The sequence below is a fragment of the Leptinotarsa decemlineata genome, unplaced genomic scaffold (assembly GCF_025532065.1).
Source record: "Leptinotarsa decemlineata unplaced genomic scaffold, Ldec_3_MD MMD2_P_RNA_scaffold_14, whole genome shotgun sequence".
NCBI classification, from domain to species: Eukaryota; Metazoa; Arthropoda; class Insecta; order Coleoptera; family Chrysomelidae; genus Leptinotarsa; species Leptinotarsa decemlineata.
Genome location: NW_027412528.1, coordinates 9,136,286 through 9,208,374, shown reverse-complemented (window position 1 = coordinate 9,208,374; position 72,089 = coordinate 9,136,286). Strand labels below are relative to the sequence as shown.

At 37.6% G+C, this 72,089-nt stretch overlaps 3 protein-coding genes and 1 pseudogene across 5 annotated transcripts in view; 1 reads left to right on the top strand and 3 right to left on the bottom strand.

Moving 5' to 3' along the window:
- The first annotated feature begins 30,750 nt into the window (after nt 1-30,750).
- Nucleotides 30,751-36,587, top strand: LOC111510824 (uncharacterized). The gene is made up of 2 exons (XM_074178238.1): nt 30,751-32,879; nt 32,956-36,587. Exons 1-2 carry the CDS (start codon nt 32,682-32,684, stop codon nt 33,121-33,123), a joined length of 366 nt encoding a protein of 121 aa, XP_074034339.1. The 5' UTR covers nt 30,751-32,681; the 3' UTR covers nt 33,124-36,587.
- Nucleotides 36,588-37,698: 1,111 nt separating this feature from the next.
- On the bottom strand, nt 37,699-39,562 carry LOC141483548 (uncharacterized). The gene is made up of 2 exons (XM_074178235.1): nt 38,714-39,562; nt 37,699-38,653 (listed from the first exon to the last, which is right to left on the bottom strand). Exons 1-2 carry the CDS (start codon nt 38,750-38,752, stop codon nt 38,318-38,320), a joined length of 375 nt encoding a protein of 124 aa, XP_074034336.1. The 5' UTR covers nt 38,753-39,562; the 3' UTR covers nt 37,699-38,317.
- A 9,857-nt stretch (nt 39,563-49,419) lies between these two features.
- On the bottom strand, nt 49,420-53,410 carry LOC141484638 (uncharacterized; annotated as a pseudogene).
- A 14,686-nt stretch (nt 53,411-68,096) lies between these two features.
- The window catches only part of LOC141483543 (uncharacterized), a 6,001-nt gene continuing 2,008 nt past the window's right edge, over nt 68,097-72,089 (bottom strand). Inside the window, exons 3-6 of one of the 3 annotated variants that reach the window (XM_074178225.1) lie at nt 71,828-72,023; nt 71,544-71,718; nt 70,351-71,247; nt 68,097-68,944 (exon numbers count right to left, since the gene is read on the bottom strand). In XM_074178225.1, the coding sequence (XP_074034326.1) occupies nt 68,364-68,944; nt 70,351-70,483 (714 nt within the window). In that variant the 5' untranslated portion in view covers nt 70,484-71,247; nt 71,544-71,718; nt 71,828-72,023 and the 3' untranslated portion in view covers nt 68,097-68,363. Of the gene's footprint in view, nt 68,945-70,350; nt 71,248-71,543; nt 71,719-71,817; nt 72,024-72,089 lie in introns of those variants that run through there. The other 2 variants (XM_074178217.1, XR_012466150.1) reach the window with 2 other exon arrangements.

The window sequence follows — 72,089 nt, the reverse complement described above, 5'->3', positions numbered from 1 at the left end:
AATGTGATGATTTTAAAGGAGAGCCAAAAAACCGTACAGCTTCACATTCAAGACGTGTTGTATTAATTATCTCGTGAATTAGGATTACTTTTTGTTGGAAAAACGGAATGAGCAATTAATTTTCATAGTAGTTTTGACTTTTAGATAAATGAGGGTAGTTACGTGGTAATGCTTTTGCTGAAAATTCACTTACGAGTTAATGTCAATCTTGAAATATTTATATGAAACAAATTTAATACACTGAAGAATGTACTTGCAATATTTTCTTATAATTAAAATTAATATGAACATCCAACGTAATAACCACTCACATGATGATCTACAAACACTTAGCCACCTGGTAACCCGATTTACCGTATAAATAAATACTTAAAATTGGGAAAATTTCTTAGAAAACGTGGTTACATGATGCTCAAGCAGTCACCAGGCGACCTGGTTCTACTGTAATATTGAAAGCCTAAAATCATAATTATTTTTTTAGGACTGCAGGTATACTAAAAGCAACTAAATATAAAATAGAATTATGAAGAGATCAAATCTATCACTTTTCTTACAATGTACTATTTCTCTTTCTTAGAATTGCTCTATTTTTCTTTGGTACTGTATGGTAAACAATCGTAAAATTCCCAACAGTCACGCGGAAGACAATTTTTTATTGCCTGGAGATGGTCGAATTTAGTTTTTGTTATTGGATATATATATATATATATATATATACATCAATATATATACCAGGTGTCCCAGAGCTTTTTGGCCAGCAGATATCTCAGTTACCTGCAGAACAAAAATTAAAACAAAAATATGTATCATAGGAGAACACAAGCATTTTCATTCAGCATAGCAAAATCCACCCCCTGGTAAACAACCCCCAAGAAACCACCCCTAACTTTTGTTTTTCAAATGGCACGCCCATGTTTGTTTTGGTTCAACTTACAGTCTTTTTCATTTCTCGGTCAATGATGTATCATGGTAGGTAGAATGACATGCAGAATCATAGAAAATAAAAACACAAATGAAATATTAATGTTTAAGGTCATCTGTATTTTGATACATGATACTACAGAAAATGTTCAAAATGTTGGCCAGCACTTGCCACACATGCTTCAAGTCGCCGAATCAGCGCGCGAGTACAGGAAGCCCTAATCATTTCCGGAGTAACGGTATGACAAGCCTCTAAAATTTTTTTTGTTAAATCGTCAATATTCATTGGTTGTGTTTCGAAGGCAACTCGTTTCAGATATCCCCACAGGAAAAAGTTCAGTGGCGTGAGATCTGGAGAACGTGCAGGCCATCGCACAGGTCCACTATTTTCAATCCAACGGTCTCGAAAAGTATCATTGAGGAATGTAGTAACTACATTATGGTTATGTGCAGGAGCACCATCTTGTTGCCACCACATTTGTTGTCATTCTTCAAGTGAAATATCTTCCAGGAGGGCAGGTAAACAATTTTCCAAGAAATGTAAATATCGGTGGCCCGTCAAAGTGTCTTGGAAAAAATGGGGCCCGATGAGTCGTCCATTATGTAAACCACACCACACGTTCACACCCCACATTGTTTGGAAATTGGTTTCTCTAATCCAGTGAGGGTTGTCCTGTGACCAATAGTGCATGTTATGTCGATTAACAGTACCATTATTATGGAAGCGGGATTCGTCACTCCACAAGATTTGATTGAGGATGTTTGGATTGTCATGGACTAAAACTTGAATGTGAGCAATGAATGCCGTTCGTCTTTCGAAATCGGTAGGTCTGAGTCCTTGGTGTAAATGAATTTTGAAGGGATGATACTTGTACTGTTTGAAAATTTTTTGCACACATGACTTACTGATCCCAATCTCTACCGCTAATGCACGAACCGAAATATGAGGATGTGCTTCGGCGTAGGCCAACACATTTATGCAATTTTCCTCAGTTCGCACGGGAGTAGGATGTACTTGATCTGTTTTTCCTGGAAATGATCCCGTTCGCATGGTATTTTCTACATACGAAAACGTATTACGACCTGGTTATCGACGATCAGGAAAGCGCTGCCCATACAGCCTCTCCGCAGCACGTTTATTCTTTCGGCATTCACCAAAAATTAAAAGCATATCAACGTATTCGTTGGGAGTGAAGGTAAAAGGCATTTTGATATACAACAACAATATCACGACTGATGGCAAAGTGTCATCCAGATATCAGAGGAATGAAAGGAAGCACAAAAAGTTCTAACATTTTATCGCCTCTTTTTCTGCGTAGCGTCCACTTTTTCTGGTGTCTACAATGCAGAACAATTCGATCAGTCCAGTTAATAGTACCCACTAACGTATTCAATTTTCTCGAACAATTATGATATATCGTTGGTTGAGAAATAACAAGAGCTGTCAGTTGAACGACAAACAACATGGGGTTGCCATTTGAAAAACAAAAGTTAGGGGTGGTTTCGCAGGGGTTGCTCGCGAGGGGGTGGATTTTGCTCTGCTACATGAAAGTGCTGGTGGTCTTCTATGATATACAATTTTTTTCTGCAGGTGACTGAGATATCTGCTGGCCTAAAAGCTCTGGGACACCCGGTATATATATATATATATATATATATATATATATATATATATATATATATATATATATATATATATATATAGACGAGGAAACATGATAGATTCGAAGTCAACTTTACTCGGCCGGATTGGAATTTCCTGAAAATCTTCGCCAAAGTCGACTTTGTAGAAAATTTTTCCTTCTTTATACTGGAGTGCGCGAATATCGGTAACTAGGTAATTAGAGTCACTCGTCCTTGTAGGTCTAATAGATTTATACTTCATCAAACTTTTTTCTCCAAAGTTTTTGAAAAAGTCAAAGTTTCTATCTCTTGCTTCATATGGCTGTGCTCGTCTAGCCTCCTTGGTTATTTTCAAGTAATCACTAGGTAAGTAAATTTCTTTGTTTTTCAATCGTTTTTCTATCACACTGTGAACTGAGTCACACTCCATTTGTGTGTCCTTTCTCAAGAAATTTTTGAACAATTGATACTGTGAATTTGTCCGCTAGGTAGAGTAAAGCATTAGAAAGTATTGCATTTCTATTTTGGGCAGTGCATCCGTCCGAATATATGATGATAGGCAACTTGTCATTTTTCAGGAATTCCCCCTCTAGATACTCTAGCAAAAAAGAAGCATAGGTTGAAGCTTGGCCGTCTGCTTCAGTCTCGTTGAACCAGTAGCAAACAACTCTTTTTGTAGCTAAGTTATACAAAGTAAAATTGTGGCAGCACAGTTTCGTCTTATAATAAAGTCCGCTTGCAGGTATCTGTGGCGACAACTTCACTGCTTGAACATCCATGGTTATCACATGACATTCTCCTTTCAGTGCCTTCTCCTTGTCTTTTTATTTTTCTAATCTTGCCAAATTTTTCTTCGAAATATGTTTGTCATAATTTTCTTTTTCGACATTGCCATTTTTATACATAAAACAAATGTCGCATTGATCTTTGCGAGGTTGGAACAGAGAAATCTTCATCTGGTTTGCCACATTCTTGAATAATTTTAGAGAAAGAACTTTATAGTTTTCATCCTCGCAACGTTTCTCGTAAATCTTGTACACGTCAACCCATGATTGAAATATTTGCTCCAAATACAATCTGTCTGTAGTCTTTCGACAATAGTGAGATGGCAATTTATTCAATTCGGTCAAAAACAATTTTAGAAAGTCTCTGTCTTTCTCAAAAATGTCCCTACGTTTTGGTCTTGAGGCCGCCTCTAACTCTGTACTGGAACTAATACCTTCTTCTGCCTTCATAGCCCAAGATCTTACAGACCATTCCCCTAAAGATAGTGTATTCAAATACATTGTCTTGCATACAGGCAAGACCACATTATTCACGACCAAGTTATAGTGTAATGTGATTGATCGCCTAGATTCTGACTCAATATGCCTTCTTCTCTCGCCTATTCTGACGGTATTTGCTACAAAAGTCCTGCGTTGATCCCAATTCATTTGCGACCAAAATTTTGAGAAGATTTTCTCTCTGTTTTGCTCAGAAACTTCCTGGCACTTTCTCCTAATCACTTTTTTGCAGTTACAACGAGGTTTAAGGCGCCTTTCTTCCCTAGGTGTATCGTGAAATGTGTTATTTTGGTTCTTAGGTTTCCTGAATCCCAAATAATTTTGTCCGCTCATTCGTAATTTCTTATTCATGTGTCTTTTGTTTTCTCCTTTGACTACTTTTCTTTTCTTATCTTTATTTCCTTCATCACTATGGTCACTGGTATCTTCATAACTACTATTATCAGAATCTTCTTGCGGCTGGTACTGTTCAGTGCTTTTTATCGTTTCGTTATTGTTTATTTCTTCTGCAGTTTCAAGTGTTTTATAATCAACATGTGGTTTTTCAACTAATGCGCTAATATCTTCAACAGTTTCTTGAGATTGAATAATCATAGCAATATTCAAATCAAGATTGTTTTGTGTAACTTGGAATGGAATATCATTAGGCGGATCTTCGTTACTCGTACTAATTAGGTCTACTTCGCTGCTGTCGTTCACGTTAGGTTGATTCAAACATTCATAATATATAGAAGTATTGTCTTCAAAAATAATTTCGGCGTTGTTTATCAGATGCTCCACATCCTCAGGGCTTAGTGCATCTTCTAAAATATTGATTTGAGTTGGTCTCAAGAGCTCGGGAGTCGATGTTGTTTTCTCACTGCGTTCGTTTTCCTCATCCTCCGCCTTTCTTCTGGCCAACTCAACAAGTTTTCTCGTCCGGTTCAGCATGACCCTTGTATACTAGAAAATCCCCCGCAAAATCCTCTAGTTTCAGCCTGAAATAAAATATCTATTCAATATTACAAAACATAGCATTGTATAATATTAAAAACGACGAATAATCAACTACTCAACCTACCAATAAAATAAAAAAATGTCATTTAATTCTGTTGTTGAACAGTTACGAGGTATTGAAAATTCAAGCAACCTAAGATAGGACCTCGTATCTTCAACCTGAAATTGTAATAATATATTTAGCCGACACTGAAGGAAAATAATAACAAAATTTTTAAATAAACTTTTCTTACTTACTTTTGATATAACTGAAAGTGTAAAGTTATAATATGTCAACAAAATCAACTCGTAAAAGCAATATTTCATGCACACCACTATCACGTTGCACCCTTACGCACGTTGGAATACAAGTTACGAGGTATTGCATAGACAAAATAGCGCGAAAATATTACGAGGTAATGTTTTCTTCATTTTCAGCCGTTCTAGAATCTTATCAGCTTCCATCTTTGATTGATAGATGCCGCTACTTATTCTAAAGACAAAACATAAAATAACTCATTTTTGAGAATTTTGTCAGTTACGAGGTCCTGCGTTTCCGCCGTCGATATGGAAGAGTATAAAAAGTATTCATCATTCGAGTCGACCAATAATGACTTCACGAAATTTTTTCTGTGGTTCTTCATGTATGAAAGATTTCAGTTCTTTTTTGAAGTGATGTGGATTCATAATCAATTTGATTTCATGTGGAAGAGTGTTGTATAATTTTGAAGCAAGGCATTTATATGAGCGTTGGGATATTAGTTTTTGCATTTGTGGTGTGATATGTTGAGTTCGTTGACGTGTATCATATTCATGTGTGTGTAATTCAAATTTTTGCTTTTGGTGGTAATACATATTTATTTTCAGGAAAAAGAGTTGGTAGACATCAAATACATGAGATTTCGCATAGAGAGCATCAGATGGAAAAGTAGGTCCTTTTTTTAAGATATAAATGAGTTTTTAGGGCACCACCCCATACTAATAAGCCGTATCGAAGATGGCTCTCAACTAGGGCATAATACAGTGTTTTTACTTGTTTCAGTGGTAGTGAGGATGCCAGGACTTTGAACTTGTAGAGAATGAATCTCAGCTTTTGGCATAGAGATTGAATATGGATGTTCCACTTGAGATGCGTATCTATGTGTACTCTGAAATATTTTGAAGATATTGCTGATTTGATAACGAACTGTTCTGTTGGAATATTAACTTGAATTTTATCGAAGTTAGGGGAAGTTGTCCTATTGCAGCAAAATGGTAGGAAGTGTGTCTTATCAACATTAATTGTGAGTAATTTATGATTTAGCCACTTCCAGATAATATGAAAGTTCGATGCAACTATGTCCCTAAGTTCTCCCACGAATTACCTTTGTAAAAAATGGCTGTTTCATCAGCGAAACCTAGTATATCTCCCCTAGACTTCAGCAAAAACATTCCGTTTACGTAAATATTAAAGAGAAGTGATCCCAAATTTGTTCCCTGAGGTACTCCATACTGAATAATGATGGGATTGCTGCAGTTGTCGTCTATTTTCACGTATTGGTGTCTATGTTGGAGATAAGATTTGAATAATTTCAAAGTATTATTTTTGACTCTAATATCTTGTAGGGTTCCAAGCAGTAATTGATGACTCACCATTTCGAAGGCGTTGGAAAGGTCCACGAAAACACATAATCTAAACTGTTTTTCAGAAAGTAGATTATATTTCGCAATGTATGAACCAAGTCGTTTTTCAAGAATATTCTCGAAAACCTTCGTCAAGTGAGTTATTAAAGTTATTGGTCGGTAGTTTGACACATTAATTTTTGTCTCCTTTTTTATAGATGGGCACCACTACACTTTCTTTGAAAACTCGTGGCCAAATTCCAACTCTCATGCATTCATTGATTATATAGGTCAGTGGTTCAATGATATATTCAGAAATACATTTTAAGGTTTCAGCTCGTTAATTATAGATTCATTTTCTACTGCGTTGATTTGAATTCGGGATAATGCGTCTGCGTTTGTATTTAATTTACCCCTTTTATATATTACTTCATAATCGAATTCTAGTTTTAATCTCCAGCGTACCAATTTTGAATTGGGTTTTTCAGTTTAAAAAGCCAAACAAGTGGGCGATGGTCTGTATAGATTGTGAATTTTCTCCCAAAAAGGTAAGGTCTGAAGTATTTACAGGCCCATACAATTGCTACCACTTCTTTTTCAATTGCACTATATTTTTGTTCTGTTTCATTGAAAGTTCGTGAGGCAAAGGCTACTGGTTTATCTGAACAGATTGTTCCTTGAGATAGATCGGCTCCTAATGCTACGTTTGATGCATCGGTTGTTGAAATAAATTTCTTTTGTACTACTTTTGAATCTTTTTTCAAACATGAAGTCAATGGTTTTGCTATTTTTGCAAAATCTTTGATAAGTCCTAAGAAACTTTTAATTTCTCTAAGTCTAAGAAACTTTTAATTTCTCTTTTTTTTTTTGGGATTGGAATTTTTTTTATAGCTTCAATTTTATCAGGGTTCGGTTTTACTCCGTCTGGAGTTATTACATGTCCTAAATAACTGGTTTCTTTTCTCAAAAATTCTGATTTGTCTAATTGGATTTTAAAATTGGCTTGTCTTTGTCTTTCAAATACGTTTTGTAGGCGTTCTGAATGTTCTTGTAAAGATGTACTGAAAATAACTATGTCGTCCAAATATACTAAGCATGTTTCATTTTGTAAACCTCGTAATATATTGTCCATTACTCGTTGAAAGGTACTGGGGGCATTCTTTAATCCAAAAGGCATTTGTTCATATTCGTAATGTCCGTTTTCCGTTGAAAATGCTGTTTTTTGTATGTCATCAGGGTGCATTTCTATTTGGTGAAAACCGTTTGCTAAGTCTAGTGTGGTAAAATAATGACTTTTTTCTAATTTGTCGAGAATAACGTTAATGTTTGGTAAAGGGTATTTATCGTCTATTGTTCGTTCATTGAGTTTACGGTAATCTATTACTAATCTCCATTTTTTTTGTCCTGAGGCGTCTGATTTTTTTGGAACTATCCAAATAGGGCTTGAAAAGGGTAATGTTGATGGTTGAATTATACCTTGTTGTAACATTTTTTGAAATTGAGTTTCAACTTCTTAAATTAAATTTATTTTATGTCGGATTTCATTTGTAAATGTTAGAGGTAATTTATCATTATAGAAAATATCTCGATATTTGTAACAAAAGCTTTTTATTGCTCGTTTTTCTTCTAAATTACAATGTTCGAGACGTAAATTTTTTAAATTTGCTTTTTGAATGTTGTCTTTGAAATTGTCTAATTCTTCATTAGTTTCCATTTCTTCGATGAAATTTACTTCTATTGTGTTCAATAATTCAATTTCGAATGGTTCTTCCATGGATATTTCGATTGGAAAAGTTTGTGCGTTGGTAATAGTAGTATATGCAAAATAATTTTCTATATTAACAAGTGCTTGAGGAGATTCGACTAAATCATCATATTTCTGATATTTTGAAAATCCCAAACTTTTTTCTTTGTTTACGGGTATTTTTACTATTTTAGTTGTTCTGGGTGGAACAATATTTAAATGGTTTTTCATTTTGAGGCTTTTCTTTAAATTTGAAAATTCTTCTGTTTAGCTAGGGGTGTTATGATTTGTTTTTTCTAAAGATTTATAGAGGCTTTAATTTGTTCGAGGAAATTTATACCTATAAGTCCATCATATTTATTATTGAAATTGAATAAAAAGAATTTATGTTTCTGATTCATTTAGAATTGTTTAAAAATTAGAATAATTACTACATCATTATGATAACTTGTGCTGTGTGCTGTCTGAATATTAAAATCTTCTTTTGAAATATAATTTTTATAAAATTTGTAAGCTAATTTAGGTTTAATAAGGCTTCTAGTACTTCCTGTATCTTAAAAAGTTCGCGTTTAATTCGAGGATGAAAATGTATGGTAAATTGGCTTTAACTAAATATTTGTTTGGTCCAGCGAGGTGTCTTCCTGTTGAAAATTTTGAGTTGAATTTTCATTCTCGTGTTGGTTTTCAATATCTGGGTTTTCTGGATTCTCAGCGGTATGAGAATACAATGGGTTTTCGTTAATATAAGGGTATTGGTAATTTTCGTGTTCTTGTTGGTAACAAAAGTTTTCATATTCTTCCTGGTTTTCTAAATAATAATTTTGTGGGTCATATTCATCAAAATCAGAAAGTTCTTGGATAAATAATTCGGTTGCATGGAATTTGTTTTGTGGATTTATATTTGTGTTACCTGAGGATGTGTCCATAGGTTCTGGTTTATAATTTGTCTTAAATTGACTAGGTTGTTGGGGATTTCTCATTCTTTGACTCTGTTGATTTAAAAAGAATGGGTGTTTTTGTATTGGAAAATTATTATTCGGTTTCCATTGAAAACGAATTCTTTGACTAGTTATTGGTTGATGAAAAGGTTGAAAATTCGGTTTTATAAAATTATATTGAGGTGGTCTATAATTATTTTGGGTATTCATAGGGTATTGTGGTTTCTGAAAATGAGGATTGGGTTTTTGTAAAATAGGTTTGTAACTGTGTGTTTTCACGCTATTTGATCTGTTTTGTGAATATAAGAAATTTTCTTCTTCGATTACTAGAGACATTGCTTTTTCTAGTGAATCTGGGTTTCTAAGTGTACCATTATTTTGTAGGTATCCTGGTAAATTTCTTATAAATATTTTTAAAGCTAAATCGTCATAGTTGTTAATTTGTAAAATTTTTTCTTGTTATTGAATTAAGGAGTTATTGATTTTCGAAACAATAAGGCTTCTTGAATCCTGGCATCTCATTCCAAAATTATAAGTTGATTCGTTTTTTATGTGGTGTTAAAGAAATTAGATCTTGAACAAGGCGATCAAGATTTCTTTGATCTCAAAATCTTAATTGTAATGCAGTTTTAATATCTGTCCACGTCTTTAATTCTATGCGAGAACCAATGAGTGTTAAGGCTCTTCCTGTTAATTTACCAATTATAGCTCTTAGTAAAAATTTGTTTATTGTTTGATCGGTTTGGCTTTGAAAAGTTGCAATTAAATTTTCACAGTTGTCTAAAATTATTCCTAAAGTATGAGGATTTCCTTCATATTGAGGTATTGTGTCAATATGTAGTCTTGAAAATTGAAAGTTTGGGTAAATTTTCGTTTTGTGGACACCCGGCGATTTTGAAAAAAATTTTTGCGTGTACTTACGTATTCTGATGCATAGTTTACGAATCCGAAAGAAAAAAGCGGCGCTCTCCCTTATTTACAAAGTTACGGCCCTTCAAAGTTCTGAAAAGGGCAACTTTTCAGCCTTCTTTTTCACAAAATAAACTATTCAAAAACACAAGCATTCATTCACTAGGTCACCTTTACACCTTATTCCTTCTTCTTTGATACTTTTCACTTCAATAATGAACATTTTTCTTACAAAAAACTTAATTTAAAAACGAATGCTTCTCCTGGTGACATTATTCAATTTTTACATTAGTTACTAGAGACATTTCAGAAAAAAGCGGGTGGTATTTGCCGCTGCCTACTATTTCAAATTCGTAATACACCACCAAAAACCAATTTACGATCTTAAGAATGAAGGTAAAAAACATTTGAATTACTTTAGGAATATGGACTGCATCAGTCGTACCAACCATGCCATTAACGTTAAAACGTGAAATGAGATATGTAACCAAAAAGCAGCTCCGTACATTTTTTAACATTTTTATTGGAAAAATGTTGATTATTGAAGTGAAACGTGTCGAAGAAGGAGGAATAAGGTGTAAAGGTGACCCAGTGAATGAATGCTTGTGTTTTTAAATAGTTTATTTTGTGAAAAAGAAGGCTGAAAAGTTGCCCTTTTCAGAAATTTGAAGGGCCGTAACTTTGTAAATAAGGGAGAGCGCCGCTTTTTTCTTTCGGATTCGTAATCTACGCATCAAAATACGTAAGTACACGCAAACATTTTTTCAAAATCTCCGGGTGTCCACAAAACGAAAATTTACCAAAGTTTGTTTCAGGCATTTTGTCTTTTTCTTTAAATGAGTTTTCTAATAATCTACTTGAATTATCTGAATCGTTTTCAATGTTTATAAAATTTGTTCGCGCAAATTGGATGAAAATCGAAAAATCAGAATATAATATAATCACTTATTGGGTGAAGGTAATTTTTGGAACTTGGATAGGTTGGGTTGTACTTAAAATCGACTCACAGTAGTAGTATCGTTGCTTTCATTTCTTTGTGAAGTCTTTCTTCTGGTTTCTTGGGTTTTCTTCTTAATTCTAGGTTGCCAATAGGATTTCCAGCGATGCTTGTCCGTAGTCCCTGGTCTTCTTGAAGTCGAAGTTGGCGATTCTTGTCCTCTTCCGGCAGATTTTCCAAAGTCTCAGCTTTCCAGGTGGTTTTTGCTAATGAATCGTTGATACGAACCGAAATCACTTCGATAGAAACTTCGTTTGACAAAATCCAATCGACTGCGCCAGTTTTCGTCGTGGCTTGGCGAAAACACTTTTTAAAAAGGAGTTGAAAAACTTAGAAATTAGAAAATGACAAATTACTTTATTCAGTGTAGTACAAAGGATAAGTAGAGAGTGACGAGAGGCGTCATTACAAACAGTTTTATCCAAATGCTTATCAAAATAGGGCTGATACAGCATCCGTCCGGGAAGTCGTTGTGGTGGGCGTTTCTAGAGGACATTGAGGTCACACGCGTTTCATAACCAGTACCAATCGGCCGATTCTTTCCATCGACAAACTATCGCGGTAACATACGCTTGTTTTTACGAATAGTACCTACAATGGTGATCTTGTACTAAAGAAGAAGTTCACAAAGTTCGAGGCTGGTGAAGAAGTTGTCCGTTGTCAAATTCCTACCTTTGCCTCGGATAGGCTCACACAAATCTATCTACAATTGCAAGGGCACTGTTATTAGCTGAAAATGGTCCCTTTGGTTGAGTTCCAACGTACACTTCCAAGTTTAATGTGTAAAACATTCTTGCATCGCACAGCGTATATATTTTAATGCCATATTCATCAGGCTTGCTCGGGATGTACTGTCGAAATTGACAACGGCCTCTGAAACCCTCTAGTTTTTCATCAATTGTCACGCTATGAGATAAACTGAAACTCTTTTTGGAATTGTCCACAATGATTTGAAATAACTCCCTGATAGGAGCCAATTTATCCACAACTTTTCTTTCCTCACGAGTATGTATATCGTCAAACCCCAGATATCTCAAAAGAGTTCGAAACCTCTGGCAAGACATAGTCAACCTTAATATTTCAGGAACTGTGCCATTGGTCTTGAATAAGTCTTCAGCGTTCAAGTGATTAAATTTTTTGACTCCACTCAATAATAAAATACAATAATTTCGTTGGCCAATTGAAATCCACGATGAAATGCACACACTGTGGATACTCTTCAGTAACATTTGATCCTTTCTGGGATTTGTCTCTCTCCATACCACAAAGAACCGACCAATTGAGTTTGTGGCAATGCTTAGATTATTTTACAAGAGAAGAAACTTTGGATGGAATTGAAAAACCGACGTGTTCGAAATGCAAGGAAAGGAGAAAATGCATAAAGTCCCTATCAATCCACAAGTTTCCCTATATTTTAGTAATACATTTAAAAAAATTCTCTCCAACGGAAAGTAGAGGCAAATTGAATGATGTCATCGAATTTCCTCTAGAAGGATTGGATATGGACAATTTTGCAGGAGAAAATGTGGCTACTTGTTATAATGTATATGCACTTTTAAATCACAGTGGGACTACTAACAGAGGACATTATACAGCATACTGCAGACACCCGTATACTAGCGCGTGGCACAAATACAACGATTCACACGTGTCACCAATTTCACCAAAGTCGCTTGTGAGTGGAGAAGCATACGTCCTCTTTTATGTAAAGGATGGAACAAAATCGCGCCTTTGAGATAACCGAGGGAAAGTTTTACTCTTAGTTTCTTCAATTTTGTAATTTTTTTCAACTTCTCATTTCTGTAATTTCTTATTCAATAAATGATTTATCATGTATTAAAAAAAAATAAAAAAAAAATAAAGCTTGAATCTCCACAACATTTGTTGGCCGAGTATATGTCGCTCGACCATAATTAGTTGCAACACTGGCTAAATATTCATGTGTGTTTTTGACTATTATGCCTAATACTCTCTGATCAAAGAAATGTTCGAAAATCTCTGAGGCATTTTTGATTCCACGCACTGGTCCAATAGGACCAGGCAACTGAGTCACAATATTTTTTTTTTTGCTCGTCTCACCAGTTTCCGCCCACAATGTTTCCTCCAGACAGTTCCATCCTTTCCAGTGAAAACTAAGCGTCCTGCATCTGATTCTGATTCAAACTCAGCATCGGTGAAATCCAACTCCTGTTCCGTATCTGTGCTTTCTACCCGTTGTTCAAAGCGATATTTGCTAATTTCAACATCAATCTCCTCATCGTTGTCATCTCTTCATCGGTCATACATGTTTCCATGAGATGTAGAAGTCTTCGTTGTTCTGCTTCAAAACTCATATTCCTATATAGATAATTTTCGTTAGAAACATTATTTTATTTATATACGAACATATACCTTCTATTGGATATGCTCTACTTCACACAAAATGAATTAAATTGAAAAATATAGGTACAGATGATTTGTTAGTACATAAGTGACGTCGGTCTGACAATCTGAAAACAATTACAACTGGCTTATTACTATCGCTAACGCGTTCTGGTTTACAGTGCGTGAAGAGACCCGAACAAAGTTAAGCTAGAAGGGAGCAGTAGGGGTAACATCGCGCGATGGCGCCAAAATTAAAAAATGCATTACTGGGTGGTCTGAGAGACCGCAGGTCACCATTGCAGGTTTAAATTAAAAAAATCTGAGTTGGTCATGTTCATTTATATCAACAATGAATAAATCATAGATTAAGTTTGAAAATCACCGACTGAGTAGAGTTCCATGTCAAACAAATAGTTCCCCAATCCTAACAGAATGTTGTATATTTTTAAAATCCTTTGGAAAATTATTGTAGAACTCGAGGGTGTTGTTGTACTGTGTTGTTGTGTTGTATCAAAAAAATTTTTTATTGGGTGGTTAAAATTAATTGATGTTATGCTCATGGATCATTTTGAAACTGTTTAATACTACTCATGTTTGATAAGAAAGCTAATATCCCCTCAAATATATACTTGTAGTAATTGTTAGCATATAGAATTGGTGATTTGAATGGTTTTATTTGTGCATTTTACCTGATCAAAATCTGTATTTTATAGAATGAAAACAAGAGGAAACAGTGAATGGATGCTCTCAGGAAATATCTGCCTGATGATGCTTTCATTTGCTCAAAGCATTTTCCCATCCATTTCGTTGGTGAGAAAAAGCTATTGAAGGGTGCCAAACCATCACGCATGTGAGTATTCCGTTTCTACAGCACTACCTATAAATCCTATCAGAAATTTGTATATTTTTTCAAGTACCTAATTGTATGAATTTCAAGAATACTTGCACCATTCCCAGAATTAGTTTTCTAATAAATTCTGTAGTTGGAAACTATCCGTTGAATAAGGTATCAAAAGCAAATGTGATCACATACAAATCAAGAGAGAACACTTGATGTTATCAGAATGATAAATGTCAAATTATTCATATTTGAAATGATAAATAACCCCTTCTAGCGTTCCCTATCTATAAAAAAAAGTTTTCCAAATGGATGTTCTCTAACGGTGACGCTCAAAAGTTCACAGTTGGAAAGGAACACTCAATCCATTCATTTCTCTTGAAGATAAAAGATTGTTGTTTTCGGTTCAACTCAAGCATATCAATGTCCTACAAATTTCACATAAGGCTCAAACCCAGCAAACACGAAAACATCTCATGTACGTTTCTAAACATAACATTGAGGACATTAAACCTCCCATGCGATGTACTTTTGAAATCACATAGACATGTATATAACCTCCGAATTTCCGCAACAAGAGCATTTAAAAGTATGTCAGTTAGATGTCAAGAAATGCTTTTAAATGTATGTTTTCATGATATTATCGAAGGTATGTCGTACTGAGACGTACACGTTACATACCCAGAGGAACTTCTGTCCTACATAACTTACAGATATAATTGATATATCATTTCTCGACATCAAAAAGCAATCATTTAGATCTGCTTATTACATGCAGGTTACGTAAAAATGTGATGTCACCCTGCTGTAGATGCTAGAGTTTATTTCAATATCATCGCCTAACATAGCATTCATACCATTAGTTCGAACTTCCATTGTCTAACATCATATAAATTGATTTGAAATCCGTGAAAGAATCTGTAAAAAATTAAAAAGATTTTTTCAGGGATTTAAATCAATTTATATCATATTAGACATTGGAAGTCCGAACTAATGAAATGCATCACAAAACATTGTCAACCACCTTCAAACATAGCATTCATCTTCCCAGAAGCACATAAATGTTCAAGCTTTGCTCATATATACAGGGTGTTCCCAAAAAGTACCCAAACAGGAATAGCTGAAACTGAACTCTATAACTCAATCAGTGTATTCTTCAGGAGGAAACATCATAGTTTATACTAAACACACAATTATTTTAGCTTTACAAAACAATTTTTTGAATTCCCAAGTTTACCTAAATTTGAAAAAAAATAGAATTGGAGCTCTTTTCCGCAACACCATTATACACTTGACTTATTTTGGAAGGTATTGAAAATTTGATTTCTGAACAAAATTGTCAAATCAAAAAATGATCAAAAAAGATTAAAACAGTATTTCTTCAATAAATACCAGTTGAACTCAATTCATGACAGAATACTTTAACAATTTCTGACCATGAAATATTGACAAATAATTTGATGAGTTTTGACGAAAACAACACTTGAATAAAAAATGAAAGACTTTTCCTTGAATTCGTCAAATTTATTTTTTATGAATGAAATGAAAAAATTAGTTTTTCTCCCTCAGCCTTCTCTGCTTCGCATGTCGCAGCCATTCTGAGAAGACGATTTTGAATTCCTTTCTTGTACATCTGGTTTTATGATGTACGACACCTACAATAAAAACACGAATATTGTAAATGATATACCAATACTTTTGCACTTCTGAGACAAAAAAGAGCTTACATTTTAGGTGGATTTCACCACTAGATAGCCAGAATTTGTGAAACGTTCTTTGGTGTTTTTGGAAATGGCTGCGAGTGAAAATTGTTCTAAAACTGTTCCTGACACGACGTTCTGCTTTTGAGGTAAGAATTAGAGAAAGCAATTTTTTTTAATTGACATTGACTGTTCTGGATAAAATTTACTCAATTTCAAAAATATTTTTCTGGGGTATTTGGTCTGATTATTTGGCTTTGTTCTCGTGGAAGAACAGAGACGAAGCTGTGATATTAGACATAGATACACAATTCAAAGAAACAAATTTGTAGAAAAACTTATTGATTTAATATCACCAAATGTGGGAAAGATGTCGAATTCACATTTATAACTGTTATTAACAAGTCAATGGTTTCTAGACAATAATATTTTTTAGTATCTTGAGGAAATATTGTATGAATAAAAACTTGTTTCTATCATTTCCTAAACAGACATTTCGTTTTTCACAAGTTTATATATTCTTGGATATTTTACCATAACGATGTGATTCTTTATTTTTTCAAAATCTGATATTCATGATTCAAAATAATCAAATTTTGTTCTTTATTGGCAATGTAATTTTCTATTGAGTTTTTTGAATACAAAATACATGCAGGTCTACCCGTCTAATAAAGAAAATGTATAGTGTTTCAGACTAACCACTAGTATCAGAAACTAGTAGCACGATCGATATATTTTTTAAATGTACCGAATTGAAAGACTCGCTTTACAATCGAAAGGTATACTTGTATCTCATACATTCAAGTAGCCTTTCCAAGGGAATGACCATTTCAATTTTCTATTTTTAGGCATATTTACCTGAAATAATTTTATTGAAACCTGAAATGCATAAAAAATCATATTTTTAAAAAACAATTCTCGAATGGTAATAGAATTCTATTCTTGCCAACAAGTTTATCCTTGCCATTTTGTATGACTACCAAAATACACTGTATACAATTAATAGTTTACACTATTCTAAAATTCAATACAAAGGATGAGGAGTAAAATATTGCTGTCAAATGAAAACTATTTCATCAATATTGAATACTGAAATATATGTCAGACAATGTATTTTCAGCGACATCGCTCATGTAGATTACAGTTTTGGATTTTCCCAGATATTCTTGATTTATTTGATATAGGATGAAATTATTTCAGAAACTATGAATATAGTAAGTTCCAGCCAAATCAACAGAACGGTGTTTTTATGATATTTTTTCCAACAACAATAGAAAGATTCGGAGGCAAATTGAATGTTTCCATTGTGTTGATGTTTGAGAGAGTTAGGGTTCCGCCAGCCGAAGAAAGTAAAGTCAACTCACCTGGAATCCTGGACTTCTCTAGCTTCGGTGGTTTCCACCGCTCTTTCACACGTAATGCAAAATGGACTGTATTCTGGGTATGGACTTATCGAAAAGGAATGCACTTTTCCGGGTCACATTTCTCGGGTTTTTCGAGATTGCGATACGACTTAGAGTTGCTATAGCCAGCGCGAGCTTCTCGGTGAGAACTGACACCATCTGGCGGCTGGCCAGAAATTATGATACAGCGGGAGCAAAAAGTGAGGGACAAATAATTTGATAGAGAATCACAAATATTTCTGTTGAATGACCGAGTAATGGTTTTTGAGAATAAGTAACATGATATGTAATAATTAAATGCTTTATCTAAAAGGGAAGAAAAAATTTAACTAAACTAAGAAGTGACCAGCGGCAAAGAGGATTTCTAAAGAAAATCATCGAATGTTGCAATACTTTTCCAGCTTCAACAGTTAGGATATTTTTTCCAATGTGTAGAACATCGAAGGAGAGAACTGCTCAAGTTTTGCTCCTGTGGCCAAAACATACTGTGAATATCGTTCGAAACATTTTAGAATCTACAAATGGGCATGAACTGCTGATTCGGGAGATATTTAATATTTCCAATGATGAATTGTTGAATTCAGTCTCAAGAGGTAAGCGAATGAACATTTTTCTCTGGAGTAGAATTTCAGAACATAGCTGAATACAATTAAATCTTGAAAAACGAATTGAAAATGCTACTACTATAGTTGTGGTGCAGGGCTGCGATGGCGTGGATCTCAGTTTTTAGGTTTTCCCAGATTTTCTAGCAATAAAAAGTTCTCATTGTATTTGCCTTTCTTTCATTCATAAAAACATCATTCTGTTAACTTTGAATGTAATCCTGGGCCATATTTACTAAAAAACAGCTTTTTTATAGTTTTTCTCTGCACAGCGATAAGTTATCTGAATTTTCCAAATCGTCATAGCGCTTTCATCCTATAATCCGATTGAAATAAATAAAAACATCTGTTGAGTGAACCTCAGTACAATAAAATAAGGAAAACGGCACCAAAAGCTGTTTTCTAGGTTAGGTAACGCACGCACGCACAGAAAAACAGGCAACATTTCTTAAAGTTCATTGTGTTCATTATAATATCCATTTAATATCTTCTAAGTACAAATAGCAATTAGTTCCACTTTCGTATATTATGTATCGATAACGGTTTCCTGAAATAATTATTTTACAGAATACCGACTTGATATATTGCTGTTTCTTAAACGATTTTTTTGTTACAGAATTAATACTTGAATGTGAAATATTCATCGAGAGTCTATGTCATTGTGGATCTTCCTTTCGAACATAATTTGGATCAACGCAGGTAATGCATTAAAGTGTTGCTCAAATCCATAGAAACATTCAACTATACTTCTAAAAGGGAAATACAGGGCCTCTATTTCATTGTCTTAACTCTTGAGTGTTGGAATTATAATGACGAGTTAATGAAAGATTAATTAGACTGCAATGTTATTCAATCTCTGACAAATAATCTGCATCGTGCCCTGGGAATAACGAGTGACCCAGAGTTTAAAGTTATGGATGTTTTTTTACTACTTAGTCTTCTAGACCGTCACAGATAAAAGGTAAGTTTTCACTCCCGAATTGATCAGTAATTATATCTGAATATCTTTCGGAAAAGTACGTGATTTACTCTTGGCATAGATGGATTATCATTCACTCCCTCAGGAGATAATATTTCTGTTCCAATAAATGAAGATGCATATTGATGTTTGTAATTCAGCAACTCTCACTTGAATCTCACTCATCTGTTGCACTCTCATTCGGCACTGACCAAGAAATAATCTCAGCACGAGACTGCCTGTTGACTGACAATAATAATTTGATGAAAGGAGAAACAGCATGCCTAGCATCTTAGCATCTTCAGTGCTAAGTATGCTCTTTAGACATTTCTTAGTTTGATTCAGTAGGTATCTAATAATCCCCAGATTATTTTATTAATCAACTAATGTTGATACCTTGTAATTTCCATTTCATCATATACTCTATTATCATTAAATATCATTACATTTGATTTAGTATTGCTGACCTTCTAAAAATGAGATGAGACCCTTGTCTACTACGTTGGCTACTTGATCTCTATACTGAGAGAACTTTGAATTCTTTTTGTGATTACCAGAGTCCACCAAATAAAATATCTCGTACTGTAACAACCCCATAAATAATTTTGAACTAATTGAGCTCAAGTCATAATAATATCTTAAGTCAACCGCAATAAAGATGTATATCAATAAATAAATATATGAGTTTCCAAAATCAAAGTTAATATTCAATCAAAAGTGCACTTACCTAGCCCTAGACATTTGAACCACGGAGCTCAGCAAGAAAGAAAATTAAATATTCAAATCTTGAGAACTGAAACGTGAATCAGTCAGAAGAGAGGGAAATTTCAACATATCTGATGATGCAATATTTGTTTGAAGGTGATTGACAATGTTTCGTGATGAATTTCACTAGTTCGGACTTCCATTGTCTATTATATAAAATGATTTGAAATCCCTGAAACAAGTAAAAAAGAATAATTAAAAAAGAATAGTTGAAAATAACAATTATATTAAGCAACAATAAACCTGAAATGAAATGATAGTAAAATAACCTACAAGTAAAAATATAATAATTGAATAAATAAAAATTAAAGGAATGCAAAAAGAAATTAATAAAAATAAAAATAAAAAGGTGTAGAGATTCCAAGTCACGTTAGTTCACGACGTTTCGATTGTTGGTATCTACAATCGTCTTCGGGTGATGACTGGACTGATTCCTCCGAGAGATGACTATTTTATAGGTCGTTGAAATACTTTCACTTTCACTACTTTCCATTTTCCGCTTCACTGATTCCATGAGAGATGACCGATTTGGCGGGAGTTGGTCATTTCTCGTTTGATGATGGGTTTCCATATGTTTCGTATATCTACGCTGGCCTGGCTGAATACGTTGTTGGACAACATGTATGCGGCTTCCTTAAATTTTCTCCTGAACCAATGTTTCTCTCTGTGCAAGATCTCAGCTTGGGACCACTCGATGTTGTGTTGATGAGTCCAAACATGGTCTGCTATTCCTGATTTGCTGGTTTCTCCTCGCTGTGTGTGCTTCTTGTGCTCGGCAATGCGAATATTCAATGGCCTCTTAGTTTCACCAATATAGGATTTTCCGCACTCACAGGGTATCCGGTAAATGCAATTCTTGGAATCGCAGTCCGCGTTTGGGGGCCTGGTTTTCGTGAGGCTGCTACGGATAGTGTTACCGGATCTGAAACAGGTTCTAATGTTGTACTTGGAACCAATTCTTCTTATCCTCTCCGATAATCCTCTGATGTAGGGAAGTGCAAGCACTGGTTGTGACGGCTTCTCTTCCTTGCGAGGCTCCTGCTGTCTTTTGGCTAAAGTCTTTTCTACCATCGCTTTGGAGTATCCATTCCGCTGAAGATCACTTTTGATGATGTCTAGTTCCTTCTCGAGACCTTCCTTTGTATTACAAAGCCCAAAAGCACGGTCTAATAGAGTCTTGATGATTCCTCTTTTTGTCGATTGATGGTGGTTGGATTCGTGGTTCAGATACTGTCCCGTATGAGTGGGTTTTCGGTATACAGATGTTTCCCACTTAGTGTCGGTCCTCTTCACCAAAACGTCTAAGAATGGCAATTCATTGTGGATTTCCTTCTCCATTGTGAAAGTGATGGAAGGTCTCACGCTGTTGATGTGTTTCAGAAAGGAAAACCCACTCATACGGGACAGTATCTGAACCACGAATCCAACCACCATCAATCGACAAAAAGAGGAATCATCAAGACTCTATTAGACCGTGCTTTTGGGCTTTGTAATACAAAGGAAGGTCTCGAGAAGGAACTAGACATCATCAAAAGTGATCTTCAGCGGAATGGATACTCCAAAGCGATGGTAGAAAAGACTTTAGCCAAAAGACAGCAGGAGCCTCGCAAGGAAGAGAAGCCGTCACAACCAGTGCTTGCACTTCCCTACATCAGAGGATTATCGGAGAGGATAAGAAGAATTGGTTCCAAGTACAACATTAGAACCTGTTTCAGATCCGGTAACACTATCCGTAGCAGCCTCACGAAAACCAGGCCCCCAAACGCGGACTGCGATTCCAAGAATTGCATTTACCGGATACCCTGTGAGTGCGGAAAATCCTATATTGGTGAAACTAAGAGGCCATTGAATATTCGCATTGCCGAGCACAAGAAGCACACACAGCGAGGAGAAACCAGCAAATCAGGAATAGCAGACCATGTTTGGACTCATCAACACAACATCGAGTGGTCCCAAGCTGAGATCTTGCACAGAGAGAAACATTGGTTCAGGAGAAAATTTAAGGAAGCCGCATACATGTTGTCCAACAACGTATTCAGCCAGGCCAGCGTAGATATACGAAACATATGGAAACCCATCATCAAACGAGAAATGACCAACTCCCGCCAAATCGGTCATCTCTCATGGAATCAGTGAAGCGGAAAATGGAAAGTAGTGAAAGTGAAAGTATTTCAACGACCTATAAAATAGTCATCTCTCGGAGGAATCAGTCCAGTCATCACCCGAAGACGATTGTAGATACCAACAATCGAAACGTCGTGAACTAACGTGACTTGGAATCTCTACACCTTTTTATTTTTATTTTTATTAATTTCTTTTTGCATTCCTTTAATTTTTATTTATTCAATTATTATATTTTTACTTGTAGGTTATTTTACTATCATTTCATTTCAGGTTTATTGTTGCTTAATATAATTGTTATTTTCAACTATTCTTTTTTAATTATTCTTTTTTACTTGTTTCAGGGATTTCAAATCATTTTATATAATAGACAATGGAAGTCCGAACTAGTGAAATTCATTGATGATGCAATAGTTCGACACGTGGAAGGCCATGTAAACGAGGTCACACGAGTGTCCAGTTTTGGACCATAAACAGCACGAGAAACTCGTTAAAATTGATGGGTATTGTACAATTTACAGATGTTCACTCAGCAATTTCTTTGTGTATCATCATGTTGCGAAATATCTATAAACAATTCGATAATGTAAGCCAGTGGCCTTCTCACGTACACCAAGATATGAGTAGGGATAATTAGGCCAACTTTGATGGCAGGGAGAGGTGTATAAATAAGCGAATATCGTTCAGAGTTAAAGGAAGAGTCGAGTCGAGTCAGAGTCAGAGTGAAGAATCAAACAAAGAGAGTTCAGGGAGTCAGAACTAGATTAGATTCTAGTTTCAGTTAGATAGCCATATAGCTATAAATAGTAAAAGATGAACCAATTGAATAGAGATTCAATTGGAGATTCCTAAAAAGTGCGGAAAGTATAAAGTTGCTGTGTTCCGAAAGTTCGATAGTCTACGGCGGGAAGCGTAAGTTTTTGAAAACAAACTGTAATTCTAGTAATAGACTTGTAATGTAATATAAATGATACTCATGTGAAATGTCTCATGCCTCATGTACTGAATAAATTTGTGTTCTCTCAGATTGTGCATCAATATGAACGCATAATATAGCTATATATATATATAAAAAACTGCAAAAAAATAAAATAAAAAAATGTTTTCTATTCCTAACCAAGAGACACGTCCCACCCATATTTAAGATCTGTGCGACCTGCTGTATAAAGTTTAACTTTTGTTGAACTTATAAAATGACCGCTCGAAATAACATCTATCCAACCATATATACAGCGGGATCGTCACAATGGTGTCAGGTGTGGGGTTGTTTTGTTCTCTTTGGTGATATCTTGACACCCCTAGATACTTAGCAAGAAAGAAAAAAAAAAGAAAATTGGAAAAAAATTATCATGAACGACGAATTAACGACCCCCTGCGATCACAAGGAACTGATATTCTCTATAACGTTCAATTTGGACACGATAGCAGGTTACGATGGCAAATCTAATATTAACGAGTTTCTGCTAACGATAGAGGAAACCGCCAACTTAGCAAATTGGAAGGAGAAGCGGAAAGTTGCCATAGTTCGTTTGAAATTACGAGGACTAGCTAAAGAGTTCTCAGAATCAGAACCGAGTCTGAAAACGACCACAGCATGGGCAGAGTTGAAAACACAACTCAAAGAACAATTTGGAATCCCACAATTTCCTGCTTAGTCTGTAAGACAATTTTTAAAGTGCCGTCAGCATCAAGGAGAAACCTGTAGACAGTACTTAGCTCGATTGAAAACAATCGCGCTGCGAACACTTGAACTTACTGGGAATGATGCTATAGATACCGTTTTGAAAGGCAAATTCAATCAAAGTTTAACATCTCAATTTGTTATGGGTTTGTTAAATCTGATAAAGAGACTAGTGTTGTCAGCTCAGCCAGGAACCGTGCAAGAAGCGATTGAAGTTGCGAAAAAAAAATAATAGAAATGATGACCAGGCAACCCGGTAGAGAATGTAGAAGCGTTACATTCTCAACATATACTTGTTTTCATTGTGGAGAACGGGGCCATTTTTGTAAGGAGTGCCCTAAAAACCGTAATGATCAAAATAGGAATTTGTGTTATGGATGTCATAGACCAGGACATAGATTACGAGACTGCAGGCAAAAAAGGATAGGAGAACGGAGAACGTACCAAACAGTGGAACGGCGTTCAGCACAACAGCACTGAGGAAATAATCGCCATCCAAGAAATACTTACAACCCATCATGAAACCATCAGGTGGAAAATAATAGACCGGGAGATCGACCAGATTCAAACAGCGAAGCGGCTGCGTTTCAACCCCGCAATGTAGTTGCTGCAACTCGGAACGACGCATAGACTCAGGAAGGGCAAGGATACTCAACTGTACCCAGATAGATGAGAAACTGTTACGGGTTCAATTATACTGATACCTTCTAGTTGACTCATAACTTTAATAGCGCTAATTAAGTTTGGGAGCTTCCGAAATTGATTTTTAAAAATAAAACTTTTCCGAAAAACTCAAAGTTGAGTTACAATTATATTTTATTAGCAATGTTAAAGCCAAAGGTACAATTATAACTAACTGAAACAAAGAAAAACTCATATTTATAATATCGGGTAAGCTTGGGTAGAATTGCAGCGTCTATTGAATTCCTGGTATCCAGCGTGAGATACTTAATGTAAATGCACTCCGGGAATTGGCCTTGGCTATATCTATAACATGGGTTGTCCATACATAACACCTCCCCTCGTTGTTCAGAAATTAGGGTTGATTTATCAAACCTGATTTCTAATCCTAAGATCTTCAATCGGTATGCACCGATTTTCTGTATCGGGATCCTGTCTGATTCTTCTAGGTGGTCCAAGTTTCTTCATTAGTTGAACTGAGATCAGGTATGTTGCGAGACAGATCATAACGATGTACAGGAATATTGTCCACAAACTAATACCTGACGAAACGATGGGTTCTTCCTCTTGAAGTTTGTCCCGTACATGGTCCATTTGATTTTGGATACTCTTCAAGTCGTCAAGATTCAGTGATTCGAGTCGAAATGGAGGTGTCTTCAATGTTTTTCAACAGGTTCTCTTCGGGTTTGATATCCAGATGAGGTACTTTTAAAACTTTTGTTTCAATATTAGGGTTTTTGTGGGTTTGTAGAATGGTGGTGTCTACTTTTAGTTTACAGGTTTCTGGAATTTTGATCATATAGGTCCCTTTGAGAGATGACGTTTCTTCTTCGTTGTTACACTCTGACGAGGCCGTTGTTTCATTTGGAAATATTGCGATCCACTGGTTGGAATTTATCTTTTGAATTTTTTTGTCACGTAGTTTTATGGGCTCTGGATGACAATTTTCATATGTTTGCGTGAATCGGATAAGATGCACTTCGCATGGAGATTGTGCGTCCGCTGGGTTTGCCTCTGGTAAGGTACATAAAGCTTCACCTGGAATGGCTTCTTGACATGGTTCGTTAGAAAATATATAGTGGTGCTCATTGAGAAAAAGGAATTTGTTTTCTGGGACGATAATTTGGTATAGATTTGGTTTGGTTTCAATAAGAAGAGAGTACAGGTGATAATAGGTATAGTCGTTCGGTTCGGCGACTGGAACTTCCAAAATGAATACTAGTTTTGTTTCTTTCTAGTATGCTTTGATAGTTGTTATTTTTTCGAAAATGATTATGTTTTCTGTGTTTGGAATATACGGAAGAACAGCTTCATTCAAATGGTGGGAGATATTTTGCAATTCTTCGAGAAAATCATCGGCTTCTATAATGGATGGGTATAGAACCGCTATTTTGGCAAAGGTAGTGGCAGTTTCTAGATCTTCCAGTATCCTCAGGATCATGTTAGTGGTAGCTATCAATTGTGTGAATACTGCATTCATATTCATTCGTTCATATGTTTCAGCATACGATGTTATTTGTTTCCGGATTGCGCCTTCTAGTTGTTCAAGTTTCAGTTGGATTGTTAGTTGATTTCTCGCTAATGTATGTATTGTGGAATTGAATTTCTCGATTGCTCTTGTGGTTAAAGAAATCTGTTCATCTAGTAACATTTTTTGTTTATTTTGTTGACCTTGGATTTTTTGAATCGCATCTTCATAGCGTTGTCCATCTTCCGCATCTTAATTACTGGTTATCACTTTTACGAAACTACCGAGAACATTGATTAGTCCTCGTTTTATCCGAGTCAATATTAGTGTGGGAACAATTGCGTCAATTTAGCTTCGATTTCATGTAGTTGCTGATCCATTATGTGAGGGTAGTTTTTCATATCCTTGCTAGAATTAGGACCATGCTTTGGAAAACCGGAGTTTATATGACTGGTAATATCCTTTATTAATTGAAATTCTTGAATCAGGTCCTGCAGGTCAAATACTCTGATGAAAGTCCAATAATCTATGATATTTTGGGCTGTGCCAAGTTTTTGAGGCAGTATTCCCGGATTTTCGTTTATTTTTGTTGTGGTTATTGTTGAGGGTTCAACTGTCCCAAGGGTCCAGCAGATTGTTCTGGAACAATAGGGTGTCTTAAGTTATCAAAATGTACTCTGCGTTTTTGATTGTTACTATTCATTATAATGCAGGTGTTATCTGAATTGATTTGGTCGATAGTAAAAGGTCCTAAGTACCGGGCTTTCGATTTGTTTCTTTCGCTTTCTGGGTTTCTTTCAAATACTTGATCTCCTACTTTGAAAATGTTTTGATTTTTTTGGTTCTTATTTCGGCATGAAATAATAGGTATTTAATCATTTTGAAGTTTTTCCTTAACCTTTTCGTATGTTAGTGATATTTTCTTGCGATGGTCTTCGACATATTGTTGGTAATATTGACGCTCATAAAATATGTCGCATGGATTTCTGGAAGCTGTGTGTCCATAAACCAGTTCCAAGGGTGTGTATCCTGTCGCAGAATGGATTGAGTTGTTGTATCCTATGATGGCGTATGACATAAGTCTTGATGGGGTATCAGATGATTGTTGTTTCACAATACGATAATGTTCAGTTAAGGTGCTATGTAGTCTTTCAATCAATCCATTTGATTGAGGGTGCTGGGGTGTAATAAAATGAATGTTGATTTTATGAAGTTTCAAGAGGGATGAAACTGTTTCATTTTTGAATTCGGTTCCTGAGTCGAAAGTTATGGATTCTGGCGTTCCGAAATGTTGAAAAAAATGAATAAGTTTATCAGAAATTTCTATCGCATTTTTACTTTTCACTGGGTATGCCTGACCTAATTTGGAAAATTCCTCCACTATAGTTAAAAATGTTTGACCTTCTATTGTGAATAGGTCCGCATTCAGTTTTTCAAATGGTTTAGTTGCTGTTTCCGTTATTCTCAAGGGAATGACGGGCCTGTGTCTCTCATATTTGTTCTTTTTGCAAACTAGGCAAGAGTTGATGAAGTTTTCTATCGTTTGCTTCATGTTAGGCCAGAAGTATTTTCTGTTGATTGCTTTATAAGCTTCGTTGATGCCTCGATGATTGGTTTTTCCTTCGTGATAATTCTTTATGAGTTCTTGTTCCGAAGGTATTTCTACAACTATTGTTCTGGTCTCACACCTCACCAAAATTGGATGGTCTTTATTGAAGATGGTACAAAAAGTTTTATAAAAATCTCGATATATTTCTTCTTTGTCAAAGTAGCAGAAGTATTTCTTTCTTGGTTCGCAGAATTGAATGAGTAAAGCTTTGATTTCCTCTTCATTGTTACCTTGGGAAACTTGAGCATGGACTATGGTTTTATTACTTTTGGTGGAAGGGGATTGTTAAAAACAGTAGTTATTATAAACTGTTTCTCCTTCTTGTCGATTGCATCTGGTATAATCGATATACCATCTGGTGGTTCTGCTTCTTGTCTGGAATTTAGAGTAGTTTCCGAAATATCGGGCATTGGTGATGGTTCGGGTTGTATCGTATTTTCAACAATCATTGGTTCCGGAATAATCGGTGGGGAATTAGGTGCACGAAAAATTTCTTCTTGTCGTATTCCCGTGTCCATAGGTTCTGGGGTGAGCAAACGGTTTCGACTATCTTCTTCCATTCGTATGAGATCATCTAGGAGTTGGTCTAATTCGGGGTCGTTCTCGACTTGGGTAGATCTAGCATCAATTTCCATTGGATTAATTTGTATCCTTGAGAGAGCGTCAACATTGGTGTTGTGTTTTCCTTTTTTGTATACGACTTTGTAGTCATATTCCTCGAGGCGAAGTCTCCATCTTACTAATTTTGAGTTGGGCTCTTTCAACGAAAAGAGCCACTGTAGTGGTCGGTGATCCGTATAGATAGTGAACTTCCTTCCGTAGAGGTACGGGCGAAAATACTTCGTCGCCCAAACGATCGCCAAGAGTTCTTTTTCTGTTGTCGAGTACTTTTGTTCTGTGTCGTTCAAGGTTCTTGACGCATAGGCGATAGACTTGTCCTCTCCGATTTGTCCTTGGGATAGTATAGCTCCTACCGATGCGAAATTGTTCGCATCGGTGGTCAAAATGAAGGGCTTACTAAAGTCTGGATATTTCAGTATAGGGTCATTAATAAGAATTTTCTTGGAATTTTCAAAACTTTCTATGAAGTCGGCTGAATGCACGACTTTGGCATTCTTCTTTAAGCATTTGGTCAAGGGTTTGGTCAGCTTGGCAAAGTCCTTTATGAATCTTCTGTAATACCCTAGTAGTCCAAGGAATGCTTTAATTTCCTTCTGATTTTTTGGTATAGGAAATTTTTGAATGGCACTAACTTTGTCTGGATTTGGTTTCACTCCATCTGGAGTTATTATATGTCCGAGGTAAGCGACTTCTTTTCGCAGAAATTCACTTTTCTCCAACTGGATTTTGAAGTTGGATGTCCTCAGTCGTTCAAAAACTTCTCTGAAGTGTTCCAGATGTTCCTGCAAGGATGTGGAGAAAATTATGATGTCCTCTAGATACACAAGACATTTCTCGTTCTGTATACCTCTAAGGATGTTATCCAGGACGCGTTGAAACGTCGCTGGAGCATTTTTGAGCCCAAATGGCATCCTCTTGTACTCGTAGTGACCATTCTCCGTGCTGAAGGCTGTTTTTTCGATATCTCGTTGATCCATCTGAACTTGGTGGAACCCTGAAGCGAGATCCAAAGTGGTAAAATATTGACTTCGGCCTAGCTTGTCCAAGATATCGGTGATATTAGGTAGTGGATATTTATCATCCACTGTCTTTTGATTGAGTTTCCTATAGTCAATTACAAGCCTTCGCTTCTTCTTTCCTGTCGCGTCCGGTTTTTTCGGTACGATCCACAATGGTGAACTCCAAGGTGATGTAGACGGCTGTATGATTCCTTGCTGTAGCATTGATTTTATTTGGTTGCGAACTTCCTGCTGGTGAACTTGAGGATATCTGTATGATTTGGTGAATATAGGAGTGTCTTCTGTTAGCTTGATGGTATGCTTTATTTTATTATTGAACTTTAGAGGGATCTGCTCACAGTGAAAATAATCCTTGAATTCGAAACAAAGTTTTCGAATTTCCCTTCTCTCTTCTTTATTCATGTGATCTAGCCGTAAATTTTTTAAATTTATATTTCGTAGTTCTTCATTTCCTGTGAAATTTGAGGCTTCAAAATTGGTCACTTCATAAATGTCGATAGGCTCGATGTTAATTGGTTCAAATAGATCTATTATCAATTTCTCATTTGTTGGGTTTAATATTGTTGTTAAAGCCTTTCCGTCATCAACTGCAACGTACGCTGCTGGCATTTCCAAATCTTGAAATTTGTTGTAGCTTATAATTCCTTCTTTTAGTGGTTTGTTGACCGGTATATCCACAATATGTTCAGTTCGGGGAAGAAGTTCCATATGAAAAATTGATGTTTTCGACTTTTTGTGTTTTCTTTGGTTCTCTTCTCCTTCGAAATGAAGTGGAATGGTTGTTTCTTTTGTTAGCAGCTCGTTCCTGTCTAAGTTAATTGATGCTCCAATGTTTCGCAGCAAGTCGATTCCAATGAGTCCATCGTATTTAGGATTGAAATCGAAAATGAAGAACTTTTGGCAAAGATCGGGTCTTTTGAAAATTTTTGATAGAGGTATAGTTATGCTATAGTTGTGCGTGGAAATATTGTGAGCTGATTGTATCTGGAAATGATCCTCTTGAATATGCTGTGGGTAATATGTGTAAGCCGAATTTGTACTAATGAGAGTTTTTGTTGAACCAGTGTCTATCATGAATTTTGAATTAGTTTCAGGAAAAATAATGTACGGTAGTTTGGAAATAGATGTAGCGTTAATCTCAACTGAGTCATTGATTTGTCCTGTTGGGTAATACGAAAATTTTGGCATTCTTCCGGTTCATGTCCAGGAATTAGTTGTTTCTGTGTTTCTGTAAAATTTTCGTACAACTGATAGTTTTCTTCTTCTTGTTGATCGAGTGAGTGGTACTGATTGTATCCATAATCCATATTTTCATTGGCATAGTCTGCCTCTTCTGAGAAATATAGTTATTCAGACACGAAGGTTGGTTTAGGTTTAGGCTGTGTGTTTTTTGAAAAATTTTCTGATGACGTATCCATTGGTGTTGGTCTGGATGCTTGACGGAATGGATTTGGTTGAAAAACGTTCCTCTGGGTAGGTCTGCTTTGTTGGCTACTCTGCATTGTAGATGAATTCCAGGCAGGTGGTTGCCTGAAGGGTGGTCTTAGGAATGTCACTTGATTTTGTGGTATGAAAGGTCCAATTGGTCTCTGACCAATAATCTGGCGGTTTTGCGAAAATCCTGGAGTTGGACGAATTACTGGATTTCTTGGTTGTGAGCTAGTGAACGGTAATGTGTGAGTATCTCTCCTTTGGTTGTGCACTTGTATCAAAGTATTGGTTTTGTTTCGCGCATATGAAATATTTTCTTCACTTAAAACTTGAGATAAAGCTGTTTCAATATTTTGGGGGCCTCTTGAACGAATGATTGATCCTAATGGTTCCTTCAATCCTGTGAGAAAAGCTTTCAATGTGAGACTATCATATAAGCTGGTTTTGACAACTCGAACTTGTGCATCAGGTTCGTTGCAGGCAAGGTTTGAAAGAAGGCTTCTTATATCCTGACATCGAGAACCATATTGTTGTGGTGACTCGCTATTTCCTTGTCTCAAAAGCATAAGGTCTCGAAGCAGTGAATTTTCGTCTCTTTGATCGGCAAAATTTCGTTGAAGTAAGTTGCGAAGGTCTGCCTAAGACGTAATTTCCCTTGCTCCGGTTATAGTTTTTGCTCTCCCTGTAAGTTTGTTTTTTATGCAGGTTATCAAAAACTTATTGATGAAGGCTGCTGGGTCCTCTCTTTTGGAAAACTGGTTCACTATGAGGTCACATGCTTCAATAAAATCTGCTAGCTCTGTTGGTTCACCTTCAAATCTTGGGATGGCATCCAAATAACTTGTTTGAAAAGCGGTCATTTCGTCGGGTTGTTCTTGGGTAATTGTTTTCAGATAATTCGTTATGAAGATTGATATTCGAAATCAAATTTGCGAGATAATCAATTTCAGACATATAAAGGGAATATAAGGGGTATCACTGTTAAGGATTAAATTGGGATAAATGAGCAATCACTTACAATAATTTTTGTAGTATCCTCATTGGTCCAAATGGTTCTGAAGTGGTAACCCAAAAATTGTCAGTGGGAGACTGACCCAAAATCGCTTCCACTTAACTACTGCTACTGGAGATGAAATTAATTGAGTGTTCCTAGTATTTCAACAGGTTGATTGTCACTGATAGTCCACTGATAATCCAATGAAGTGATTGGCACTGATAATCCAATAAATTGCTTGGCACTGATAATCCAGAGTTTTCTTATCACTATGTTCAAATTTTTTCACTTGAATGTTCGATGTTTGTTCAGTTCTTAAAAATAATTGGAAATAACTTCGACGATTTTATTCGAAATCTTCCGGTTCGAGAATATAGCAATGGGTTAGTGTCGATTTTTAGATCACTACGGGCCACTACTATCCTACCACGACTGCGCCAATTAAGTTTGGGAGCTTCCGAAATTGATTTTTAAAAATAAAACTTTTCCGTTGAGTTACAATTATATTTTATTAGCAATGTTAAAGCCAAAGGTACAATTATAACTAACTGAAACAAAGAAAAACTCATATTTATAATATCGGGTAAGCTTGGGTAGAATTGCAGCGTCTATTGAATTCCTGGTATCCAGCGTGAGATACTTAATGTAAATGCACTCCGGGAATTGGCCTTGGCTATATCTATAACATGGGTTGTCCATACATAACACGCTCTCGTAAGCCAAAACATTATAAAATGTATTAAATCATTCAGGATGAATAACTTGAAGTCACTCGGTGATCTTGCACAGCAGAAAAAAATGTTCAATCAGCATAAGAAGTACTTTACCTACTTTGAATGCTTTCTCATTCAAGATACCAGTTTAGTTCATTGTGAATTTCCGAAAAGAATAAGAACATTATCTGTTTTATCACCATTCCTTAACTTTCCATTTTCATATAGGTTAGTTTGTTATTAGGCATTCCAGCGATGTATCAAATAAATCCAAAAATGCGCTTGTAGGGTATACACGGATTGTTTACGTTCGAACATTTATTTTATATATTTAATTTATTCTTTTAATCAGTGCCAGAATTTGTGGAGTGTAGTAATTTTTCGCAGCAGTAACAATTTTAATAGTGTTTACAAGGTATTTTCAATATAATGCCTATAACTTGCATTTTAGTGGGTTGTGGAAGTCGTGGAATGCGAGACCGAGTGAGTTTTTACAGTGTCCCCAATATCACGAATTCTCCGCACTATCCACATATAAATGAGTTGTCAAGAAAGCGACGAGAAATGTGGTTAGCTGCCATAAAAAGGCAAGATCTAACGGAGTCCATTCTAAGAAATCAGAGAGTTTGTAGCAGACATTTCATATAAGGTATTTTTCACTCTCGTCCTTTTAAATGGAGTAGCCTCACTGTATTAGGTGGCAAAATGATATATAGCAAATATGAAGTACATCGAGCAATGTATTATTCAGGCAAGTAAGATTAGTATGTTTTATTTTTCAGGAAAACCAAGTGGTTTAGATGATAAGGATAACCCCAATTGGATTCCCTCCCAAAACATGGGCCATATCTCTCAAGCCTTTACCAAAAGGAAACATGACATGAACAGAAAACAGAGAGTCGATGAAAGACAAAAACTGGTTAGATATTAATTAAAAACATTAATGGTGGTAAAAATGTTGTGATATCAAATTTTAAAACCCAAACTTTTTCCAGATACACAAACACGACTCTGCAAATCCTGTTATGGAGAAGGAGCCAAATGATGAGGACCCCACCGATGGTTGCGATGGTTTAGCCTCGCAAACAGATTTAACAATGGAAGCACTTGATATAAAATTTGAACAGTTGCAAAGTTTGCCTCTGAAAAAATTGAAAATTTGAAGTGCAAGATTGAACATTCTCGTCTTGGACTAATGGATTGTATTAGTGATACTGTAAAATGTACCTAATACACAGGATTTGAGTATGACATTGTCAACCAAATCATATTTGTGGAAGTGAAACCATTCATTTCTACTACATCAACAACGTTTCTCAGCCCTTTCAATCGATTGTTCCTTACTCTTGTAAAGTTGCGACTGAACCTAAAGTTTCACGATTTAGCTTACCGTTTTGGAATTACTCCAACAACAGCATCAACATACTTTTACAGTATTATACATATTCTGTATCAAAGACTAAAATCATTAATAATTTGGCCTACCCGTTCAGTAAACTGTAAAAATATTTCATCATGTTTTACAGAGGCATTTCAGGATAAGACCACTATTATTGTTGACTGTTTTGAATTTTTTATAGAGAAACCTAATAAGTATCTTACTCAGCAACAGTGCTGGTCAAATTATAAACATCATACTACAGTAAAATTTTTAATTGGCATTACCCCTCAGGGAACTATTAGTTATATAAGTGAGGCTTGGGGTGGACGAACTTCAGACAGACAAATGGTGGAGTTAAGTGATTTTTGCAGTCATATTAAACAACCAGGTTTAATATTATTTTAGCTCATAGAGAATTTTTGATTTCTGAAAGTTTAGGTATTCTGGGGGCGAAACTAGTAATTCCAGCTTTCACTAAAGGGCAAAGTCAACTACATCCAATTCAAATTGAAGAAACACGCAATATAGCTCATGTCAGAATTCACATTGAAAGAATAATTGGACTGGTGAAAAATAAATTCAGAATATTCAAAGGACCTTTTCCAATAAGCATGATGAAAAAAAGGGGAGGATGGCACTAATATCTTGGGTAAAATTGTGACAGTCTGTAGTGCATTACTTAATTTATCTCCACCAATTATTCCACTTTGAAAAAACGCGAAGGCATACTTCTGAGGGCAGTGTTGGGCACAATTAAATTGTTCGAACAATTAACAATTAAATTTTCATTTTTAATGGTAACTTGTATAAATGATTACAACTAATCAATTGTTAATCTTCCTTACAATTAAAAATTAATTAATTGCAATCATTTATACAAACCTACAATTACAATTGCTTAATTGCAATAATTTATTAGTTTTAATAGTGTTACAATTAACAATTGATTTTTATAGTTTGTAATTGCATTAATCTGACAGTAAGAAAGGGTTACTATTACTTCAGATAAGATACCAAGTCTCATATTTTATTTAAATAATTTTATTTTCTTTCTAGTTTTTCTTCCAATGTAGATAGTAAATTTTGAAAATTCTTTGATATGTAGTTAAAATTAAGAACAAAAACCCTATTTGTGAATGACAAGTAGTATAGTAGTACTTTATATGTTCAAGTTACCCTAATGTACAACACTCAATAAAATTGAATAAATTGTGTAAGTATAAAATGTAAAAAAATGTGTAAATAGAAATAAATAATAAAATAAATTTCTGAATGCCTAGAAAAGGTGAAAAAATCAAATTGAACCCTCTTCAACTACATATTTGTGGCTACCCCTCTAGATGAGCACAATGTTTTTTAGTACAGAGGTGGTTTAGTATCTCATCAAACAACCACTTGTCCTCTCTATAATACAAATTTTTTTAATGAATCTTTAAACTGTGGACATGGAATGAAAATAAATAAAAATCAAATATTGTAATGTTATTGAAAAGTTTTTTATTGTTTATTTTCCATTTCTTCACAATTACTACAATACCAAACGTTGTTCGGTAAAACTACCTAACCAATACATTTAAAATGGAACCACTGAGTTTCACACAGATCATTTTCGCACCTAATCATTGGTGTACCATCATCAACTCCCTTACATATACACCAGTGGGCTAGTCTGACAGTTCTCTCTTTCTTTGTGAAGTATCTGCCTAAAAGTTCTGGCATAATCACTTCTGAATGAAATTGAAGAGCAATTTCACTATTTTTGTTCCAAAAATCCAAATCCCGGAGAATACGTTCTTGGAAGAAAATATTTGGAGACAAATGACAAAGTCACAATAAAATAGACCAGACACAAACATTTGCATCTGTACTTGATAAAAAGAATGGCTTCGGTTCAAAGTCACATTATCATTTTTCAAGTTAAACAAGAATTTTTACACTTCACATATTCACGTATATCTTGTATATTATTTACAGAGAGCAGATAAGAACATTTAATTTCCAAGCAACTGCCCAGACAACATTCACAAAATACTATTCTATCAGGCGAGGCACCCAGTTGAGGCCACTTTGGATTTACCATCAACCCTACATAATTTATAATAAAGGATCTATGATTTTCTTCCATACATTCCTTATATTTTTTGACAGCAATTTTTTCATGGTTTAAACCCCAAGTAGTAGCTTCAGAACTGAACAGTATTTTAATTGGATAACATATGCTTTTAACTAGTGAGAGAGAAGGTGACTCTTTATTTGTTCTACAAACGGATTTAAATTTTGAAGCTGTTATTCTTCCAGCCCTATGTAAATACCAATTATTAGTAGCATGTTGTTTCCTAGTGATTTTCTCAATTTCGTTGCACTGTTCTTGTTTTAAAAGTAAATTAATAGATTTTGATATCTGCATCAATTCAATATATGTTTTGAATTCGTAATTTTGTTGGTATATATTCAATGAAAATGCAAGGCTTCACATTTACAGTCCCAGAAATTTTACTGGCAAATGGCTCAACAATCCTCATTAAACTTGCACTTTTGCCAATAGTCTCCTTGTAAGTAAATTATCAATATCGGATTCAGTCATCTGTGGCACTGCTGTCTTTTGTTGCATTGTTAAAGGTACTGCAATTTGTCCAAAGTCCATTTTGCTTAGAGGCGCAATTGGTACTACCGTAGATAAACATGGAATAGACCACATGCACCAAAATCAGTGCAAGAAGATGCATTCTTTTTTTGATATGCGTATTCAGCAGCAAACAGTGTGGCACCAACATGACTACAAACTTCACTGGCGCCTGCCATACAAGTACAGTGCGCTGTATCTATTGACCCGTCCTTAGTTACAATGCACCAAACATCAAGAGGTTTTGCATTTGCTCTCTGGGAATGCTTTACCTGAAAGAAAATTATTCATTTACTATTGTATAAATACTTAGCAGACAATGGTAGTTGTAACAATACATGTTTTATGATCTTATAAACATACTTAGTGAAAGTAATAATAGTGTACAGGAGGTGAATAATTTGTTTGACTTTGTCGAAAACTTCGATCTACTTGAAAAATGGATTGAAACTGTTTCTGTCATAGTTTAATTAGAACATTTAAGAAAGACCGGTATAAATGTAATCTAAAACACTCTTTTTTTTGGTGACATATAAATCCCATTTCGAATAATTTCGTTATTAGAGAGCCTTTAATGCGCACTGAGTTCTTAAAATAAACTTACCCTTCCAACCAACGTATAAATCATTTATAACTTTCGTCCCAACTTTCAACACAAATCCAGAGGTAAAATACTTATGAGCTTCAACACTCTTGAAGGCTTTCATTTGTTCATTGGTATAAAAACTATGTGTCAACACTAAATATGTGACAATATCCATGTTCGTTACTGGTGGAATGCCATTCAGAGAATAATTCAAATCATCACTTGTGAGTGTGAAAGGATCCACATCTTGAATTAGTTTCAACTTCATCTTATACCTATAAAAAATGCCATGTTCAAAAATTGTGAATGAAACCAGGTAAATAATCGAAAACAATGAAACAGCTCATCAAATAAATAAATAAATAAAATAAAATATTTATTAATCCTTTCAACTATTGTTAACAATAGATAGGATAAGTCAAAAACAGTGTCATTAAGTTTTAATTGACATACAGGACAAAACAAGCACAATGATGACTAACATAGACTATGTGAAATACACTTCGATATCATCTCAAAATTGAAAAGTATAATTCAAATTCCTCAACAGTATAGAAACATTCTCTGATAAGGAAATCCCTAAGTCTATACTTAAAAACCGCCAGGGATCCCGCGTTTTTATTTCTTTCGGAAGACAGTTAAAAAAACGGCAGCCTGCATTGATGGGAGATTTTTTGTAATAGGAATGTTTGGGCTTGTTCAATTTGATATCATTTTTATTTCTGGTGTATTTCTACCTCTCTCCAACATCTCGTTTTTCCAATAATAGCTTCTTCATATAATCACTCTGCATTATTAAATGAATGTGTGGACAATCAAAAATAACTCGATAACACCTCAAAATATAAATAATTTCCGAACATACACATAAACTAGCAAAAACAACTGAAACAACCATTAACTCTTATGGATAAAGCAGATGTGTGCCCTACAGGCGCCATCTTGGTCACGTGGTTTGGAATGCCTAATTTACCGATCCTTATTCATGCCATGGAATAGAAACATATAAGGTAAGTAGTCACATCTTTCCCATTCAGTACGAATATTTGAACATTCATATTATGCAGAATATTTACCGAAAACATTAAAACAGTATTCAGAAACCCAGAACTAACTAATATTGTTTTCCAGGCGATATGGCTCTAATATGTAAGTAAACCTTCTGGAAGTGATGAATAACAATCTATGCAATAAATATTCTTGGAAAGGTACAGAGAATGAGGCAGACAACGGCTGAAAAATGATAGGTGAAGAAAACTGAGAAACATACAATAACAACTATTTCAACCTAGCGAGGAATTTTGGATCTCCAACGTCGATTGGCAATAGGAGAATGCGAAGTGAGTGGTAATTACTGATCAAAGCCGTTAGTCAGGGAGCATACATATATTCTTGTACATTTCAGGTATGGTTTTCTATGGAACGGAAGATTCCTATTACTATGATGTTAAATAAAAAAAAAACAACTTGTAACTGAATTACATTTTTATGTAAAGGTTGTTTCATAAGGAAGGACGTGAAAATTGAAAAGCTGATGGAGTTTTCACTTCAGTCTATTGTCTTTCTTCTCATTCTGATTTACAATTGACAAATCGTTCATTATCGATCAGTTTGTATATCCTACATAAATATATTTGCAATATTAGCAAAACGTACTCGACCTAGTTATGAATGAAAATGATTAATGTACAGGGTGTATATACATAAATAAATATTTAAAAGAATAAGTACAATTATCTAAAGGGCACTACAGAAAGATAAAAAATTTTACAAGAGATGTAAGATGGAATTTTCATGTATCTCCTTGCTGAAGATTTCCAATTGCCGAATTGTAGGAGAAAGTTTTTTCATGTGAGCAGATCTCTCTCGTTGAGCTGCTCTCATTTGTTCACATTCCACTTTGAGGAGAGAAACTTGCTCTTCCAATTCAACAAGTTTTTCCCTCTTCGCTCTATATTCCGTTTCGAATCCATTATAAACGTGATACATCTCTAAAAATTTGTCGCTCCTGGATCTCATAAATGAAAACCAATCGTCTGATTTTTCGAGGTCAATCGTTGGGGGCGGTGTGCTTCTCGGGCTAACATCCTCGTATTCAGGAACCTGTGGAATACAAGGATATGATGAACTAATATCTTGTCGCGTTTGAGTAATAATAATTACCTGTTGGAGTGATGTAGAAGGTCCTGCTATGATTTCCATCTCTCTCACTTTTATCGACTTGTCTTTATCCCTTTTTCATGTTTCATCTTGTTCCTCCTTCTAGATGGCGAATTCGAGCTAGACTTTTTAGACTTCTTCGCCTTCTTCATTATCTTTTCTTCGCTCTCCCTTTTTTTCTTTTACGTCTCCTAAGGTCATCATCTGAACTGTTCTGATTGATTGAACTATGTGGAGATCCCATATTCTTCAAATACGTTTCCTCCATCTCTAATATATTACTCACAACAGTTTGTGATAAGTTCGGAAGTGACTCATCAAGATTCTGGTTGTGAGTCGCCATCACATTATCAAAGTTTGAGAGATTGTCATTCAACTCCACATGGTTTGGATTGAATCCTTTTGAAAAAGATTTAACATTGTGCATCTGCTGAATGGAAGTCATCATCAGTTGTGGTATCTCCCCGTCTTCCTGAATGATTACGTTCTGGTGGACAATTACATCCCTGCGCTCCACTTTACACATTTCTGATCGGTTCACAGAGCTTGATAGTTTTAATAAAGCTTCTTTCAACAAAGACATGGTTTTGAAATCATAAAAAATTATAGACAATATTATATGATTAAATTTAATTAGCTAACCAAAACAGTTTTTATCTTTCCTTTTCATCACCCTGATACAAAACAGTGGAAATCTTTCAGAAAAAGCAATTTCAAAAGAAGTAACTTTATAAGAAGAAGTAACTTTTAATCACATTGTACCCTTTCTAAAACAACTATTTTCAAAAAAACATTGAAATACTTGAAACAAAAATTACATTCAAATCAATTACTTTCATATGAACACTGAATCACACAAAAAAAATACTTCATAGAGAAACAAAAAAACTGTTCTTTACCAAAATTATTCTCATCTTAAAATATAACCTTTTCAGTTTGATATGAATAATATAGTAGGTTGTACTTACATCGAGATGAATTTTCAGCTGCTAAGATTTGAATTCCATATAACATCATCAAAATCTCAATGTCCTTTTGGAAACCTTCAAACTTGTTTCACACTTTTCAAGGTTGTATTACGTTTACATAAAAACAACTACTTTCATAGAAAAAAATTAATTACATGAAAATAAAACTATGAACAGATAATTTTATATGAACACCGAATTATACAAAAAAAAATTGTAGAAACTGAAAAGAAGAAATCAATTTCAGAAAAGAATTTCATATAACATCGTCACATCTCAACTTCCTTTCAAAAAAATTCAAATTTTGTTCAGAATATTCAAGGTTATATTACGTATAAATAAAAACTCTCTTTCACAAACATATACTTTCATGAAAATCAGTTGATTTACACAAAAAAAAACTTTCGGAACAGATAATTTTATATGAACACTGAATTGAATACAAATTAGAAATTCAAAAACTAAACATTCCTAAAAATATAACCCTTTCAATTCGAAATGAATAATATAGTATACTGTACTTACATTAAGATAACTTCAACTGCTAAAAATCGACTGTGAATATTGGGTTGCTTGAATCAACTACATCACTTGACTTGACTGTGTCACTGCAAGTAAGTTTGATGGGTAAGAGATACTACAACAGAATGATGTGTTGTCCCTTCTGATTCTGTTCTGGTGTTTGGAAAGGTCAGCATTTTCTGGTGGGGGTTCGAATTCGAATCTTATGATTTGTCCCAACGATACAAAAATAAAAATGGAAGAAAAGGGTAATAAGAGTTTATTGTTGGTAGAAACTAATTTGAGATTTTACATTTGTCCAGAGTGCAGGGTCATATAATCACAAAATTGTTAGAATTCCGTCTTTATCACCCTATAAAACTTCCCGAATGTCCTAATGGACATTTCGACGGTTTCTACCTCAAATATGCCAATGCACTTCTGAACGTGCTAATGGATTTTACGGTCGAGGTTTCCAATCCGAAATTTTTTCTTCTAATAACCAAACATCCTTTGGCATCCCTTCAATAAAATAATGAGATTGACTAGACTTCAACAGCATATAATCATGAAATATTTTCTCTCCAAAATAAACCAAACAACCTTTTGCATTCCTTCAATAAAAGAATGAAATTGTCTAGACATCAGCAGCATATAATGATAAAATATTTTTTCTCCAAATAACCAAACATCTTCTCGCTTCCCTTCAATAAAAATAATGAAATTGTCTAGACTTCAGAGACATATAATCATAAATTTTTGTTTGAATATCGATATTTTCTATCCACAAAGTTACAAAACTAAACATCCTTTTTTCCCAAAAATGCTGAATACGCGCAATTGTCAGTTTTGGAATAAAATATAATCATTGATTTTTTTTGTAAATCATATACTCGCGCTAAATTATTTGTGCTCAATCACTTATGAAAATAAAATCTTAATTCTAATTTATAGTGACACCACAAACGATTTGATCGATTATTTTCGTCAAGTATGAATTTTCCAAATTCTTAAAAGCAAAAATTAGATTTATAAAATTCAATTAATTGATTGCTCTTCCAATAATGCAATAAGGAGATCTAGGTTTTCATCGATGGTATTGTTGGAATCTTTCATTACGTCCAAAAGAATTCTCAGATTCTGTTGGGAGCTTGTTTGATATAATTCAATATCGGAATGACCCCAAGGTAATGTTTTGGTAGTATTTGGAATTATGAATCTTTTATCATCGTTATGCGACAGAGCGACTTTATTACACATCAAAGTATAAATATCATGTAAATCACTTCTGAACACATTCATCTTTCGCAATATTGTTCCACCTGTTTCAACAATCCTTATGTAATCGTCAATTGGAATCTGATTTTTAATCACGGATTTTTTGACACCCTTAGTCGTTTTAATTTCATTTGACACACTTTGGATGTGATATGCTTTTGATCCAGTCCCATGAAAACTGATTAAAGGATCATTAGGAAGTTCATCTTTCATATTTCCAATCACCGACTTCTTAACTGATACATGGAACTTATTATCCAACGCGTAGTTGGAAGTGTCAAATTTATCAACATTCTCAATGATAAATTCATAAAAATTGTCTGTCATTATTTTCAAAATCAAAGAGTCTGTGTCGGTGTAGAGAAGAGAAGAACGTGATCCGAAATGTTTTTTAATAACATCACAGAAAAAGTCGTAAATGACAGTTTTCGACATATCCAATATACTAAACCCCAGATACAATGGTTTGTTGTAACAAACCTTAACTTTATCCATATGTATGACTACAAAGTCTTCTGCAATTATGGATAATGTTTTGAAATTAGGGCGAGCTATCAAAGCGTTGGCACCCATTCCTCCCCGTAGAGATTCCCAATGTGTAACAATTCGAATGTCTCTCCTGTTGTAAACATTTTCCAAAGTTTTCCCGTAAATAGAGTTCACATTTAATTTGAAGTAGTTCTTCTCAAACTTATTGGTGGCTTCATTTCTTAGTTTAGTATTTAAATCGATATATTTTTCAACCATTGCGACTGATCGAATCTGAGTACTCTATGGGTTCTAATCAGTTTTAAACCATTACGAAGCGCCTGTTCCAAATTTCTATAATGAACGATATATTTATTTTTATTATTCAAATTAGGTATAAGTTTGGCTATTTTAGATTTTGACCCAGGCGGTATGATACTTTCAACCAAAAATGGTAAGTCTGAATGTAAATCGTGCAATTCAACGGGGTAATGAATATCAACTTCAAGAATGTATCCTTGAGAATTATCATCTGGAATACTAACGATATCTAGTTTACTTATTTCATCGGAGGTCAACCTTGTGAACCCTCCAAAAGGTAGTGATTGAGACATGCTATGACCATACAGATTTGTTGCATCTAAATACATGATAAATGATGAAGCTTCATTAGGATTATAATTTGGAAGGAATTGACTATTTGCAATGTGCTGTCTCTCCGAACATTGACTAACACCGCCACGAATACCATTTTGAAAAAATGTACCATGTCTATATCAGTTAATAATTCCAACTGGATGCCTGTATATTTCAACATAGCGTCCCAAGAAAGACCTAGAGATGTGAAATAATGTGCAGGATCCAATTTATATGTACTCAAACTCATGTTTCTGAAATTTTCAAAAATATCACACAGTAATAGAACATCTGATTTCAAGTAAATATCAGAATATTCACCCAAATCATGACAATTGAATGTTTTCCATACCTGCTCAACTCTATCATAATCATTATCAGAAATATGTCTTTCATTCAGTCAAAAAAGTCCGCCTTTGATGGTATAGATGAATAATTCAATTTATCTAAAGAATCGATGAAACTGTATGGAAAAACACCTTTCTGTCTCATAAGTTTAAATTTATTATTTTCTGGAAAATGTTTTCTCATTTCCACAAAATGTTTCTCATCTAAATTATCGCCCAACTCTTGAAGAGATGCACTCATAAATTTGAAACTATCAATGAACCTTAATTTCAAAAATACTTTTTTCATTTGCCCATTTCGATTTAATTTGTTTTCTATAAATAAATGTTTCGTGAAAGAAATATATTTCTCTTTAGTTTAAGCGTTGACCTCAACTTTACTTTTATTGGTGCATAAATCTTTTACGAACAAGTGACAGTCATACTCACTGAGATTATGGAAAATAATCGGAATGAAATTGGGCAATTTGAAATTGAGATTACATATGGAATGTGTAGCACTGGTTCTTTTTTTTCTGTCAGATGACAGTGGTTATGAATTTTAATGTCATACTCTTCGAATGTCTCTCCACATATAGCACATGTAGTGGCATTATTGAAATAATTTTCTTCCTCAACAGTCAAAGTGTTCATTGGAACGATATTTTGCAAATATTTGTGATATATATTGGTGACGTCAGCCTCCAACTTTGAAATGAAAACTTTAGATGCATCAGTCCCTCTATACAATACGAATTTTGAATTGAATCATCAAAAGAGCACTTTATGAAATATGAGAAAGCGTATGGTTCATGGAGATAGGTTCGATTTGTGGAAGACTTAGCAGGATTTGGCTCATTTGTGTGCAGTGAATGGTGAATGTACACGGTGAATGGAACTCTCAACTGTTTCTCAATATTTTCAAATTTCAAAATATTCTCAGGTACGCATTCACCGAATTAATCAACTCTGAATTTTGTGGTTGATGTTGTTGTCGATATGTGATTACAATCATTCAATTGAGGTCGCAATAAACCCCGCTCATTACCAAAGTATAATAAACAACCATCACAGAAATATTTTCTATGTTCATGTGCAGATATTTGAGATGATACTAATCTCGATAAATCTTTAATCCAACAATAATGACTGTTACCAGAATCATCCATTATATTCAGCAGATTCACATGGCTATTAAGTCTACGTTTCGAATAGTGTAATGGGCCTACAACATCATATGAAACTTTACCGTTTTTGAAACATTTTTCTAAACCATAAACATTGATAGAGCAATCATTCATAATCTCAAATTTAGGAATATCTTTTAACTTTACTAGAAAATTCATACCTGCTACATTCAACACGGTAGATAAGTGAGGATATGATGAAATTTCACACACTCTCACACTGACAGGATACAGAGCTGAAGTTACAGCCCATGCAAAACAGTATTGATTTTGATTAATAACATTCACAACACTTTTCTTTGACTCAATGAATTTGGGTAACTTGATATAAGAAGAGCCTCCAAGGGGGCTATACTTGTTGACATTTAATTCCATAATTCGAATTTCCTCGATAGTCCAACCTGAAAATTTATTTTCTCTTCACATTTGATAACCAATTTTGTGAATACATCACTTACCTGAATCTCGATGTTGAAATTCCATTGCTTGGGCAGTTAAAGCATCAATAAAAATGTTATAAATCACATTCAAATCATTCGATTGATCGACAACTTGATTGGGACTATTGAATGATTTTACTTCTAAAAACTCTTTAGTTTGAAGATAGTAACGTCCAAACACCTCTATATTGACTTTCACACTTTTATGGATAACTAACACTTCTTCGAGTAGTTTAAAAACTTTTTACTTCAATTCATTGAAAAATGTGGGGTAATCAATGTTTTGACTATCCACTCTATAGCACACAATTCTACACTTGAATGCTGTGCGTATGATTTTAACACCGTCCCCATATTAAATACATGCATTTGTTCTATTTTGCAAAGTCCTCCGATGATAATTCATCTGATCACTTGCAATATTGAAATTGCAACACAAATAGGTTTACCTTTCTGGAGATATTGGAGGGTTTAACCTAGACCTCTTCGACATTGATGGTCCTTCATTATTTGCAAGAATACATGATTCCCGCTGATGACAACGCAAGTAATCACTCTGAGTGAAACTATTTCCACATTCACTGCACGTATACATCTTTTATATAATACCACACGATTATGATGAGAAAATGGACAAAAAAGAAACATTCACAACACACATGTTATATGTGCACAATCCTCCACTCCAATTCAAGGTAAATCTATGACATTTTATTAAATATCACTCAAACTCAAGGTAATACATCAGTAATATCGTTCAAAATTTTTCCCAAGGTCATATGACGTGTTCGTAGCTCAAAATCGCTTAGGAAATTTCCAAGGTCATGTGACATATAACCATGCAAGGTCAAATCATAGCCGTAGAGTAAAAAGGGGTTCACGGTCATGACATCACACGCAAATCAATGTCAAAGTCATGAGCGGAGAGTAAAAAAGGGGTTCCACCTCATTATGTTACACGCAACTCAAGGTCAACTCGTAGGCGGAGAATCTGGGGGGGGGCATACCCGTCTTTCCCCCCTACTCTCATCACTCCAGTCCTGGTTGGCCTTGGATTCCATAGTGAGTTTTCAAAATGCTGTCGCCAGAGGAACAGGTTTCACTTATATATTTTCTTAGACAGAATAAAATCCTACCATTTAAATTTTTAATTATTAACGTATATTCAATCTAGATACACTGAGGTTGAGGTATATTTTTTTTCAACAAATATATGTAAACCACCACATAGTACTATGCGCTGGGAAATTATTTTTTATCAAAACATTTTCAACCCAATCAATTGACCTCTTGAAGTATCTAATATTGAATATTATTATTGGAATTACAAGTCTTATTTCTGGAAACTTTTACTCTGAATCATTGAGTTATTCATATTGAATGTCTGTATGTTTTACTACAAGAAAAATTATAAGTTCTTGATTCACCATCAGAAAAATTCATAACTTTCTGATTTCAACTTGTTCTCACTGAAACTGCATACGTTATAGCCCTATTTGACGAGTCCTGAATTTGTTAAATGATCCTTTGTGGATATTCCGTTCTACCCATCTTATCATCAACCACAACGTCCTGGCTTTTGATAGAGGCCTATATTAAACATTTACGACAATTTGGTGTTTGAATACTTCATACCACGCCAACGCCTTTTTACTACAAGATAAAACCCTTCACGGAAGGTGAGTTCTCCAACTTTTCTTTTCATTATTCTCTTGCTAGCGACAAAGTAGGACAGTTTCTAAAAAAAACATTTATAGGGTTGTACCCGGAGGATTTTCACCCAGGGAATTGTCACGGTTTCTGTTCTGGTTGGTTATCTCCCTAGCGTTGGTTTAACCTCACGTCTACATCTTAAGGATATTTTTGGTAATAAGGTTCCAATAGGGTTCACTTGCCCGAAATGTACACTCCATGGATCAGCCTGATGAAAAGTTGATTGCACTCGGAGATAATGAAGCTATCGTAGTATCGCTCCACTCATCACTCCAGTCCAGGTTGGCCTGGGATTCCGTACTCAGTTTTCAAAGTGCTGTCGCCAGAGGAACAGGTTTCGCTAATATATTTTTTTATACAGGATAAAATCCTACCATTTAAATTTTTGATTATTAACATACATTCAATCTAGATACACTCAGGTTAAAGTATATGTTTTTCAACAAATATAAGTAAACCACCACATAGTACTATGCGCTGGGAAAATAAATTTCCTAAAACATTTTTAACCCAATCAATTAACCTCTTGAAGTATCTAATATTGAATATTATTATTAGAATTACAAGTCTTATTTCTGGAAACTTTTACTCTGAATGATTGAAGAGTTATTCATATTGAATGTCTGTATGTTTTACTATGTTTTATTTATTTATTGAATAACACTCATCAATTTGATAACATCTTATAGTAAAGTATCTTATAGTTTTGGGTATAACAACTATTTAGCCATTATTCGGTTGCTCAACTTTCCAAGTAAGTACTATTTGACATAGACATTTTGAAAGTAACAGTGGTGCCTCTCCTACTTTTTGACCAGTCAAGTACTGTATAGTGTATAGTACAAGTACTGTATAGTGTCAACCGACGAAGAGCTGCCGTCTGCATCGCTCCTTTTCATCTAAAAGAAAAAGTGCTGCACGACTATGGTTACGTTCGTGACCGGTAGGACAGGAATGTACTCCGACACCCCTTTCAAAATAAAATACAAACTTTCAGATGTAGCGCTCACCTCTGACCCGTTTTCTAATGATACTTCGGTGTTTTTGTTGCCCACCGATATGATAATCGTAAGGGCTACCATTTCATTTTATTGAAGGTGCTCATCCGAGTCAGTGTCCCGATTGAAGACCATGATATAACTCATTCTCGCTTGTTCCACCCTCGATTCGTCACGACGCTCATTTTGATTACGACCATAACTTGCTGAATGCGCATTATTTCTAGTGATAGGCGCTTCCCTGTAATTATTTTTGTTTCTTCGTGGATTTCTGTTATCGGATTATCGGATGGATCGACCTTGTATGTGTCGTCGATTTTCTGTAAAAAAGATTAAACGTCATCTATTGTCGCGAAACCGTTTGTCATAATGCCCTTCTGAATATCTGGCGAAAAATGTTTGGCGATTATTTCGATCAATATTGCTGTAGTAATTTTTCCGTAAGAAAGCTTGTTTGACTAATTCAGAAAATAATCAGATCTACTGCCTGATTCATATCTGCCATAATATAAGTCTATAACTATATCCCTGTGCCTTATCAACGCTCCAGAAGCGATCCATGAAAGTAGTAGTAAAATCTTGAAATGTATTGAAACTGCTTTCTTTTATTGCCATCCAATCTGCCGCGGCACCCCTCAAGCAAGTCACTGCTAAACCCAATTCACAATCGTCCGGGACCCCCGCTTCAATAAATATTTCATTCAATTTTTTCAGAAATGCCATATGATGAAACTTTGTAATCTGGTAAAAAAAAAAGATTGTTACCCTCCAATTCTTTCCAGTTCGATATATAATTCCTATCTTTTACCGTAGTTATTTGAATTTCGGTTTGACGAGAATCAACGCTTGAAAAACTCCGGCGGATTATTTGCGGCGGAAGAAGACACTGCAATGTTTTCAAGTTTCTTAGTACGTTTTTTGATGTGATCAACATAAATATTCTTGTATAGCGACCATCCCTGTCATTATTCTATTCAACTCATCTTCCATCTCATTAGAATTCGTAAATGGGCTATTTAATTCTAATTTGTTCCTATCCTTTATATTTCATTTCGAATTCATATTTTAACACAAAATTCGTAAAATTAGCCTATCAACAGAATATTCCAAATATTATGTGGTAATACAGTTTCTGTTATTTTATTCCATACATAAGAAGAAATCACAATATAATACTTGTTTAATATTTTTAATTTTCATTTCTTGTTGATAATTTTTTCAGCTGGTGTTGATATTTCAATTTTTTTTTTGGTTTTTTTGGTTGTTGCTTGTACGTTATTTCATTGTAATTTCAGTGTTTTGCCTAATAAAATTGTTTATTTTTCTAAGGCTCTGTGATGTTTTTCAATTACTCACGAATGAAGCAACTATCCGAAGTAACAGACACACGACCTGTTACTTCGGATTTCATCAGCGCAAGCCACACGGCCATCGCTGCATGAAGATTATCAAGGCTTTGGATTTTGAATTCAACTTGAAGATTGATTCGACATTGGTATCATTGAAAACACAGTCTCCAACAGAGAAGCAATACAAGCTTTTTGCCGTCGTTCACCACGAAGGCGAAAATGCCAAACTTGGACACTACGTGATCGATGCCTTCCACATCAGCTACAACTGCTGGATAAATTACGACGATTCTTTGGTCAAGACCCTGCAGGAAAAATACGTACTGAAACCCCAGAAAACGCGAGTCCCTTATTTGCTATGCTACAGGAAAACCTATATGATCCGATCTAAATAACTGCGCCTCAAGGGGATGGGGTTGCTGCTTTTATGTAGAGTTAAGCGACTAGAATCTTATGGACTTTATCTTTTGAGTTTTTATCGAATTTGATTTTTTGTTGGTTTCAATGAATTTTTATTCTTTCATTTTTTTGTGAACGGTATATGTTGACGGTATAATTCAAAGGAATATCTATTCATACCGCCTTAAAAAAACCAATATCATTTCAATCCCCTTCAACTGAACACTTATTTGTCGGAGAATTTCTTGGTAACTATTGGACATACTTTCACATTTGTCGTATATAAATGATTTGTTATTTTGTTTGTTATGAATGATATTTTTCAAAAGTCGAATGACAACTTTTCCGAAATTTCTTTTATTTCTCTATCCAATCGTAGGTATAATATTTTCGACATAACAATAAAAAATATGGGCCTGCGCTCCTTGTATTTGTGAAATGGCGGCCTAACGTGCGCATTTCCATTACTAGTTTGCTATTTTTCTCAACTTCATGTAAAAACTTAGATTTTTCCACACTGCCAAAACAAACAACCCGATCACCATTCAGTATTGAAAAAGAAGTGATGACAGTTGCTCGATTAGCTTGCGTCATCGTTTGGGAAAGTTCAAACAACAATTTTCATCATCTTTCTCATTGCCATACGAATTCTTTAGAGAAAAATTGGCGTTCCTGAAAAGGGCCATTTTTGTAAAATAGAAAAATTATAAACCGGTTTCTAAGTCCGAATATTCGTTTTCATCAGCCACATGAACGTCATTCGACTCTTTAGAGTAATTTTTGGCGTCGTAAAGTTTTCCTGCCAATCTAAAAAATTCCTCTGTTCTGTTCAAATTAAGTTGGGCACATCGTTTATAAAACATGTAGCCGGTAAGATTTCCAGGAATGTGCGCTTTTTTACGCCCATTCGAAGCTTTTACCATCTTTGCGTGCCTCCAAGTTGATTCAATAGCATTGGTGTGTACACCAGTTTCAGGGTCCTTGAAAGTTATTGAATGATTTACTTTCAAGTAGTTGTAGCCTTGACGAGAAAAACAATCATATGCTTTCCAGCAATCCGAATGGATTATTGATCCTTTCTCAATCCAGTTCTCAATTAAAGGTAAAAGGCTATCTGTGTCTCGCCTTTCGACTGGTACCATGAACTCCTTCCTGTACCACGTTCAAAACCGCCGAAAACCCATTGTCCTTCAACTCTATGGCCTCGATGAAACTTGCGTTTTCCAAATTTTCTCTCATCAATTTCCACAATGATACCGGGATCTCCTAGTTTTTCTGGTTTGGTGAAAAATACATCAAAAACCACCTCCCTACAAAAATTTGCCCAATCTACAGCAGCAGATTTGGAAATTTCCAATTACTCTATTATAAATATCAAATTTGCATTCGACACCCAAAGATTGACAAATCCCAATATTTGAAAAATAGATAATTTGGATTTGGAAAAAAGTGTTCCATTTCGAAATTCTCTTGAATAAGAACATTTTCGTTCTTTCTGTTTTCGAACAGATGTCGTATTGGTCCACACCCATTTCCAACCGTCTACCCTGAAAAGTAAACAAAAAGTGTAGTTTTTCGAAACTTACTGACCTTACTAGACCTGACCTAACCTGACTGACCTAAACTAACCTAACCAGACCTGTCTTGCTCTAATCCAACCTAACCTGACCTAACCCAACTTGACCTTTTTTTAAGGGGGAGAAAGACCTTTGAACACAAGGGACCGACTCCACGAGTGACTGGTGATTCGTTAGCCAGTAAAACTTTCCCCTCTTCGCCACGAATGATCTATCCGGTACCGTCCATTCGGAAATTCGTCAGATGTATCTGGCATCTCTATTTCGCTTTGCCTCTCGATGTAACTGCTGTTGCTGTTGTCGCTCGCGCTCCTCCCATCTCTTTTATGGGTATTAGCGGAACTCTCTCCAATTGTTATTTGTTGTTACCTATATGTTCTCTATGGCAAGTGGCTCTCTGATGCCAGCCTCTGCTCTCTCTGATGTCCATCTCGGACACAGAAACAGCGTGTGTTCAGCATCGTCTCTTCTATCTTGGCAGTAGGCGCACTCTTCGCCAGGAGTCCTTCCGATTCGATGCGTGTAGCTGCCGAAGGAGCCATGGCCTGTCTGGAACTGCGTTTTGAAATAATTAGTTCTCTTGCCTTTGAGGAGCATCCAGTCTTTCACCAATAGCACCAGTTTCTTTGTCCACTGGGCCTGTTGTCCCACCTCTCCTGCCATTTGTCCATACATATTTCCCTCGCCCTTCTCCTTCGTGCTGCCAAAGCCTCATCGCCAGTCCTCTTGTGGGTGTATTTCTTCTCTGCAGCAAGAAGGTATATAGGGATCATGCCTGCTACGACCTGTGCCGCTTCTCTTTCTCTGGGTGTTGATTAGAATTTTCCTCTACTTCTCCATCTTCATGGCTGACTACCAAATCGGCGCTCCATACAGTAGGATGGACTGTACCACTCTTCCTAGTACCGCCCTCTTGCTGCTATCAGATCCCCTAATGTTCGGTATAAGTCTTGCTAGGCATGCTGCTCTATCTTCAGCTTTTCTGGCCGCTGCTACTACGTGAGGTCAATAGCGTTTCCCACTGTCGATAATTATCCCCAGGTATTTGAAGGTTTTTTTGGGAATTATTTTGATTTGCCCAAGCCGTAAGGTTATGTCATCCCGCTTCCTCTTCCCCTTCATGGAGTCCACTGCAGTTTCTATATCTTCCATGGTGAAAGGTTGCACTGGTTGTATCTGCCAGTTTTGGTGTGCGACTGGTTCCTCGCGAGTGGGGAAAAAAGCTCGCACTATTTCTCGCTTCTTTTCCAGGTTAATTTCATAGGGGGTTCTGTGTTGTACACCCAGGAGCGCTATTTTGTATCCACTTTCCCATATGTCCTTATCCAGTTCATCGCACAGCTGGTTCCAGTGGTCCCGTTTACACTTGTCGATGAGCGTTTTGAGCTCTCGTCTGGCTTGTCGGTATTGTTCTTGTACCTCTCCCAGCCTGGCGAGGTTCCGTTCCTGTTTGGCAGACCGTGTGTTTACTCTCCGGGCGATATTACAGCGCCCTCTCTGTTCTTCGATATCTACGTTCTACCAGTATGGGATTGACCTATCTGGTACTCTGCTCGTGATATTTGCCATGCGGTATGTATCCTTAAGTATTTGAGAGCTTTTATGGTGGGATCTTTTGTCTTGCTGGCTCATTTCTAGTATTCGCACCCTGAATTGGTCCCGGCACCACGGCCAGTCGATGAGCTTTTTCGGTTCTCCTCCTTTCCAGATTGGCTTCATCTGCTTTTTCAATTTAATAAATAAATATATGAGTTTCCAAAATCAAAGTTAATATTCAATCAAAAGTGCACTTACCTAGCCCTAGACATTCGAACCGCGGAGCTCAGCAAGAGAGGAAATTAAATTATAAAATCTTGAAAACTGAAACGTGACTCAGTCAGAAGAGAGAGAAATTTCAACATATCTGATGATGCAATAGTTCGACACGTGGAAGGCCATGTAAACGAGGTCACACGAGTGTCCAGTTTTGGACCATAAACAGCACGAGAAACTCGTTAAAATTAACGGGTATTGCACAATTTACAAATGGTTACTCAGCAATTTTTTTGTGTATCATCCTTTTGCGAAATATCTATAAACAATTCGATAATGTAAGCCAGTGGCCTTCTCACGTACACCAAGATATGTGTAGGGATAATTCGGCCAACTCTGATGGCAGGGAGAGATGTATAAATAAGCCAATATCGTTCAGAGTAAAAAGAAGAGTCGAGTCAGAGTCAGAGTGAAGAATCAGAAAAAAAAAGTTCAGAGAGTCAGAACTAGATTCGATTCTAGTTTCAGTTAGATAGCCATGTAGCTGTAAATAGTAAAAGATTAACCAATTGAATAGAGATTCAAGTGGAGATTCCTAAAAAGTGTGGAAAGTTGCTGTGTTCCGAAAGTTCGATAGTCTACGGCGAAATGCGTAAGTTTTTGACAACACACTGTAATTTTAGTAATAGACTTGTAGTGTAATATAACTGATACTCATGTGAAATGTCTCATGCCTCATTCACTGAACGAATGTGTGCCCTCTTAGATTGTGCATCAATGTAAACGCATAATATAGCTATATATATATTAAACTGCAAAAAAAATGTTTTCTATTCCTAACCAAGAGACACGACCCACCCATATTTAAGATCTGTGCGACCTGCTGTAACTTTTGTTGAACTTATAAAATGACCGCTCGAAATAATATATATCCAACCATATATACAGCGGGATCGTCACAGTACTTGTGTAGCAACAGGTTCTCTTCCTGCAGTACGCTCCAGCTGGATATATCTTCCGCCATCTTTGAGGTCACGACGGTGACATCAATGCATGTCTCGCTTGCTCCTCTGCAGGAAGTCGGCGTTCCGTCGCTAAGGACGGTCATGTTCTTTGCCGCGAACCATTCTGTCCAGTGTTCCCCTCGAGCATCTTCAACAGTGGATCCTCATGCCGGTGATTTGGCGTTAAAATTCCCGTGAACCATTACATTTTTTTTATAGTAAACCTAGCGCATAATCTCGTCCACTTTCGCCTTGTATTCTGTGATTCCTATATTCGGAGATATGTAACAGCAGGCGAGAGTACTCTGAAGTTGGTGACTATATAGCCCTCCTCTCCTTGGTAGAAACTACTTCAAAAGTCCTATTAAGTATCAGCATTGCAACATCCTGCCGTTTATCCTGGATCCGTGTTGTTTCCCTTATTTTTGCCTTGTTTGGTTCAGCCACTATCAGCAAGTCCAGTTGTTCTTTCTTGCACTTATCGTAGGCCAGGTCGTGGGCCGCGCGTGCTCTTAGAAAGATAGTTTGGAGAATCTTCACCATTTAGAATGTTTTTTCTTCCGCTGCTTTCCCGTCGTCCGGCACTCTGTTGCAGCCACTCTCCATTTCTTCTATTCCTTCCTGCATCTCGATAATTCTCTTCTGAAGGTGCGGCACTTGCTAGTGCCCATTTTATGTTCTTCCATGCACGCAGGGCACTTAACCTGCGCTGTGCAGTTTTTCTCTCTGTGACCTTGTTTACCGCAGTTCCTGCACAGGTTCAGTCGGTCGTGCCTACTTTTAAAGTCGCTCTTCACGTGCCTGTAGCCCAAGCATTTAATACACTTCGTAATGCACTTCGTGCAACCTCCTCTGGACTTATACCGATTCTCAACTATCCTTTGATAAGAAGTCGTTATGCGATTTCGGCTTTGACAATTATCGTGACCGCTTGCAGGTCCCGGGCATTTGCTTCAGCTCGCTCAATCTATATGGTGACTCGTGATCTCCCAACTCCTTCCTCAATGCATCATGCACATCGTCCAGTATTGTCGTTTCGTCCAATCCTTTGGCGTGGATCGCGACCTGTCCGGGTGACACTGATTCTCACCACGAGTCCCACTCCTGCTGCTCTCAGGGTTTCCACGGCATTTTCATCTTTTTTGTATGGATGAGAATTTTTCCCTCCTTCGTCCTCCTCGCGTTTTTCACAACCTCAATGTCTCTCGTTCCCATCAATGTTTTCTTGATATCTGTGCGTACGTGTTCCCCGGCCTGTTAATTGTTTGTTTCGAGGGTCCTCTAATTTGTCTGTGAATATTATTGTTTGTAAATACGGTTTCCACCATTTTTCTCAACCTCCCTAGGCTTGTACACTCAATTTTATGTATACTCACCTCCCTAGGCTCGTACACTCAATTTAAGGCATAGCAATCCAGGGGTCCACGGCTGTTTCCTTCTTAAGCATTATCAACTTGTCCCACAATTCCCTTTAGGTTTGCCTCAGGTTGATTCTTATGAACTTTCTCATGGAAAGTACCTCATCTGTCGCCCTCTTTATAGTGTTTTGTTGTAGCACTTCAAAGTCTCCTGTGGTCTCAGCTATTTCGGGGTGTCTGAGTAGGTACTTTGCCTGGATGCTTCTCGTCATGTCCGGGTCGGTTGCTTCCACCATCACTACTTTGACAGTGCTGTCTTTGGTATTTAGGGGACTGCCCACCTTGGCTTCCGTCCTCTGGAACAAATCTGGGTGCCATGTCTTGTCGGCTATCTGCAGCATGGCGTCGTAGCTCGTAATTCCATTCAGGCTCTGTATGGTATTTACATCACTTTCATCCCATTGCGTGCTGGAGACCGTTTGATTGTTACTTTTCATTTGGGTGCTGGAGTCTACTTTGAAGCCTTCTTTTGGTGGTTCCGTTTGGACATCTGCATAGTACGTCAGTTTTTCAGCCTTCTCGTATTTGTTACATTCTAGCCACCCTTTGATGGAATCCCTATTTGGGGCTTCTATGTGCCAATTCAGTTTGTTCCAAATCGTCTTAATATCCCTTTGTGTATTGGGATTTTCGTCGATTTTGCCGTAAGTTCCTTGCTAGCTTTCAAGATGATCTGTATTGTCTCGCACAAGATGAAGGCCTCAGGACTCTCTTTCCATTTGTATGGTTCGTCACCTTTGCCTATGTAGTCTCTATCCTTCATTTTTTTCTTTGTAGTGTCGCCCGTCGAGTTGCTCCTCTGTTTGGTGCTACTCACTTTGAGTTTGGTATGCTCCTTCTCTACTCTTTTATTTGTATTGTCATCATTCATTTTTGTTTCCACGAATCGCTGGGGAAAGTTCGGTCCGCCTCGGCAGGGCCCCGCATGCAGGGGTAAAGCTAAGTCCCCCCTTTGCCGCCACTTTCAAGGGCCATCGCTTGAGACACACCTAATCACCTCTGTGCCATGCGTCCCTTCGGCGCGATGGTGCTACACCTTAAGATTGGGAGGCGCGGTAGACCCCCCAATCCAATGCACTTGAAGAGAAGAGGATGCATCCAGAAGTAAGAAAAGAGTGACCCCTAGCCCTCGGATACCCTAATAGCGTCGGTGTCAGAAGAAGTTGGCCAACGGAGGTCGATAGTAAAGAGAAGAAGATATCTTACCCAAGGGAGATAGAAGTAGGATAAGATAGACCGGAGAAATTCCAGAGTCCGCCATCCCTGCACACTAGGTGTCTGTCTCTAGGAGGTTTTTCATCGAGTGTACCCCTTCTAGATCCGTTGAGTTCTGTGAGAGACAGGTCCGCCAGCGAGTAGGCACCCAACGATCTTGCTGATGGAGAGGCTGTTGTCTTCTTATCTATCCAAACTTAACCTGACACGACCCAACATTGCCTAACCTAACATAACCCGACCCAACCTAACCTAACCTGAGCTAACAGACCTAAGCTATCCTGACCTGACCTAACTCAACCTACCCCGCCCTAACCTAAACCTCAACTAATCCAACCTGACCTAACCTTATCTAACCTAACCCAACCAAACCTAACCCGACCGAATTTAACCTAACCCGAGCTAACCTAACCTGGCCAGACCTAACCAAACTTGACCTAACCTCACCTGACCTATCCTCACCTGACCTAACCCAACCGGACCTTTTTTTGTGGGGTGGAAATGCATCATGCAGACTGGCCGCTTGTTTTGCCATCACGAGCCAGTACTGCCGTACTGGCAGGTACAAGCGGCGAAGCAGGCAGTGAAATATCACAGATTTAGCAGACGAATAATCTCATCACAGCTCCTATTTATATCACAGATTACTATCATCTATCACGGTTTGCCTTCCACGGCTACCTTCCTCCCTGCCTTTGCAGGGCCCTTTCCTCCCTCAGAAAATTGTATATCATGTCCCATTTTCCCATGTTGGCCATCATGTGACTAACCATATTTTCGGGGCTCATTGTCTCCCCTAGGCCAATTTCCACGGTATTCCGCTCTGCCTCCCATCTTTCCCACTCGAAGATCGTATGTTTAGGGTCATCCCTAGCGCTGCAGTACACACACTTGTCATCCCTCGCTTTTCCTATTTTATACGTGTATGATCTGAAACTTCCATGCCCGGTGAGGGCTTGGGTAACATAATAGTTAATATTCTTGTGTGGGCACTTTACCCAAGCATCAAAATCCTTTGCAAATCCTTTTTCTTTTTTCAAAATCCTTTTTTTGCATTCCTTTAATTTTTATTTATTCAATTATCAAAATCCTTGATCAATATTTTCGTCCACTTGGCGGTAATTTCTTCTTCCCATCGTGCCTTCCATAGACCGACGGTCCTGGCCCTCTCGTTTACCTTGACCCTTGAGGTCACATTGCCTTGATCTTCCAGTCGCCTCCTCCTATCTATCATGAGGTCAATCAGGGGCACTGGCATTACGACGCACAGGGCGTCCGCCGACACAGTCCTGTATGCCAGGGCCACCCGAAGCAGCATCTTTCGTTGCGCCGAGAGTAACATGCCTCTGTAGTTTTCAACTCTGGTAACCTGCCCCACGCAGGTGCCGCATACAAAAGTACCGATTGTACCACCACATACAAAACCTTCCTTTTATAGAGGCCTGGGCTCCTAGTATTTGGCAGTATTTTCAACAATGCTGCCACCTGCCTATTTGCCTTGTTACAAATCTGCCTAACAACCTAAAACAAATGTCATCCCAATTTCTCAGACCCCTTAATACTATAGCCCCTCCGTCTTCTGGAAGGCTATTTCCAGCCCGTGGTCCTCCGACCATCGTCTTATCTTACCCAAACTTTCATTGTTCGGACCAGCTCATCACTTTTCTTAGCCGTCGCTATCAGTGCCAGATCATTCGCGTACGCCACCGTTGCGCAGTTTTTCGGTATGTCTAGGGTCAAGATCCCGTTGTAAAGCACATTCCACAACGTGTGGCCAAGTACCGACCCTTGAAGTACCCCTTGGGTAAGGTTGATCTGCGCCTTACCAGCGACAAGCTTTCGTCCAGATAGGTAGCTATCAATCGCGTTACACAGATAGGGGCTAATATGAAGCCGTCTCAGTTACAACCTGATAAGATGCCACTTCGCGGTATTGAATGCGTTTTTAATGTCGATCATGACGACTGCACCCCATGTCTTCCGATCTCTATTTACCATGTCAAGGACATACCTAATTGAGCCTACCATAGACCTCTCAGATCTAAACCCAAACTGCGTGTCAGCAATGCCCGCTCTATCCTCGAGCTCCAGCTCAAATCTTCCCTTCAAAAAATATTCATAAATCTTACCGAGGCAGTACAGTAGGCAAATCGGCCTATACTTCAGCCCCATCCGTGGGTCACCCTTTGGAACCAAGACGGCTTTGCCGTTCCAACCATCTGGGAATTCCTCTCTCATTTTCACCCCATTTAGTACCTCCAGAATCGTGTCCTGCACGACCTCAATTGCAGCTTTGACCGTCTGGGGAAGTATCCCGTCCGGTCCCAGAGATCTCCTATTCTTCAATCTTTGTGCTGCCGCTCTCAGTTCTTCCATAGTAAAGAGGGGTGACTCCTCAGCGGGCTCCTGGTTCCCGATATTAACCTCCTCCGTCTCCGGGAAGAGTTCCCTCAGTATGTTCATTTTTCGGGTGAACAATTTCGTATGGGGCCCTAAGGCACTTCAGATCCCTGGTAACGATGTGATAACCCTGTCCCCATGGGTCCTCCTCAAGTCTGTCGCACAACCTCCTCCATTCTTTTTTCTGAGACCTACTAATCTCTCTTCTCAGGCTTCTTCTCGCGTCCTTATATTCGTTTTCCATCTCCTCAATTCGTACAGGATGGGTCCGGCCCCGCATTCTGGTCAGTTTTCTCCTGGCCAGTCTACATATATTTCTTAGCTCCTGGATACGATCGCTCCACTACACCGGTTGCTCCCTAGGGGTGCCCTCTCGATTCCTTAAGGTGCTGTTTTCCTGGGCGACCTAATCGCCTTAGTGAGCACGTGTGCATCCAAAATGGTATGGCAAAGTATCTGTAGGGTATCCCTAAAGATCGTAGGGTCCATCCTTCTCTCCCGGGGTTGTTCTCCCCTCTTAACCTGGGAGCCTGTATCTACACGAAATGCCAGATATTTATGTAGACAGCAACTTACTTCTTCTAGTGTCTGCCAGTTCCGAATTTTTGTAGTGATCCTATCAGTGGTCATCGTGATGTCTATAGTTGAGGACTGAGCAGCTCTTACAAAGGTTGGTTGACTCCTAATGTTGTGTACTATCATATTCGTTCCGTTTATCCAATCCTATATATACCCACCTCTAGTCGGCCCACAAGGTAGACTCCGCGTTAAAATCACCCGTCACAATGGCCTCCCTGCCCCCGTCTCTCACTGCTGAGCTAATCTATCCATAAACCGCTGGAATTCCTTCTGCGTCGTATTGGGGAAAATATAACAGATATGTATTGCAAACCCTTTCATAATTAGGCAGGTGAACACGTGCTCTACTACGTGGGAAATAAATAGCTCTGCATGCCCTATTCCCGGACCATGTGGCCATCCATGTTGCGCGGGCAATAGTCCGGTTTGGTTCCTGGACAAGGATCAGGTCCGCATTTACTTCTTCAGCCGCCTTACGCAATAGGTGGTGGGCAACCCGTCTCCTATCAGCGTTTAGCTGGAGTACCTGAATTTTAAGGGTCATTCATGGAAGGAGTTTCTACATTTCAGCGAGGCGTGCCTTAAGGCGCGCCTCGGCCATTCTTTTGAAAAGGAGGCATCGCATTTGGTCCTTTCTGTGTCCGGGTCGCTTGCACTTCCAGCACTGAGCCTGTTCAGTGCATTCCTTTAGCCTATGGCCATCCTTCTCGCATTTCACGCACAGGTTACTTCTGTCCTCCCCTTGGCAGTCCGTCGTTCTGTGTCCAAAATCTAGGCACTTATAGCACCTTTGGAGAGTGACTTTCTCCACGACTCGGCATTGTGGAAGACCAATGCGTATTGTTATCCACTTCAGAATTGTGCCTGCCGCGTCTTTCGGCATTTCCACGATTGCCGTAAGCTCATCGTACTGCCCAATCCTGGTATGTTTTATCTGAATTGTCCTGACGTCCGTGTCCGTTGCCTCTGCTAGCGCATTGACTATCTCATCATCTGTTGCCGTTACCTCCATTCCGGTTACGATTATTGTAGCCTTGTTACTCGTTACCTTTACCTGCAAGTCGTTTGTTTTATTACTTATCATCTCCTTCAAGTTCCTGACTTTCTCTTCTCCTCCCTCTATATTGAGAAGCATGTGCCCTGCTACCGTTCTCCTTACCCGGGTGATTTCGATCCCGGTTTCTTCTCCTGCCCTCCCTTCTTTCACAGTCTTTACCAGTTCGGCATATGTCTTTTGTTCGCCCTTCATTGTAATGACACAGTATTCGTTACGGGGCTGTTTTGTCTTTTGAGCCTTCACTTGGGTCAGAATGGTCACTGTCACTTTATGTTTTCTTGCTGTTCTCTCCAGGATATTCCTCGCGTATTCCGGATTCAGTCCATCCAGAATCACGACCTGCAGCCCAGTCCTTTCCATGCTCTGTGTTGTTTGCATTAGCCTATCAGTGGTATTATGAAATATTTCCATGTCGTTTATTCCACCTGTCTTGTCTACGTCGTACCCCACGACAAACATGTACCTCACTTGATTCAGTTCGTTTCCATTCCCCTTACTCCTCATTGATCTTGTCTCGTTTTCAAGATATTCTATGTTTCCATTTGATATTGTTTCCAAGATTTCGGTAATGTCAGAGTACCTCTACCTCAGTCCTTTCAGGTACTTTTCCGTTATTGCCTGTTTTCCGCCGATTATAAATACGTCTCCCTTATCGCTGGCCTTCAATAGGCCGCCCATTTGAAGCTGGGTATTCTTGTATACCTCATCTGGCCAGCCCTCGTCCAGGATCCTGAACATTCCTTGAAAGTCCGTGATATGTTCTTCCCTGACTTCATCTACGTCTGTTTGTGTCCCACCCTTTTTAGTATCATCTTCTTATCCTTGATCAATTCTTCACAGCCTTCCAACTCCTTACTAATCGTGTCTGTGATAGCATTGATATCCCAGGCCGTTTCAGTTAGAAGATTTTTTCCCCTTTCATTTTGCTCACCACCTGTATTGATGCTTTTGCCTTGCGCTCTAGCCTCCGCACTGCTGTGCGCAATGGGAATAAGTGATCCATTTTCTTATTTCGCTTAGCTTCTTTGGGGCTATCCTCGGACCTCTTTCGCTTCGCCTTTTCTATCCTAGACGCCTTTTTTCTCTGTTCATCCTCGGAGTTTCTTAGACCAAATAGTATGCAGCTATCATCGCTTTGTTCGGCTTCTTTCGATTCTGCGTCTTCAGGTGCTGGGTTCAATTCCTTGATTGTATTGCTTAATATTTCCTCCGCCTCCGTTCCGTCTCTTGGTTTGTAAGTGTAGCTATCCCTCTGTTCTTCATTGAAAACACCTGCTTTCCAAGTCTGTCCACTATTGGGATGAGTTCGTGGAAGAGACGATCTTCGTTACGTCGGGTCTTCCACCTTTTGCCATTCAATTTTTTCTTAGGTTTCTTTTGATCTTTTTCTAAATTCATTCTGTTCCCACGAGTAGCATAGGAAATATTCGGCCCGTCCCTACAGAAGAAGTAGGCATCAATATTGCTATAGCTTACCAAGCCCGAAGGCCATAAAGCATAGAAATCCCTCTATCTAACGAAGCCACCGTCAAGGGAACCCCATCACCTCCGCTTCACCCCCTTCACCCCGCGCAGATGCCCTATTGACATCTGCGCGACGTGTCGGGAAAAAAGCAGGGAAAGCGGACCCCCTTTTATTTATATTCATTCCATCAATATAATGCAACATTCACAAATACTATACAGTGTCCGTACATTGGACCTTAAATTAAGCAGTAAACAAACATATATAGATTAATTAAAGTAACGAAATTAAATGATCCTAACTCTAAATAATAAATGTAAACAAAAATCAACTCTAAGTCATGAAAAGTTGCAGCAGTATTTTTTACGTTCACTCAGTGAACTCACGTATGAGGGTGGGTCGTCACAGGTCATGTTCTGTTAGAACTTCTTGTCCAGCCTTCATTCGCCATTAAGCCTTCAGTCTCCAGTTATTGGTTTTTCTTTCCTCGTCGCCAACGACGTGTTCGGCCATTTCATTCATAAATCTCACCCATTTGTCATTTGTTCCGTTGATATCTCTCATCTGCGGTTCTCCTCTCTCTCTCACTTCCTCTCTCAACCTCTCCCTCCATCTCGTTCTTTCATCCCATCTACATTCTCTCATTATATGTTCCGCTGTTTCAAGGTCCCCTGTGTCACAGGCACATGGAACTTCCCGGCCTAGCCCGAACCTGCTCAGGTAACCGGTGAAGTTACCATGTCCTGTCATCAGCTGCACCGCTTTCCGGTTTAACCCCAGTCTTTCTCTCCCTACCATTCTGCACCATTCATATGTCCATCTTCCCTTGTCACTCGTATCCCATTCTCTCTGCCATTTTTCCCTTATGTTCTCCTTCATCCTTCTTTTTTCATCCTTCTTATCATACAATCCCTCACTTGTCCATCCTATTTCCTCGTCATTTACTGCCCTTTCACATTCCGCATGCGCCCTGGCGTTCCCTTCATTCTCTCTATCATGCCCTTTTCTCCACTCGACATATGTTTTTTTTCCCTCTTGTTTATCGATCCTAAATTTTTTTGAGTATCGACACTGCTCGTTTGTTATTTGGTCGGGCTTTGTGTATCATGTTGACTGCGACCTCCGAATCGCTGACCACTCTTAATCGCTCTATTTCACTCCTCTCAATCACTCTCTCAATCGCTGCCATTTCCACTTCATTAATGTCCTTCATCCCTTCCACTCTCTCTCCTCCCTGTCGCCATTCATTCCGTTCTCTGTAGGCCCAGCCTACGCTCATCCTTCCGTCATTTGTCCTACCGGCATCCACGTATACCTCGGTCATGTTTTCACATTCCTCCAGTACTCTTCCGGCGTTCCATGGAGATACCCTTTCTTTTTCTGTCACTCTTGCCCTATTTTTCTCCCTTCCATTCTCCATCCATTCCTGATATCTAGCCGCCGCCTCTATGTTGAGTGGGGCTACCCCGGCCAGTACTGTTAGTGCAGTATTGGCGATCGTCTTGTAGGCCCCACTTATCACCAACAAGAAAGGTCTCTGCGCGGCTAGTATCTGCCGCCGTATCCTACTATCATTCACTCTGGCACCCCATACCTGTACCCCGTATAGTAATGCGGGTTTTGCCACTCTTTCGTAGATAATCCTAACACACTCTCTTCTTACATTCAGATCCCTTCCAGGCTATCTTCTCATTCTCCCCGCCATTATGGCCATCTTCCTACGTACCTCTTTCATGTGGTCGATAAAAAAAAAATCCTCTATCAACCACAATCCCGAGGTACTTGATGTTCTCCTTCCCGTCGATTACCTTCCCATGCATTCTGACCACAGGTGGTCTTTCCACCTTCCTTGCTGCTACAAACATACACTCGGTCTTTTTATGATTATAGCTGACCCATGCCTCGTTTTCCCAGTCAGTACATGCCTTCCATACCGTGCTCCATTTCTTCTCTATAACCTTCGCAGATTGTCCTCCCACAATCAGTATCTGATCATCTGCGTAGGCCTGTGCCCACACGATGTCAGCTCTGACACGCTGTTCATAGGAAACTCCCTCGTTCACTCTTTCATTTTCTCGCTCATTCATTTCTCGCATCCGTTCAAACCATCTTTCCATTATGATGAGCCATAACGTAGGGCCCAGGCTTGATCCCTGTGGGCATCCTCTGTCCACGGTCTCTGCCAGTCCCCCACTCATCACTTCCCTGTTCCCTATGAAACTCATGCAAAGTTCTCCCACATTTCCAGGTACACCCATTCCTTTCATACTACTTTCAATTGCAAAAGTCCAGCGCGACAACCAAGCTGTGCCACCCTTCCCTTTTGTTCTGCTTGATTCGCTCCACCATCTTCTCTACTGCCATTGCCGTGTCTCTTCCCGCACGAAAACCATATTGGTTCTGCGAGAAGTGATCCCCTTTCTCACACCAAGACTGTAATCTACCGTTCAGGAGCCTGTCGAGGATTCTGCCGAGGATTCTGCCGAGGGCCGGTAGCAGGCTAATCGGCCTCGGGTTCCCGTCTTTTTTTGGTATCCATACGATCTTGGTCTCCTTCCATACCTCCGGAAAATACCCCTCTCGCAGGCATTGGTTGAAGATTTGGTGACCTCCTAGGGTTTTTACTGCTCTCTTCAGGGCCTCATTAGGAACCCCGTCGCAACCAGTTGCCTTGCCGGCTTCCAGGCCTTCGGAGACCACCAGGATCTCTTCCAGCATCAACTGCGGCTCGGCTTCGCCCCAGAAAGCTTCCTGGTCCCTCCTCACCCTCCGCCTTGCTTCGGAGTCCAACTGCTCGTCATCTCTGGGGAAGTAGTGTGCGAGGAGATATCTATTCGTCTCCTCAACCCCCCGGTGTACGAGCCGTCAGTACTCCTCACCGAGGTGGGTACTTCACCAGCTCTTTTATCCTTTAGCATCCGATACACTCTGTCCCATGGTCTCTCCTTTTGTACTTTCTCCACTTTCTTCTTCACCCATTCTATTCGTGCCTCCTTCACTCCTCTCTTATATTCATTCCTTACCCTCCTGTATATTCCCAGTTTTTCCGTCCTCTCGTCTCCCAGTGAGGTCTGGAACTCTCTTCGCGCTCTACGTACTGTTTTTCTCATTCTCTCTAGCTTATCACTCCACCATTCATTTTCCCTTTCCACTGCTCTAGTTATCCGGGGAATTACCCTCTTGCATACGTCCTGTAGCTTTCTTTGCATTCGTTCTGCCTCTCTCTCTATCTCTTCTCTCCCATTCACCTCCCCCAGTTGGAATCGAGACAGGATTCTGTCCATCCTGTTCCAATTCGCACTGGCCACATTCATTATCTTCTTCACACGCTTCTGAGGACCATCCGCTATAGTTATCACAATCATTCTGTGGTCACTGATCATCTCTTCTGCTAGCACTCTCCATTCGTCTACTTGAACCCCATCCGTAACTGTTATATCCACCCAACTTTCGCCTCTCGTACTGGATAATGTTGCCATGCCATCCCATTCATTCCTAGCCCTCCTCAGGTTCTCACCTATCACTCTGCCTGTTTCATCATATATATTCATCACCTTCACTTTCTTCCTTTCGCTTCCTACAGTCACTCCTATTGCATTCACATTCGTTTCACCTTTATAGGCATGTGAGTCGATATCCTCCCGTACCCAGGTTCTGACTTTAGATCCACGGCCAGAGTCAGCCTTTTGCCACCCCTCCCATGGACCTTCCCCGACCCAGGGTTCCTGCAAGCATACTACGGTAGCCCCAAGTCGTTCGGCCATTTCCCGGGTCCGGTGGGTCGACTCTCTGCCTCTACCTACATTTATCTGGAGGATTTTACACATTGTGATGCGCTCTACTTCTCTATGCCTCCACTCTCCTCTGGTACACAGGGCATTTATTGTCCATTGCTGAATGCGTTCTTTCTAATAGGCCGGCTCTCCTGCAGTTTATTCAGTTGAGAGGGCGCGTTTCTCTGCACTCCCTTCCCTCGTGTTTGCTTCCACATTTACTGCATGCTGGTTCATCTCTGCAATTTCTAGCAATGTGGCAGCATTTGAAACATATGCCCACATTCATGCTCTCTTCAACATAGATCCAGGCCATGTCCACACTAATCCGTCCTGCATTGATTAACCTTCTAAAAGCCGTCTGGTTTGTTGTTATAGTAACATTCTCCCTCCAGCTGCTATTTCTACATATTTTTCTCTTCACGACTTTGATGCTGTCCCAGTCAGACTGTGTCCAGTCACTCGTAAGTCCAGCTTTTTGTTATCTGAGTACTGTTACAATGTCTGATGTCGTATATCCCTTATCTAGACCTGTTAAGAGTAACTGCGGGGTTAGCGTTGATCCCTGTACTTTTACTCTTCCTTCTCTCTCGATTGCATTTTTAATTTTTTCTTTTTCGATGACGTTCCTAATTTCTATAATCATAGCTCCACTCTTGAGCTTCCGTGCGTATGTCACCCCTTTCTTACATCCCTCCTATTGCAAACATTGTCTAACCATTCTCGCTATATTTACGTCTTCTATGGTCTTGTCTTCTGCGTTAGAACCCTGCTCTTGATGTTCTTCATTCGGTGTCACCACTATTTCTAGTGGTGGCGGTGGTGTTTTCCATCCTGGTCTTGCTTCCTCTGTATCTCTTTGTACTCGTTCTTGATTTATATTGATGTCCACGTACGTCTTATTAATTGTTTTTTTCTTCCTTCGTCGTCTAGTTCTTCCTTCACCAACTATCGATCGCGCAGCGTCGGTCTCCATATCTGTTATTGTAGCCGCCTCGTTTGTGTCACTGACTACCAATCCTGCTGTGCTTGATGTGGTTGCTACTTCTGGTGCCTTATTTGCTGCCTCGGCCATTCTGCTACCTTTATCGCTTGCATTCTGACTTTTGCGAGCATATCTATTATGTGCGTAAGTTCTTTCATCTCCCACATCGATGCAGTCACCTGTGATGTTAGCGCCTCCAGAACTTCTTTTATACCTGGAATCATTCCTGTTTCTCTTATCATCCTCGCTCTTTCTTTAGCTAGTTCTCTCGTCACATCTCTCTCCGCTCTCATACGCCCAATCTCTCTCTCATACTTGTCGACTAGCGTACTCACCTCATTGGCGATCCCTAGGGTACCTCTTTTTACTGCAAATTGTTCTGACTTAGTGAACTGCACTTTTCCGCTCTGATATCGACTCGTAGCTTCCTCTATTTCTTCTAGCTTACGACGAATGAACGCCAGTGAAGCATTTCCTTTTTTCTTTTCCAGTTCAACCTCTGTCTCCTCCTCTTCATCTTCCTCGTTTGTGGTGCTATTAAGATTTTCGTTAACAATTTTATCAATTTTCTCAATAGATTTGTTCAGCATATCTTGAACTGTCTCCAACATAGCTCCTGTAGCTTCCTTAACAACTTCTTCAATCATTTTTTGTTTCTTGACAACTCTTTCATTTCCCTTGTCAGGCGACCTTATTAGTTTAACCTTCGGGGTGAAGGCATCTCTCTCCTTCTCGATAGCTTCCTCATTGTAGTCCTCTACATCTCTGTTTTGTTTTCTCTTCTTATCTTCCATGTTTTGGAAGGTATTAGCATCAATTTCCTGCGCTTTGCCTCAATAATTTTCTGTTTAGGATTTCGACGCTCTGCGTTAAAATTTATTTTAACGCTAGAGTCACCAGACTCTGTATTTAGACGTGACTGTCGATTTCCAACTTTTTGCCGCCAGGCGTCAAAAAAAAGACGCGGGCGTCAAAAATTTTTCTGAAGGTCCAAAATAGTTATTTATGTATCAAGGGAATTAAGAGGGCCTTAATTACCGATGGCAAAGTTTGCGTCCCGAGGGCCTCTGGCCCGAGGGACAGCAATTGCCTGAGGTTATTAAGGCTCATTAATTCCCGTGGTACATAGATAATTTTATTTCTGACCGATTTCAATAAAATTTTGTTCATTTTTGAAACGGAAAAATGTACCAATTCATTACCTTCCCGGTATATTTGAATCAGGTACCGTTGATTATAGTAGAGTTTTCTTGTTGCTAGGTTGTTGCTATGTTACTTGTTTAGGCAAGGCGCAAATTGAGACACGTATAGCACGTGTGAGGTGGCCTGACACGAGGGACACGACACGTGCGTGCCACACGTGCTGCGTGGGGATCCGCAAATTGAGGCGCAGTTGAAATCAAGACACCCCACGTATCGGTTGTGCGGTGATCTAAATATTTTAAGGTGCAGTTTGTGGGATCTCGCAACCAATCCAATATTTGAAAATGTCGGATGCAAGAACCAAACATTTATTATTGTTAAACTTGAATTCTGAATCAGAATCCGATGATGCTGAAGAAGATATTTTGTTCTCTTTCTTATTAAAAAAAAAAAAATTACCAAATAAGTACATTTTATCAGAGAGAAATAGGCGTGGACAGTTTAAAATTACTACTATGATGAGTGATGCTGATTTTACCAATTACTTCCGCATGAATCGCAACCAGTTTTTTGATGTTCATGGGATGATTCAAAAAGACATTGACTCAAATGGATGTAATGCTCAAAAGCCGATATCAACAGAGGAAAAACTTGCAGTTTTCTTGAGGTAAGTAATAAATATTTCTAAATTCAGGTTAAAGCTATTTATTTTATTTTTTTTTACAATCTGTTATGAGAATCAAATGTCTGTACATAGTTAGCCAAAGCGGAAATGTTGATCTTGGAGGTCTCCACCATGTGGTTGTTGGGGTAATGGGATGTGTGTCTGATCTTGCTGGTCTCGATCTTGTAGTTGTTGGGATATTTGGAAGTGTGTCTGATGGGAATCAGACCAAGCATGAGTGCTGGGAGAGCTTGCAACCGAGTAATTATACGAAGTTAACGATGAAGATGGTCGACTTTGTAGGTTCATAACGTCCTCTTCTGCTTTTGACACAGCCTGAAAAAGTTGGCCCCTCACCCTATGCTGGTATTGGGGGGGGCAAATTTTTTGTTAGCTGGTACATTGAAAGGAAAAAATTGTATAGAGGGTCGTCTGAAGGATTATCCCTAGATTCCAATTTTCTCCTTTCTTCCTCCCGTTGTTTAGATCTCTCCTTTCGCTTCTGCAGAGACCTCTTCAGCAAACAATGCACATCGTCCTGCTTTCTGATTTTTTGTTTTTTGGTGTTGGCTACTGAAGTTTGCTCTAATGTACCCGTCGTTTTTGTGCTGGATTCTTCAACTTTGTCTTCTTCAACATCTGCATTGTTGGATTGTTCATGATTCGAGGAACAATGCTCCCCTTCTACATTTTCGGAGTCCAAAATTTCATTGCTTAGGGGTAGTGCCGATGAATGTTGTGAATCGTCATCGCTGTCGTTAACGTTTCCTTCACGGGGTCCAGCAGACATAAAACTTTCCAAAAACGTCATTTGCTTCTGAAACCGCCAAGGTCTAATGTTTTCAGGAGCAGCACCACTTTTAAGAGATTTCATTTGTCGCCGTCGTGCGTCTCGATAAGAATTTCTCAACTTGAGCCACATCGTTTTCGCTGCTTCACCTGAAACAAATACTTATTAAGTGCTGGTAAACCATAAGCCAAAGAAAGAAAAAAAAAAGATAATTAAAGCACAGCATAGGAATAAATAAACTGTAAATACCATATTATGACAAATAAAAATGAAGGAAGAAAATAAAAGAAAAAAAATTGTTAACTACAACACAAGGTTTTCCCAATGTCGCTCTTGTAGGTTACTTGCTAGAGCTTTGGACTAGTAATCCAGTAGACGTAAGTTAAATCCCCACTACGGGGGTAGGTACAACTTTTTTCTTTTATGTTCTTTCTTTATGGTAATTCACGTTAATATTACATAATACATATATAATGTACGATAATTAATTTTAATAATTTTGTTTCCTTTCAGATATTTGGCTTCTGGAGACAGCTACAAAAGTATTGCTTATAACTACCTGTTGGGAGATCGAACAGTGTCTAATATTGTCCAAGAAGTAGCTACCGCTATATGGAATAATATGCAACCAGTCTATTTAGCCGAACCCAAAACAGAAACATGGAAATCTATAGCTTTACGGTTTGAGGATAGATGGCAATTTCCACACTGCGTCGGTGCTGTCGACGGAAAACATATTGTTATTAAAAAACCAGGCAAAAGTGGATCATCATACTTTAACTATAAACATACATTCTCTATTATTTTAATGGCAACAGTGGACGCGGATTATAAATTTATCACAATAGATATTGGAGCGATGGGAAGATTTAGCGATGGAAATGTATTTGCAAGTAGTGGATTGGGCAAGAAAATGATCAAACACACTATACTACTTCCCAATCCTGAACAAATACCTACGATTGCCGAGCCTCTGCCGTATGTTTTTGTTGGAAACGAGGCTTTTCCTTTATCGGAAAATCTAATGAGACCATATCCAAGAAGGCAAGTAACTGGAAATTATCAACACCAAGTTTTCAATGCACGACTTTCTCGAGCTCGGCAAACAGTGGAATGTGCCTTCGGTATACTGTCTTCGCGGTTTCGCGTATTCCGAAGACCATTTGAAAGTAAAGTGGACACTGTGAGAGATGTAGTAAAAGCCGCTTGTGTTTTGCACAACTACTTACGATCCTCAGCCCTGGTAGAAGATGTAAATGATATCGAACAGCTGCCACAAACTCAACTGTTACATGTTCAAGGAAACAGGGCGAGAACTTCATTAGCTGCATTTAGAGTCAGGGATAGTTTTACGGAATATTTTAACAATTGTGGGGCACTTCCTTGGCAACATCAATCCGTTATGCTTGGAAAGTATTGACAATATAGTGCTTATCACTTTAGGTTATGTATTTTCTATAAAAATGTAATTTTTATGTACGAATAGAAACCATTTGTGACAATAAAAATAAAAAGTACTAGTATTTAAAACTATAATGAATGTATTTTAACTTACCTTCTAAATTTAGATCTGTCGCAATATCCTGCCAAATCCGGGTTTTCAACTTTGTTTTCATGTAGTTGGCATGTTTTGTGTCGTAAAGCTCCGGGTTTTTTCTTACCGCCTCTATTATCTTCTCTTCTGACATCTTTCGATGATAAAACGACGACGATGATCTGAACGAAGGACAAAACAGACAACGGCGATGATAAAACGACGACGATGATCTGAACGAAGGATAAAACAGACAACGGCGATTCACACAAGTGGCACGTGGGATGCGAAAAACTGTGTCTCAACCACAACGTCACATGGGTGGGTGGTCACAACGTCACACGTCTAGTCACGTCACTGGTCAATTTGCGCTGATACAATGGTTTCAACAGGATACAAAAATACGTGCTGTGCTGTGTCACCTCACACGTGCTATACGTGTCTCAATTTGCGCCTTGCCTATGAGTCGGATTTTACTTCTTATCATCGGGTGATGGTGTGATTTCGGAAATTTCACTGTCAATTTATTTGCATACGTGATGACTAAGTCATCATATCGTAAAGGACTGGTAATGTTATCCTATCTTAATATAGGAAATATATTATTCCTTACTATAGAGTTAGCTTTAGGGCTAATATCGCTTCGAATTTTTCTTCCCAGAACAAGAAAATTTCGTTGATTTGATGAATTTTTAATTTGATCGCCATCTGAACATTTCCTAAAATGTTTTCTTATTGAGACTTTAGAGTAATACCCCAAACATTTTGCACAGGGGATATATTCCTCATGGTTTACATTTTCTTTACGTGTTCTTCTCGTCGTAATAATACTTCCCGTATTGTATGTGAAGTCCTCATTGTGTTGAAAATTTCCTTTTTTTCTGATAACTGCAATAATATTTTTTCTTTCTGGGCAATCTGGTAAAAACATTTTGAATTAATGTCACCTTTACTTTACTAGTTTCAATTCGGAATGCATAACTATTTTTCATTTGAAATGACATGATATCAAAATTGTAAATATGTGTGTGTGTGAGCTTTTTTTAAACTAATCCAACAATTTACATTTACACTATAGTAAACTAAAATCAATTGAAAATTTGAAAGTGTATCTCTAGATTTGTCAATTAAGCAATATAATTTGTAGACCGAAAAAGTTGAGCACAAATATAAGATTGATATTTTTGAAAGTAAATGGATACATGAATACTCACTTTTAGGTAAGTTAGCAAACAATTTTACTTCTTTCTCCTCAGCATGTTGGGTTTCTAAATGCCTTGGTAACTGAGAATAACTATCTTTTGTTACAAAAGTTTTTCTTTTTCTTAGTAGTAACTTGTTGAACAATGGAATGCATTCCTCTAGTGTTTTTCCTGACTTCTGGAATGTCTGAAAGAAGCAGTTAGGATATTCATATTTTTGGCAGAGAGTAACTAGTGACCTGACATAGGAACAATTATTGTTGCTATTCACAGGAAAAAAACTTACCAATTCTTACTGCGAAATCACATGATACAACTTCTCTCTCCTGATTATTTCCAGTGAATTCATTGGTAACCAATCTAATATTCGTATCTAATCACTTGTTTCAATTAATTCCTCAGGTTTATCCTTGCTTGATATATAATCAGGGTCCAATGCACCGTCATTTACAATGAATGATTCAGATTCGGTTGAAGCAAATGAATTTAACTCTAAAAATCAGAATAAAAAATGGAATATCTAAATTAGATTTGAGATCATTCAATATTTGAATATAC

Coding starts and splice junctions, on each gene's coding strand:
- LOC111510824 (XM_074178238.1), top strand. CDS start 32,682: ATGAAGTACATCGAGCAATGTATTATTCAGGCAAGTAAGATTAGTATG. Junction 32,880..32,955: donor TCGATGAAAGACAAAAACTG/GTTAGATATTAA, acceptor AACTTTTTCCAG/ATACACAAACACGACTCTGC.
- LOC141483548 (XM_074178235.1), bottom strand. CDS start 38,752: ATGGAAATCATAGCAGGACCTTCTACATCACTCCAACAG. Junction 38,654..38,713: donor CTTCTACATCACTCCAACAG/GTAATTATTATT, acceptor TGTATTCCACAG/GTTCCTGAATACGAGGATGT.